At 55.6% G+C, this 71,362-nt stretch overlaps 3 protein-coding genes across 10 annotated transcripts in view; 2 read left to right on the top strand and 1 right to left on the bottom strand.

The window, feature by feature from the left end:
- Window positions 1-3,832, top strand: part of TSPO (translocator protein) — a 20,861-nt gene extending 17,029 nt beyond the window's left edge. For all 7 annotated transcript variants that reach the window (XM_078881867.1, XM_078881864.1, XM_078881865.1 and 4 more), the window contains exons 2-4: window positions 437-629; window positions 1,673-1,811; window positions 2,865-3,832. In XM_078881867.1, the coding sequence (XP_078737993.1) occupies window positions 445-629; window positions 1,673-1,811; window positions 2,865-3,053 (513 nt within the window). In that variant the 5' untranslated portion in view covers window positions 437-444 and the 3' untranslated portion in view covers window positions 3,054-3,832. The remainder of the gene's footprint in view (window positions 1-436; window positions 630-1,672; window positions 1,812-2,864) is intronic.
- Window positions 3,833-11,173: 7,341 nt separating this feature from the next.
- TTI1 (TELO2 interacting protein 1) lies at window positions 11,174-38,505 on the bottom strand. The gene is given in 15 exon segments (XM_078881875.1): window positions 11,174-11,482; window positions 12,146-12,233; window positions 14,071-14,179; window positions 14,182-14,319; window positions 15,926-16,066; window positions 17,139-17,359; window positions 18,739-18,972; window positions 21,715-21,871; window positions 23,078-23,250; window positions 24,168-24,311; window positions 27,875-28,060; window positions 29,856-29,974; window positions 32,722-33,386; window positions 36,006-37,340; window positions 38,344-38,505. Coding segments are annotated over 14 exon segments (3,936 nt in total). The 5' UTR covers window positions 38,344-38,505; the 3' UTR covers window positions 11,174-11,256.
- A 1,787-nt stretch (window positions 38,506-40,292) lies between these two features.
- On the top strand, window positions 40,293-58,877 carry LOC144951579 (uncharacterized). 2 transcript variants are annotated; one of them, XM_078881851.1, is made up of 6 exons: window positions 40,293-40,449; window positions 44,682-44,834; window positions 50,895-51,055; window positions 52,468-52,527; window positions 53,255-53,506; window positions 55,156-58,877. In XM_078881851.1, exons 2-6 carry the CDS (start codon window positions 44,800-44,802, stop codon window positions 56,583-56,585), a joined length of 1,938 nt encoding a protein of 645 aa, XP_078737977.1. In that variant the 5' UTR covers window positions 40,293-40,449; window positions 44,682-44,799; the 3' UTR covers window positions 56,586-58,877. The 2 variants fall into 2 exon arrangements, with proteins under 2 accessions (XP_078737977.1, XP_078737976.1); XM_078881850.1 differs by having other exon boundaries at window positions 50,798-51,055; window positions 55,156-58,876.
- Window positions 58,878-71,362: the final 12,485 nt, after the last annotated feature.

Here is a 71,362-nt window from a genome sequence, read left to right as displayed (position 1 = left end):
TGGCTGGGTGGATCCGTGCCGTGGTGAAGCGGCGATGATGCCGTGATGGTGCGGCGATGACGTCGCGGCGATGACGAGGCAGTGATTGCGACGCTGTGCTGACGTCGTGGTGATGGTGATGACGCGGCGATGACAAGGCAGTGATTGCGACGCCGTGCTGACGTCGTGGCGATGACGCGGCAATGATTGCGACGCCGTGTTGACGCCGTGTTGACGTCGTGGCGATGGTGGTGATGCCGTGATGGTGCGGCGATGACGCGGCGATGACGCGGCAATGATTGCGACGCCGTGTTGACGTCGTGCCGATGGTGGTGATGCCGTGATGGTGCCGTGATGGTGCTGTGGTGAAGAGGCGATGACGCGGCGATGACGCGGCAGTGATCGCGTCGCCATGCTGACGTCGTGCCGATGACGGTGGTGGTGCCGCGTGCCGCAGGGACCACCATGGTGTCGTCTGCGTGGTTGCCTCCCGTGTGCGCCACCCTCCTGCCGCACGTGGGCGGCCTTGCGGGCGGCGTGCTCACGCGCAGCGAGATCAAGGGCTGGTACGAGGGCCTCAAGAAGCCGGAGTGGCGGCCGCCCAACCGGGCCTTCCCCGTGGTCTGGCCGCTGCTGTACACCGGCATGGGGTGAGTCGTTGGTGGGAACTGGAAGAGCAACATTTTTTCGTGTTATTTCACCAGGTAAGGCCGCTCGCTACTCTTCGGTTTTTTCGGTAAAGTCACGTAGAATGGAAATAATAAAATAATAAAAAATGCAACATAATGACATAATTATTTTTGTATTTTTTTTTTTTTACTTCTACGTGACTTTACCGAAAGAACCAAGAAGATGAATCCCTGCAGTCACGAAAGCTTTAAATCGAAAAATAATTGATAATGTATGCACTGTCCTTGAAGTTGATTGGTCCACACCCGAGACAGCTTTCCTTAGAGCCTAGTCTCACATGGTGTTGGAGCAGATGATGCCAAAAGGCGCACAACTCAAAGACAATGCACCAGCAGAGTATGAGAGCATGGGGTAAGCATTTACACCATTGGAACCTCCTTTGCCAGTAGCAAAATTGGATAACAGTTTTTTTACCCTTTTATCTGGTAACAAAACTGACACCTTTTTTACAAGGAGTCATGTTTGCATTGACCACAATACCTGCAGTCATAATGCAAACAAAAAACACAACTCTGATAATGTGTGCACTGTTTTTGAAGTTGATTGGTCCACACCCGAGACAGCTTTCCTTAGAGCCTAGTCTCACATGGTGTTGGACCAGATGACGCCAAAAGGCGCACAACTCAAAAGACAATGCAACATCAGAGTATGAGAGCTGCATACATTATCAGAGTTATGTTTTTTGTTTGCATTATGACTGCAGGTATTGTGGTCTATGCAAACATGACTCCTCGTAAAAAAAGGTGTCAGTTTTGTTGCCAGATAAAAGGGTAAAAAAAACAATTATCATATTTTTTCATGGCAAATGAGGTTCCAATGAAGTAATGTTTTACTGCCACGAAAGGTTCCGTGACCTCTTGCAGTGCCAGAAAGGGGCAAACGAAGCCCGTCCTTATTTCCTTTCAAACTCGTAACCGCAGGGTCACACGGCGGGGTCACACTGCGGGGTCACACGGCAGGGTCACCAGCGTCACCAGCGTGGTTGTGTGTGCGTGCGAGGCAGGTACGCGTCGTACCTGGTGTGGCGTGACGTCGGGGGCTTCAGCGGCGACGCCGTCACGCCGCTAGGCCTCTACGGGGCTCAGCTGGCGCTCAACTGGATGTGGACCCCGATCTTCTTCAAGGCTCACCGCATGGGCTTGGTATAGGCATGCACACCTCTGCACGCGTCTTTATACAACTCCTCTCTGTACAACACGACACGCACGCTTACACACACCTGTACACACCTCTATACACATATATATATACAAGAGAACATGTATGCTTACACACCTCTATACACACATATATACAACACAACAGGCACGCTCGTACACCTCTACACCTCTGCAGTAAAACCTTGGATTGCGAGTAACTTGGTCTGCGAGTGTTTTGCAAGACGGGCAAAATTTTTTAGTAAATATTCATTTGATAAATGAGCGAGATCTTGCAATATGAGTACTGTAGTACGTACAGTATACCACTGCAGTACGTACAGTATACCACTGCAATACGTACAGTATACTACAGCAGTACGTACAGTATACCACTGCAATACGTACAGTATACTACAGCAGTACGTACAGTATACCACTGTAGTACGTACAGTATGCCACTGTAGTACTACAGTATGCTACTGTAGTACGTACAGTATACCACAGCAGTACGTACAGTATACCACCACAGTACGTACAGTGTGCTACTGCTGTACGTACAGTGCACCACTGTAGTACGTACAGTATACTACTGCGGTACGTACAGTATACTATTGTGGTATGTACAGTATACCACTGCAGTATGTACAGTATACCACTGCAGTACGTACAGTATACCACTGCAGTACATACAGTATACCACTGCAGTACGTACAGTATACCACTGCAGTACGTACAGTATACCACTGCAGTACGTACAGTATGCCACTGCGGTACGTACAGTATACCACTGTAGTACGTACAGTATACGCTTTGTCTGCCGAGCGTCACGTGATCACAACTGAGCCGATGGTTCTTCTCTTTCTCTCTCTCGCTGTGGGATTGTGGGTAATCGTCTCCCATGCTTCGGTCTCAGTCGGCGCGCCTCACCCAGTCAACATCCGTGCGAGCGTACACTGTTTACTACGGCGTTGTGACCACCACGTGTGTGTGTGTGTGTGTGCGTAAAGCATCGTTTAATTTTGTAATCGCCTGGACCCGCCTGTCGTCCCCGCGCAGGCTTTTGCCGAGATCCTGTTGCTGTCGGGCACGGCGGCGGCCACCGCCGCCAGCTGGTACCCCATCAACAAGACGGCGGCCATGCTCATGGTGCCCTACCTGGCGTGGCTGAGCTTCGCCGCCGCGCTCAATTACCGGGTGTGGCAGGACAACAAGGGGGACGTGGAGGGCGAGAAGAAGGAAGGATGATGGCTCGCAGCGCTGTCTTGCTAGGCGCTGCCTTGCTCGATTGCTGGAAGGCGAGATCCACTGGAGCTGATTGTTGTTGTTGTTGCTGTGCTGAGTCTGTCGTCCTAAACCCTGCGGCTTGCGATCATCACACGATGCAGTATACTAGACTATACACTACACTATACACTACACTATACACTACACTATAGAGTACACTACTATACACTGCACTATACACTACACTACTACACTATACACTACACTATACACTACACTATACACTACACTACTACACTATACACTACACTATACACTACACTACTACACTATACACTACACTATACACTACACTATACACTACACTATACACTACACTACTACACTATACACTACACTATACACTACACTATACACTACACACACTACACTATATACTACACTATACACTACACTATACACTACACTATACACTACACAACGCTATACACTACACTGTACACTACTATACACTACACTATACACTACTATACACAGCGCTATACATCACTATACACTATATATTACTACACACTACACTATACACTACTATACACTACACTATACACTACTATACACTACACTTTACATTACTATACACTACACTATACACAGCGCTATACACTACACTATACACTACTCCACACTACACTATATACTACTACACACAGCGCTATACATTACTATACCCCACCCTGCTATAACAGGACAGCACTGTACTCGGTTGAAAAATGTCTCAATTTAAATTTCCTGAGAACTCAGTTTTCGTTGTTGCGTTCAGTTTTTTGCTTCCCGCGCCCTCCGATCGGCACGGTTGGCGGCTCCGTAACGGTGATGACAAAGAAGTTCAACACACGGTTACACGCACACGCACGCACACACGTGCACACACAAGTTGCGTTACACTGGTAGGAACCTCCTGGTTACACCAGCCCACAGGGGATTATTGTGTCCGTCTGTCCGTCGTGCAGGGAGGGGCTGGGCGGGGAGGGAAGGGTGGGGAGGGGCTGGGTGGGGAGGGTGGGGAGGGGCTGGGTGGGGAGGGGCTGGTCACCCCGTGGTGCCCTTATAAAACTCAACGTTTAACCTACTCACGCCGGCTTGTGCCCGCCCTCACAGTCGGCCATATTTGCGGAATACACCACGCCGCCGTTGACCCTGCAGGCCATTGACCGAGCAACCCAACGTTCCTACCAGCTCCCTCCGCAGGACAAGGTGTTACATCACGTGAGTGCCTCTCTCGGTCCTTCCACGTAATCGGCCACTTCGTGAGAATTTTGTATTTTATTTTTATTATTTTATTATTTCCCTTCTACGTGACGACCGAAAGAACCAAGAAGATTGATCGTGTTTGTTGTTGTTGTGGCCAGGTCGCTGTTGAAACAGAGCCGGTGTCGTTTGGGCATTGGGGCCTCACCTGGTGAAATGTAGAAGAAGAAAAACACCGAAAGTTTTAGTTGAGATTGGGAGGTCGTGGGTTCGATCCCGACCCTGACGCCTGCTGCTGTATATTTGGAGTTTGCGTGTCTCTCTCTCTCTCATCATCATCATCACGGTGGCTAGGAGATGTTAACTACCTCGCCTGGTGCGCAGGAGGTGAAATTTTAGTTGTTGGTGCTGCATCTCCATCACCACCCACGCTACTGGGCAGTTGGAGGCAGTCGCCCTCCAACAACAACGGAGGGCGGAGGAGCGACGCTCACAACAACGAGCGGAGCGCCGGGTGGCTAAAGGACAGAAAGTTGGCACAGTAGGGGGCACAGGTGGTGCATCAGCCAGTCATCTCGGTCATCTCGGTCAGTCGACCCGTGGCACCTGGGTCTGCCCCGTGACCTCCTGCCAGCGGGCGTTCGACACTTCACGTGGCCTCAAGGTGCACATAGCCTGGCACAAGCGTCGTGGTGACGTCACCGCCACTTAGTGGCGGTTGTTGTACACGTGTGTGTGTGTGTACACGTGTGTGTGTGTGTACACGTGTGTGTGTGTGTACACGTGTGTGTGTGTGTACACTGTGTGTGTACACGTGTGTGTGTGTGTACACGTGTGTGTGTGTGTACACGTGTGTGTGTGTGTACACGTGTGTGTGTGTGTACACTGTGTGTGTACACGTGTGTGTGTGTGTACACGTGTGTGGTCGAGTTCGATTACCGCTCACGGCCAACACCGGTGACGATTATCTGAACCGATCCTGGGCCTCCCCTAGGTCGACTCAGCCTCAAATGAGTTCCTGGTGCGGTGTGTAAACATCGCCACTGGGGAGACAAAGGCGGTCGGGCGTGGTGCTGGCCACCCATCCCCTTCGTGTACCGTGCCGGCCTTCATAGGTGCTCGCTAACAGCACTTGCCCCAACAGTCTGCCTGGGCTACCCCGGGGGGACTTTGTGTTGTGTGTTGTGTGTTGTTGTTGTCTTGTGTTGTTTGTTGATGTGTTGTGTTGTTTGTTGATGTGTTGTTGTGTTGTTTGTTGGTGTGTGTTGTGTTGTTTGTTGGTGTGTGTTGTGTTGTTGTGTTGCTGTTGTGTGTGTTGTGTGTGTTGTTGTGTTGTGTGTTTGTGTAGTTTGTTGTGTGTTGATGTGCTGTGTGTTGTGTTGTTGTTGTGCTGTTGTGTGTTGATGTGCTGTGTGTTGTTGTGTTGTTGTTGTGTTGTTGTGTGTTGATGTGCTGTGTGTTGATGTGCTGTGTGTTGTGTTGTTGTTGTGTTGTTGTGTGTTGATGTGCTGTGTGTTGTTGTTGTTGTGTTGTGGTTTAATCCCGCGTGGTCCGTGTGTGCACGCGCAGTGCAAGCTGTGGGCTGTTTACTGATGAGCGATGGGTGGGAGGTGGCAACGTGTGGCGGTGATGATGATGATGATGGTGGTGATGATGGTGGCGGTGATGGTGATGATTATCAGTGGTGATGATGGTGGTGGTGATGATGATGATGGTGGCAGTGATGGTGGTGGTGATGGTGGTGGTGATGATGATGGTGATGATGATGGTGGCAATGATGGTGGTGGTGATGGTGGTGGTGATGATGATGGTGGTGGTGATGATGGTGGTGATGATTATCAGTGGTGATGGTGGTGATGACCGTGGTGATGATGATGATGATTGTCAGTGGTGATGATGGTGATGATGGTGATGGTGGTGATGATTGCCAGTGGTGATGATGGTGATGGTGGTGATGATCGTGGCGGTGATGATGATGATTGTCAGTGGTGATGATGGTGATGGTGGTGATGATTGCCAGTGGTGATGATGGTGATGGTGGTGATGGTGATGGTGGTGATGATTGCCAGTGGTGATGATGGTGATGATGATGCTAGTGATGATGGTTAGTGGTGATAATGATGGTGATGATACTAGTGGTGATGATGGTGATCATGATGGTAATGTTAGTGGTGATCATGATGGTGGTGGTGGTGATGTTGGTGGTGATTACGATGTTAGTGGTGGTGTTAGTGGTCATGTTGATGGTGCAGATTGTGAAGGTGGTGGTGGTGGTGATGTTAACAACGGTGACAGTTTTACACGTGACCATCACGGCCCATCACAAACCTGCAATATTCATCCTGTATGGATAGACTGACCCCGCCATATTAACGTGGAATTTCCACAGCAGGCTCACCGCCAAGCGGAGACCCCCATAATTGACAACGTCTGGGGCCCAATCGTGGCTCATCCCGTCGTATATTTAAAATAAGACGTCGTATATTTCTCTCTCTCAGGGTTTAACAGATTTTATCGTTTCACTTGGGTATTGATTCTATGAGACATCTCCTTTACCAGTGGCAAAATATAGTGATAGGTTTTTACCCTTTCAACTGGTACAAAAACCGACACCTTTATACAAGGCATCATGTTTGCAATAAGCACAACACAAGCAGTCAAAATGCAAACAAAAAGAAACAACTCTGATGATGACAATGATATGCACTGTCCTTGAAGTTGATTGGTCCACACCCGAGACAGCTTTTCTTAGAGCCTAGTCTCCATTGGTGTTGGACCAGATGACGCCAAAAGGCGTACAACTCAAAAACAGTGCACTATCAGAGTATTGAGAGCTCGGGGTAAGCATTTACACTATGAGACATCTCCTTTACCAGTGGCAATACTCTGATAGTGCACTGTTTTTGAGTTGTACGCCTTTTGGCGTCATCTGGTCCAACACCAATGGAGACTAGGCTCTAAGAAAAGCTGTCTCGGGTGTGAACCAATCAACTTCAAGGACAGTGCATATCATTGTCATCATCAGAGTTGTTTCATTTTGTTTGCATTTTGACTGCTTGTGTTGTGGTTATTGCAAACATGATGCCTTGCATAAAGGTGTCAGTTCTTTGTACCAGTTGAAAGGGAAAAAAACGTATCACTATACTTGGATATCGATTCTCGGAACAAAGTACTCAATAGATCCACCGTGGCAAATTCCAGAGCCCTGTGTGTTGCCGTGGCTATGAATTCACGATCCGATTGGGTTGACCCGCTTGTTCTTCCACAGCTTATACAGATCTCCCCCATCCAAATGGCTAATGATGGTGATGGTGATCTGGATTCCGTGTGCAGGAAGCCAAACGCATTCACAGCTGTTCGTATGTGCTACACGCCCAACAGCACTTGCCCCGAAAAGGTCTGTTACAGGCTATACGGGGGATCTTTGCTTTTTGTTGTTGTTGTTGTTTAAAGCTAGGGGCCACCACTAACACCAGCAACGATTATCTGAACCGGTTCTGGGCCCCCCCCCCTAGGTCGACTCAGCCTCAAATTTAGTAGCCCGTGTTGGTGTGTAAACATCACTCACTCAAAGCACTTGCCCGAACAGTAAGTTGAGGCTGTGAGGTGAACTTGGCACGCAAGCCAAGCCTCAACATTCCCAGCCACCGCATGCCCGGTCACCACACGCCCGGCCAAACAGCTTCTGTTTGGCCGGATCGAGGGGGCCAAACGGGCGCGGCACGGGCTGGAGAAGAGATGGAGCGGATGAGTGAGCGGGCTGGGCGAATGGGGCGAGCGAGTGAGTGAGGTGGGTGAGTGACACGGGCTAGAGAAGAGATGGAGTGACGTGGTACAGGAGGACGTGGAGCTGAGTGGACTTGCCGATGACCGGTACCAGCGGTGTCAAGATCGGCCTCAGTGGAGGAGGCTCGTGAAAGACGCTGCTGGGCAGTTGGAGGCAGTCGCCCTCCAACAACAACGGAGGGTCAGAGGAGCGACGCTCATAACAACGAGCGGAGCGGCGGGTGGATAAAACGCATCAGTCGTGTCAGTCAACCCGTGGCACCTGCTGGGTCTGTCCCCGTGACCTCCCACACACACGCGCACACACACACGCACGTACACACACACCAGCACACACACACACGCGCACACGCACGCACACACGCGCGCGCACACACGCACACATACACCACACACACACGCGCACACACACACGTACACACACACACTCTCACACACACGCACGTGCACACACACACACGCTCCACGTACACACACGCACACACATACAAGCACACATGCACACACGCGCACACACACACACGTACACTCACAACAACCGCCATTCGCCACTAAGTGGCGGTGACGTCACCACGACGCTTGTGCCAGGCCATGTGCACCCTGAGGCCACGTGAAGTGTCGAACGCCCGCTGGCAGGAGGTCACGGGGCAGACCCAGGTGCCACGGGTCGACTGACCGAGATGACCGAGATGACTGGCTGATGCACCACCTGTGCCCCCTACTGTGCCAACTTGCTGTGCTTTAGCCACCCGGCGCTCCGCTCGTTGTTGTGAGCGTCGCTCCTCCGCCCTCCGTTGTTGTCGGAGGGCGACTGCCTCCAACTGCCCAGTAGCGTCCTTCACGAGCCTCCTCCACTGAGGCCGATCTTGACACCGCTCACACACACGCACGCACACACACGCACCAACGCGCGGTGCTCGCACTTTAGGGCCGTCCATAAATGACGTCACGCACCTGGGGGTGGGGGTCAGACATTTGTGACGATGTGTGACGAGGGGGGGGGTTTGAGAAATGTGACGTCACATCAAAATGCGCAACTTTAAATAAATATAGACACGTTCTACTTAATTAAATTGCCTTTTGTGCAGCGCCACATTAAATACGCACTACAATGACAATAGTTTACGGCGATTTGAAGCATCTTCTTGGTTCTTTCGGTAAAGTCACGTAGAAGGGAAATAATAAAATAATAAAAATAAAACATAATAAAATACAATTCTCACGACGTTTCGGCCACAACGCAAGCAGCCGTCCTCAGGTGAAGAACAGGTCTGTCGGAAAGAGAGCGTCTGAGGACGGCTGCTTGCGTTGTGGCCGAAACGTCGTGAGAATTATTTTATTTTTATTATTTTATTATTTCCCTTCTACGCGACTTTACCGAAAGAACCAAGAAGATGAATCCCTGCAGTCACGAAAGCTTTAAATATAATTATTTAATAATGTTGATTTTTATTTTTTTATTATTTCTATTCTACGTGACTTTACCGAAAGAACCAAGAAGATGAATCCCTGCAGTCACGAAAGCTTTAAATCCGAAAAAAAACGATTTGAAGCATGTTTTTTTTTTTGGGGGGGGGGGGGGGGGCGCAGAGCTTTGTGACGTCATATTTGAAGAGGAGGAGGGGGTCAAAAATCCTCCAAAATCGCGTGACGTCATTTATGTACGACCCCTATCGCGTTGCTCCGGTTCGCGAGAAGCCCACGTGACCGCCACCTGCTGCCCAGCGAGTCGCCATCTCTTGGCGACGGAGTTTGATTGACGTGGACTGGGAGCTGGAAATCGATTTGGTGCGCGGAAAAAATTTGTATATTTTTAAATCCTTTATATTAAGTTCGCTTGCTTGCTTGCTTGCGCGCTTACGACCGTGCAAATCTTTCGGTCGTTTTTGAACCCACTTCCCGTGATCCAATCGAGCTGACATTTTGCACACAGACTCGTTGTGCGTGACAATTAATGTTCGTGAAATTTTCGTTCCCAAAATTTTCAACATTTTAGGAAAAAATAAATTATATTTAATTACCAACTGCTTAATGGTGGCAGGCAATCATCTGACCCATAGGTGGCAGCCATCTCAAGCCAGAGGACGAGAGGACTCTAGCCGCCCGTTTCAAAGACCATTGTGGGCTGGGTTGTGGCCCATTGAACACGCATATAAAGGATTTATAGCGAAAAACTTAGTTTTTAAGGGTTAAAGTTTTGGATCGTAAGGAGTCCTTTCCCCGTCATGAGCGCGGATTGTCGAGAGCCTTGCTGTAGTATGAACACATTGTCCTGCGGAAGGAGCTGGTAGGAACGTCGGGCTGCTCGGTCAATGGCCTGCAGGGTCAACGGCGGCGTGGTGTATTCCGCAAATATGGCCGACTGTGAGGGCGGGCACAAGCCGGCGTGAGTAGGTTAAACGTTGAGTTTTATAAGGGCACCACGGGGTGACCAGCCCCACCCCACCCAGCCCCACCCAGCCCCACCCCTCCCAGCCCCACCCTCCTACCCCCCACCCCAGAGACACAGACTTACACAGAGACCCATAGACTCACACAGAAACCTATAGACTCACACAGAGACCCACAGACTCACACAGATGAGACCCATAGACTCACGCAGAGACCCATAGACTCACACAGAGACCCACAGACTCACACAGACACCCATAGACTCACACAGAGACCCATAGACTCACACAGAGATCCATAGACTCACACAAAGACCCGTAGACTCACACAAAGACCCATAGACTCACACAGAGACCCACAGACTCACACAGAGACCCATAGCCTCCCGCAGAGACCCATAGCCTCCCGCAGAGACCCACAGACTCACACAGAGACCCATAGCCTCCCGCAGAGACCCATAGACTCACACAGAGACCCATAGACTCACGCAGAGATTCATAGTTTATTGTCCGTACCTCCGATTAGCGCGGTTGGCTACGTAACCGTGGCGACCAGGGGCTGAGCCAGCGACCTTCTGACCTGGCGATGAGGCCAGTGACCTTCTGACCTGGAGATTAGCAAGCGACCTTCTGACCTGCGGGTCAAGCTCTACGGCCACGGTGAGCCCCCCCCCTCCACCTCCACAAACTTCATGGAGGGTTGGAGGTGGGGTGGTGGGGGGGAGGGGGGCAGGTCAACAGTCTTCTGCGGTGGGGAGGGGGGAGGGGGGGGGTGGGGTGTGGGGTGATTGGGTCCAACGTCACGACGGTCCGTCGTCCATGAGGGCCAGCAAGGAGAGGACGTTCCCCGCGAACTCTGCCCCCTCCGAGGAAGAGGAGGAGGAGGGGGAGGAGGAGGAGGCGCTCCGTGCGAACTGGACCGGGCGAAAACCTTCTCGGGGTGGCTGCAGGTCGTGGGGGCAGTGGAGCTGGCAGAGGCTGAGCCAGACACGGTCGGGGTCCACGGCCATCACGCTGCGCAGCAGCCTGGCCCATGGGGGGGGGGGGGGGCGAATAAATAATAAATAATGTCAAAATAAAATGATAAATAATGTCAATAAAATAAATGGACCGTACAGGGGTTTGGTCCGCGCGGCGGAACGGGTACGAGCCACGGCACGACGTAGCTGACATCGTCGTCGTCGTAGTCGTCAACGTCGTCATCATCATCGTCGTCATCAACATCGTCATCATTGTCGTCATCGTCGTCAACGTCAATGTCGTTATCGTCATCATCGTCGTCGTCATCATCGTCGTCGTCGTCATCATCATCGTCGTCATCGTCGTCATCGTCGTCATCGTCGTCATCATCATCATCGTCGTGATCATCATCGTCGTCATCATCATCATCGTCATCAACATCATCATCATCGTCGTCATCATCATCGACGTCATCGTCATCATCATCGTCGTCAACATCATCGTCGTCAACATCGTCGCCCTGCAGGGAAGCCAATGTAGCTGTGAACTTTTAAACCATCGAGAGTGAAGAACTCAGTTCTCGAGAGCTGCTTTGTTGTGTTTAGCTTGTCGCCCTCCGCCCCCCCCCGCACCTCCGATTAGCGCGGTCGGCTAACGTACGGCGGCTAGAAAAAAAGTTAAACGATCGGACGCCCTAACAGCGCCGCTGGCAACGAGAGTGGCGCTCACCCCATCGCTGCCTCCTGCAGTACCATCGGCTGGTGGCAGCTGAGGTAGGGCAAGGCAGCAGTCACCACCGTGTCCAGATCTGCGTTGTCTGAGGTCAACAACAAAACACGCGCACACGGATATCCTTCTTTAGTGCCGGTAGGAACCTCCTGGTTACACCAGAACCACAGGGGATTATTGTGTCCGTCCGTCCGTCGTGCAGGGAAGGGCTGGGTGGGGAGGGTGGGGCTGGGGCTGGATGGGGAGGGTGGGGCTGGGTGGGAAGGGTGGGGCTGGGTGGGGGGTGGGGCTGCGTGGGGAGGGGCTGGTCACCCCATGGTGCCCTTATAAAACTCAACGTTTAACCTACTCACGCCGGCTTGTGCCCGCCCTCACAGTCGGGCATATTTGCGGAATACACCACGCCGCCATTGACCCTGGCCATTGACCGAGCAACCCAACGTTCCTACCAGCTCCCTCCGCAGGACAATGTGTTTGGGCAAGCGCTGTTAGGCGAGTAGCACCTATGACAACCGGCACAGCGCACGAGGGGGTGGGTGGCCAGCACCATGCCCACACACAGATGCAAAGATAAAGATCCCCCGTATAGCCTTTGACAGACTGTTGGGGCGAGTGCTGTTAGCGAGCACCTATGAAGGCCGGAACGGCGCACGAGGGGGTGGGTGGCCAGCACCACGACCTTTGTCTCCGCAGTGGCGATGTTTACTACACACCGCACCGGGTACTCATTCGAGGCTGAGTCAACCTAAGCGAGGCCCTGGACTGGTTCAGATCATCGTCACGGGTGTTGACCGTGAGCTGGACTCGAACTTGGGTCGCCGAGTTCGTAGCGCAGACAAAAACACACGCACAAACACAACAAAATAAAGGCACACGCACGCACACACGCGCACACACACACACACGCGCACACACACACACACGCGCACACACACACGCGCCGTGCGAGCGCTCATGAATAGATGATAAAAATTAATAATTCATCCACACACCTTCACTCTGGGCGCCATGCCGTTAGTCACAAAACACACAGGCTGCAGACGCACCCACGCACACACGGAACGCACACACACACGCACACACGGAATGCACATACCAACACACGCACACGCCAACGCACGTGAAGACACACCAACGCATGGAACGCACGCACCAACACACGTGTACGCCAACCGCCGTTCACCACCGAGTGACGGTGATGTCACCACGACGCATCGCGCCAGGCCAGGCCAGTTCATGCCAGTTCAGGCCAGTTCAGGCCAGGCCAGTTCAGGTCAGTTCAGGCCAGTTCAGGCCAGTTCAGACCGGGCCAGGCCAGGCCAAGCCAGTTCAGGCCAGTTCAGGCCAGTTCAGGCCAGGCCAGTTCAGGTCAGGCCAGTTTAGGCCAGGCCAGGCCCAGCCAGTCAGGCCAGGCCAGTTCAGGCCAGGCCAGTTTAGGCCAGGCCAGTTCAGGCCAGGCTAAGCCAGGCCAGGTCAGTTCAGGCCAGTTCAGGCCAGGCCAGTTCAGTTCAGGCCAGTTTAGGCCAGTTCAGGCCAGTTCAGGCCAGGCCAGTTTAGGCCAGTTCAGGCCAGTTCAGGCCAGTTCAGGCCAGGCCAGTTTAGGCCAGTTCAGGCCAGTTCAGGCCAGTTCAGGCCAGTTCAGGCCAGGCCAGTTCAGGCCAGGCCAGTTCAGGCCAGGCAAGTTCAGACCAGTTCAGGCCAGGCCAGGCCAGTTCAGGCCAGGCCAGTTCAGGCCAGGCCAGGCCAGTTCAGGCCAGGCCAGTTCAGGCCAGGCCAGTTCAGGCCAGTTCAGGCCAGTTCAGGCCAGGCCAGTTCAGGCCAGGCCAGTTCAGGCCAGGCCAGGCCCAACCAGTCAGGCCAGGCCCAGCCAGGGCCCAGGTTGCGCTCTGTGGAGGCCACCGAGCGACCCGCCACCGCCCTCTCACCGAGCCGCAGGGCGACGGCCAGAGGCCCCAGGCTGTCGAGTGCGGCCGCCTGCAGGCGGCAGGCGAGCGATCGCGGGTACAGGGGCGGCCCCCCCCGGCCCCCCCCCGCCCCCGCCGGCGGCCCTCGGCCCCCGCGGCGGCGCTCACGGCCGCCCTCGCCGCCAGCGAGGAGGCGACGGGGCCCAGCAGCTCGCCGGAGACGCGCCGGCGCAGGAAGTCGCCGCAGACGCGCGACAGCGACACCAGCGTCTGGGTGGTGGGGGGGTGGTGGGGGGGTGGTGGGGGGGTGGTGGGGGGGTGGTGGGGGGTGGGACAGGGGACAGAGTTTAATGGGGGCGGTGATGCGGAGGAGGTCGCAAGGGCGTGTGCGCGTTGAACTTCTTTCGCACCGCTGTACGTAGCCAACCGCGCGGGGGAAAGACAGCAAACTGTGGGTCTCTGTGTGGTGAGTCTGTGAGTCTCTGTGTGGTGAGTCTATGGGTCTCTGTGTGGTGAGTCTATGGGTCTCTGTGTGGTGAGTCTATGGGTCTCTGTGTGGTGAGTCTGTGGGTCTCTGAAAGTCTATGGGTCTATGCATGAGTCTATGGGTCTCTGTGTGGTGAGTCTGTGGGTCTCTGAAAGTCTATGGGTCTATGCATGAGTCTATGGGTCTCTGTGTGGTGAGTCTATGGGTCTCTGTGTGGTGAGTCTGTGGGTCTCTGAAAGTCTATGGGTCTATGCATGAGTCTATGGGTCTCTGTGTGGTGAGTCTATGGGTCTCTGTGTGGTGAGTCTGTGGGTCTCTGAAAGTCTATGGGTCTATGCATGAGTCTATGGGTCTCTGTGTGGTGAGTCTATGGGTCTCTGTGTGGTGAGTCTATGGGTCTCTGAAAGTCTATGGGTCTATGCATGAGTCTATGGGTCTCTGTGCAAGTCATAAGTTCAACAGCCGCGCAACAGATGGCAGTGGTGGCATCTACATCTGCAGAACGTGAAGAACCAGTGGCATCTACATCTGCAGAACGTGAAGAACCAGTGGCATCTACATCTGCAGAACGTGAAGAACCAGTGGCATCTACATCTGCAGAACGTGAAGAACCAGTGGCATCTACATCTGCAGAACGTGAAGAACCAGTGGCATCTACATCTGCAGGAGATTATGCCACTTTAAAAGCCATTCCCCGTGTTTAGTGTACACGCTGTACAACACGTTTGGAATAGACACGAGTGAAGTTGGACTTACGAACAAATGAACGAACGAACAGAACCTCTGGAACCTAACCAGTTCGTAAGTAGAGGAGTCCCTGTCAAGATCAAATGTGAGCTTGGGCAAGACTGTCGCGGCTAGGAGATGTTAACTACCTCGCCTGGTGTGCAGGAGGCCGTGGGTTTGGTCCCGACCCTGACGCCTGCTGCTGTATATTTGGAGTTTGCGTGTCTCTCTCTCTCATCATCATCACGGTGGCTAGGAGATGTTAACTACCTCGCCAGGTATGCAGGAGATCGTGGGTTTAATCTCGACCCTGATGCCTGCTGCAGTGTATTTGGAGTTTGCGTGTCTCTCTCTCTCCCCGTGGTCGCGTGGATTTTTCACCGGGTCCTTCGGTGTTTCCCTCCACATTTAGAATCAACGTCACTGCTATAAATGTCCCCGTGATCATGAAGACGATGATGAGCAACTTTGCTGGGAAAAAATAATCAAATATCTCAGTGTGGCCTTACCTGCTAAACTAAAATTAGCAATAGTAGAATAGCTCGCAAAGAGGCAGCGGAGACGGCTCGGCTCGCGTGAGCCAGTGGAAAAAAAAGGAGTTCACGGGTGGCTCGCTTTGTAGCGCACCGTCCCGCGCGTGGGTCCGCTCAGACGCGACGGCACCTTGAATGCGGCGAGGATGACCCTCCACTCGTCGCCGGTGAGCCTCTGGACGAGCGCCGGCCACAGGCGGTGAGCCATGGGCAGGCAGGAATCCTCGCGCGCGGACAGGACGCCCATCGCCAGCCGCACCACCTCCAGCATCTACACACACGGAGGTACAAAAGACAAAGGTCCCCCGTGTAGCCTTAACAGACTGTTGGGGCGAGTGCTGTTGGCGAGCACCTGTGAAGGCCAGAATGGGACACCAGAGGGTGAGTGGCCGCCTTTGTCTCCCCAGTGGCGATGTTCACACACGCACGCACACAGGCACGCACACAGGCACACACACAGGCACACACACAGGCACACACGCAGGCGCACACGCACGCACACAGGCACGCACACAGGCACGCACACAGGCACGCACACAGGCACACACACAGGTACACACGCACGCACACAGGCACACACACAGGCACACACACAGGCACACACGCAGGCACACACGCAGGCACACACGCACGCACACAGGCACGCACACAGGCACGCACACAGGCACGCACACAGGCACACACACAGGTACACACGCACGCACACAGGCACACACACAGGCACACACGCACGCACACACGCACGCACACACGCACGCACACACACACGCACACACGCACAGGCACACACGCACAGGCACACACGCACAGGCACACACGCACAGGCACACACGCACAGGCACACACGTCCGCACGGGGTACTCATTGAGGCCGAGTCGCCCTAAGGGAGGGCCCAGGACCGGTTCAAACAATCGTCACCGGCGTTGGCCGTGAGCGGGAATCGAACCCGGGTCGCCGGGTTCGTAGCGCAGACTCACACAGCCCCACGGTGACCCCACACCACCTCCAGTAGCTACACACACAGAGAGAGAGCGATCGCGCGGGCCGGGTTCAACAAGCTCCTGGGCCCCGCGTGTGTGGGCCCCGTGTGTGTGGGCCCCGCGTGTGTGTGTGTGTGGGCCCCCCCCCCTCCTCCCCCCCCTCCCCCCCCCCCCCAAACACCGCGTCACAGACCTAGCTCCGCCTCTGCACGGGCTGGGGCAGCTCAACAACCCCGGACGCCCCACCCCACCACCACCCCCCCACCAACCCCTCCCCCCCACCACCTCCACCACCCCCCCCCCCCCACCACCCCCACCACCCCCACCACCACCACCCCCCCCGTCCCCGGCGGTGCGTCTCACCGTGAGGCGCACGGCGACGTCGTGGTGCGACAGGAGGTGCACGCTCCGCTCCAGCAGCGCCCCGCACAGCTCCAGCTGGGGCGGCAACGCCGGCTTCTTGTCGTAGCCGGCATCCTCCTCCTCGCCCTTCAGCTCCTCCCCCTTCTCCTTCAGCTCCTCCCCCTCCTTAAGCTCCTCCTCCTCCTCTGTCCCCTTCGCTAACCCTGCCCCCAACTCCGCCCCTAGGCCCGCACACACAGGGGAGGGGGTCACGCACAGAGCTCGCAACCGGGTACCCGATACCCGTACCCTACCCGATACCCGGCTACCCGCACCCGGCCGGGTACGGGTAGCCGTTTGCGACCCTGGTGCGGCCGGGTACGGGTACGGGTAGGCCGTGAGTCACTGGTGAGTCACCGTTTGTCACTCATTTCCCAACGTCTTGTCTCTTCTCACAATTCAAGTTCCTAGAAACAACCCACCCGCGCCTGCAACATGGCTTCATCCCAGAGGTCGCAATCAGGTACCCGATACCCGTACCCTACACCCGTACCCTACACCCGTACCCGGCCGGGTACGGGTGTAGGGTACGGGTACGGCCGGGTACGGGTACCCGTTTGCGACCCTGGTGCGGCCGGGTACGGGTAAGGAATCAAAACCCGTTTGCGACCTCTGGTCACGCACCGCCGATTCGCACGGTTGGCTACGTTACGGCGCCAAAGAAATTCAACGTGCGTGCATGTATGAGCGAGCGAATGAGCGGGCGAGCGAGTGAGCGAGAGAAAGAAAGAGAGAGCGAATGAGCGAGCGGGTGAATGAGCGGGCGGTTGAATGAGTCAATGAATGAGAAAATGAATGAGTGAATGTGTGAGTAAATGCGCGAGTAAATGTGTGAACGAGTGAATGAGTGAGCAAACGGATGAGTGAATTAGTGAGTGAATAAGTGAAAGAGTAATTAAATTAGTGAATGAGCTGGTGAATGGGTGAGTGAACGTGTGCGTAAATGAATGAGTGAAGGAGTGAGTAAATGAATGAGTGCACTGGTGAGTAAATGAGCGAGGAATTGAGTGAACGAGTGAATGAGTGAGCAAACGAATGAGTGAATTAGTGAGTGAATAAGTGAAAGAGTAATTAAATTAGTGAATGAGTTGGTGAACGGGTGAGTGAACGTGTGCGTAAATGAGTGAACGAGTGAATGAGCGCGCAAATCAACAAGCGGGTCAATTCGTGAAAGGACGAGTGAGTAAGCAGGCGAACGAGCGGGTGGATGAGTCCGTGAACGAGTGAGTAAATGAACGAGTGAATGCTTGAGTGAGCGAGTGAATCGGTGCACCACTGAGCGAGTGAGTGAATGAACGAGGGAACGAGTAGAATGAATGATTGAGCGAGCGAGTGAATGTGAGAGCGAGCGAGTGAATCAGTGCACCACTGAGTGAGTGAATGAACGAGGGAACAAGTAGAATGAATGAGCGAGCGAGCGAACGAATGCGAGCGAGTGAATCAGTGCACCATTGAGCGGGTGAATGAACGAGGGAACGAGTAGAAAGATCGATCGAGCGAGCGAGCGAACGAATGCGAGAGCGAGCGAGCCGACGAATCGTCACGTGGGCGTCGCGGGTACCGGCGTCGGTGTCGTCGTCGTTGTCAACCTCCTCCTCCGGCCCCACGTTGCCGGTCGCGAGCTGCGTCTGCCGGTGGTGGTCGCGCAGAAACGCCGCCACCTCCTCCGGGGAGCAGGCCGAGCGGCCTTCCTCCCCGCGCGGCCCCTGCGGCCCCGGCGGCCGGGCTCCCGCGTCCCCGTCGCCGCTCCTTCTCCGCTCGGAGGCCGCCGTGTCCGGGCCCGGAAACCACTTGTCTGCTCGAGGGAGAAAAACCCGAGCCGTCGCGTCGCCGGCCACGCCGCGGGATCAACTAAAAGATTTTTATTTTTTTTATTTTGCCCAGAGAAGGCGCGACGTTCATTCCAAATTGTGGAGGGGAAAAGAAACGGAGGAGCCGGAGGAATAATCCACGCGACCACGGAGAGAGAGACACGCAAACTCCAAATATACAGCAGCACGCGTCAGGGGTCGGGATCCCACGACCTCCTGCACACCAGGCGAGGTAGTTAACATCTCATAGCCACCGTGATGATGATGAGAGAGAGAGACACGCAAACTCCAAATACACAGCAGCAGGCATCAGGGTCGGGATCGAACCCACGACCTCCTGCACACCAGGCGAGGTAGTTAACATCTAGCCACCGTGATGATGATGATGAGAGAGAGAGAGACACGCAAACTCCAAACACACAGCAGGCATTAGGGTCGTGATCGAACCCACGACCTCCTGCACACCAGGCGAGGGAGTTAACATCTCCTAGCCACCGTGATGATGATGAGAGAGAGAGACACGCAAACTCCAAATACACAGCAGCAGGCGTCAGGGTCGGGATCGAACCCACGACCTCCTGCGCACTAGGCGAGGTAGTTAACGTGCGGGCACCGTGGGAGAGGCTCACGACGGATGCCACTAGCACCCACACCCCCCACCCTCCGCTGTAGGAGCGACACTCAAAGCAGCTCTCGCAGCAACGAGCGGAGCGTCCGGGGTGGATAGAACGCAGCGACTTAGCACATAGTGGGGAGCTGTCGTGGTTGCTGCTGTGTGTGTGTACTGTGTCCAGTGTGTGTGTGCCCTGCGTGTGTGTGTGTGTCCTGTGTGTGTGTGCCCTGCGTGTGTGTGTGTGTCCTGTGTGTGTGTGTGTCCTGTGTGTGTGTGCCCTGCGTGTGTGTGTCACTGTGTGTGTGCTGTAGCAGACAGACAGAAAAAAAAATATGGCATCTGTGCAAGACCGCCCTTTCCTGAAAGGGAAAGGAGAGGCTTGCGGAACCCCAATGCGGTTTCAGAAAAGGGCGGTCCTGCACAGATGCCATATTTTCTGTCCGTCTGCTACAGCAGAGGTGTAGGGAATTCCAACAAGACCTACATCTCTGCTTAATTGACCTGGTCAAGGCCTATAATACCATCAGTAGGCCTGGGCTCTGGGTTGTTCTTCGTGCTTTCGGAGTCCCTGACCCTCTGCTCACGATCATTAAGGACCTTCATGATGGTGAGCGGGCCCGGGTAAAACTACGTGGCCGGGAGTCGGAGCCTTTCCCTGTACACCTTGGGGTGCGACAGGGATGTCCTCTGGCTCCCACATTATTTAACATCTATTTCGACTGCATAGTTCGTGAAGCCTTCAATAGCTGTACCGGGGGAATTTCCATTTGGTACAGATATAATGGGAGGCTGATCGACGCCCGGGTGCGATCAAGGGATGGCTCCCTATTGGTCAACCACGTTATGTATGCCGATGATTTGGTAATAGCTGCTCATTCAGAAGAGGAGTTGGAGACGCTGCTGCTGAGACTGGAGCGTGCCACTAAGAGGTGGGGCCTTATCATCAGCCCCACCAAAACTAAGCACCTGCCTGGGTATTTTGTACCATCGGACACTCCACCCCCACAACTCCCAATCGGTGATGGGGAAGTTGTGGAGAGAGTGGAGAGTTTCCCATACCTGGGCAGTGTGCTTATGACCGGCTCCAGTTTATCAGCAAAGGTCTCACTCCGAATCAGTCGAGCGGCAATATCTTTTCATCGGTTGCGTAAGGCTGTGTGGAAGCTACCTGGTCTGTCGCTCCGCACGAAGCTTCAGGTCTTCTCGGCCACGGTCATTCCCTCCCTTCTCTACGCTTGCGAAACGTGGACCCCCCTAATGGAACATCTTCGCCGGTTGGAAACATTTCGGCTGGCCTGCCTACGATCCATCCTGGGTTTAACCAGGCTGGATTGTGTGAGGAGCTCACAAATCCTTGAAAGATCTGGGCAAAGTCCCATCGGTGAGCTCCTCCGGCAGGCAAGGCTGCGTTGGCTGGGTCATGTAACCCGCATGCCCAGCCACCGCATGCCTAAACAGCTTTTGTTCGGCCGGATCGAGGGGGCTAAACGGGCGCGGCATGGGCTAGAGAAGAGATGGAGTGATGTGGTACAGGAGGACGTGGAGCTGAGTGGACTTGCCAATGACTGGTACCAGCGGTGTCAAGATCGGCCTCTGTGGAGGAGGCTCGTGAAGGACGCTGCTGGGCAGTTGGAGGCAGTCGCCCTCCAACAACAACGGAGGGCGGAGGAGCGACGCTCACAACAACGAGCAGAGCGCCGGGTGGCTAAAGCACAGCAAGTTGGTACAGTAGGGGGCACAGGTGGTGCATCAGCCAGTCGTCTCAGTCATCTCGGTCAGTCGACCCGTGGCACCTGCTGGGTCTGCCCCGTGACCTCCTGCCAGCGGGCGTTCGACACTTCACGTGGCCTCAAGGTGCACATAGCCTGGCACAAGCGTCGTGGTGACGTCACCGCCACTTAGTGGCGAATGGCGGTTGTTGTTGTGTGTGCGCCCTGTGTGTGTGTGCGCTGTGTGTGTCTGTATGTACCCTGTATGTGTGTGCACCCTGTGTGTGTGCACCCTGTGTGTGTGTGTCACTGTGCGTGTGTATACCCTGTGTGTGTGTACCCTGTGTGTGTGTGTCACTGTGCGTGTGTGTCTGTGTTTGTCACTGTGCCCTGTGCGCGTGTACCCAGGGCGCAGGCGAGTGCGTGCAGCGCCGGTGCGGCACTCCTCGCCAGCCTCGCCGGGTGCCGGTCCACCAGGGACAGCAGCTCCTGTGCGGAGCCCGCGGCCTGCAGCACGGAGTCAGGTCCCTCCCCGTAGCGCAGCACTGCCGCAAGCACCAGCTGTGATGGGGGGGGGGGGGGCAGGGGGGGGCAGGGGGGGCAAGGGGGGCAGGGGGGGGGCAGGGGGGGGGGGGCAGGGGGGGTGCCGTTAGCATCGCCGCGGTCCCCGGCTCTCGCCGCTGGTGTCGGCCATGGGCCCGGGAATCAGGGCGTCACGGTGGCTAGGAGATGTTAACTAATTCTAGATTTGAAGCTTTCGTGACTGTAAGGATTCATATTCTTATGTTTTTTCGGTAAATTCACGTGGGTAATTTTTTTTTAGAATTAATGAAAGTTAAATATTTATTTTTATCTTATTCTTAGGTTTTTATTTTACTTTTATGAATTTTTTTTTTACCTACGTGACTTTACCGAAAAAACCTAAGAATAAGATGTTAACTACCTCGCCTGGTGTGCAGGAGGTCGTGGGTTCTATCCCGACACTGACGCCTGCTGCTGTGTATTTGGAGTTTGCGTGTCTCTCTCTCATCATCATCATCATCACGGTGGCTAGGAGATGTTGACTACCTCGCCTGGTGTGCAGGAGGTCGTGGGTTCGATCCCGACCCTAATCGGAGACGTCGAGGCGGTGAGTTCGCCCAGTTTCATTTCTCGTAAACAAGACAAAGTTCCCCCGTATAGCCTTGACGGACCTTTTGGAGGGGGGGGGGGTATGGCAAGTGCTGCTAGCGAGCACACGCACACGCACACACATGCACACACACACACGCACACGCACGCACACACGCACACGCACGCACGCGCACACACACGCACATGCACACCCACACGCGCACACACACACGCACACCCACACACACGCACACACACGCACGCACACACACACACACGCACGCACATGCACACCCACACGCGCACACACACACACGCACACCCACACACACGCACACACACGCACGCACACACACACACACGCACACACACACACACGCACGCGCACACACATGCACACGCACACACACACGCGCACGCACGTGCACACACACACACGCACACACACACGCACACACACACGCACACACACACGCACGCACGCTCACGCACGCACGCTCACACACACACGCACACACACGCACGCACACACGCACGCAGACACACACACGCACACACACAGACACACACACACACACGCACACACACACCCACGCACACGCGCACACACACACGCACACGCAGACACACACGCACACGCACACACGTGCTCACCGGCGCGCTCTCGCTCTCCCCCAGGTGGCGCAGGGCGATGGTGACGGCGCTCGCCACGTAGTCCGAGTTGTGAGACACGAGGAGGCCGGGGCGAGCGTAGCCACACGCACGCGCCACGTGGTGCGTCACGCGGCGCGCCGTGCAGCACACGGGCTGGGTGTCTAAGCCGTCGCCTACGCACACAGAAACAAAGAGTATCCCCGCCGCCCCCCGTGTAGCCTTCAACGGGCTGTAGGGCAAGTGGTGTTAGTAGCGAGCAGCAGCGCCTATGAAGGCCGGCGCTGTGGCACACGAGGGGGTGGGTGGCCAGCACCACGCCCAGAGTGGCGGTGTTCACACATCGCCAATTACAATCACTATGATTACAATCACTATGATTACGCTGCTGCTGCTGCTGATGACGATGATGATGTCGACAATGATGGTGATGTCACCGATGATGATGTCGACGATGATGATGTCAGCGATGATGTCACCGATGATGTCGATGATGACGATGATGTCACCGATGATGATGATGAAACACAGAAACCCAAAGACTCACACAGAGATCCATAGACTCACACAGAGACCCATAGACTCACACAGAGACCCACAGACTCACACAGAGACCCATAGACTCACACAGAGACCCATAGACTCACACAGAGACCCATAGACTCACACAGAGACCCATAGACTCACACAGAGACCCACAGACTCACAGAGAGACCCATAAACTCACACAGAGACCCACAGACTCACACACAGAGACCCACAGACTCACACACAGAGACCCACAGACTCACACAGAGACCCACAAACTCATCACCCAGACACCCACAGACTCACACAGAGACCCACAGACTCACACACAGAGACCCACAGACTCACACAGAGACCCACAAACTCATCACACAGACACCCACAGACTCACCCAGACACCCACAGACTCACACAGAGACCCACAGACTCACACACAGAGACCCACTGTTGTCCTTCCCCCCCCCACCCCACAGCTCCGATGAGCACGGCGGGCTCTGCACGGCGCGAGAGCAGCTCACCGTGCACATGACCGACACGAGCAAACGGAGCAGACAGCCCTCCTCACCTCCCACCTTCTCCAGCACGGGGTACAGCACGACGGCCAGCATGGGCCTGAAGTCGAGGCCCAGGACGCCGGCAAACCCGGCGATGCCCTCCAGCTGCGCGCTCAGCTGCCACGCGTTGCCGTTGAACGCCTCCAGCGTGCACTCTGCGCAAAGACACAGAGGCAAAGATCTTCATTGGCTCAGTATCAATGTCATAAAGGTCGTTGAGGCGACTTGCGTCACAGCTTTTCCTTCACGCTGCTGACAGGCAGCGTGACAGGGACAGATAGAGAGAGAGAGACACACCGCCACGTGGCAGCCTGGACCACGTGGCAGCCTGGACCACGTGGCAGCCTGGACCACGTGGCAGCCTGGACCACGTGGCAGCCTGGACCACGTGGCAGCCTGGACCACGTGGCAGCCTGGACCACGTGGCAGCCTGGACCACGTGGCAACCCGGAGCCCCGCTCCCACGTGGCCCCCTTCCTGCGTTCGTTCCCGTTCTGACCACGTGTCGTTCGTCTCCACCCCTATTTAATAGCCGGGTCACGTGGTACGTTTCCACCAATCCTGGTTAGCCTCCGTGGAATATTCCAGGCTCCCTCGTCAGCTCCCGGGACCACGCCCCTCACTCGTCTCCCCATTGGCTGTGGCCAAAGCCAGCAGAACCAATCATCTACTTGCAGCTGTCACCTTCCCGTCACGTCAGGGCCACGCCCCTAGGCATCTCTGAGTGAGTGAGGGTGGAGCGTCACTGAGTGAGTGAGTGAGGGTGGAGCGTCACTGAGTGAGTGAGTGAGGGTGGAGTGTCTCTGAGTGAGTGAGGGTGGAGCGTCTCTGAGTGAGTGAGTGAGGGTGGAGTGTCTCTGAGTGAGTGAGGGTGGAGCGTCTCTGAGTGAGTGAGTGAGGGTGGAGTGTCTCTGAGTGAGTGAGGGTGGAGCGTCTCTCAGTGAGTGAGGGTGGAGCGTCTCTGAGTGAGTGAGGGTGGAGCGTCTCTGAGTGAGTGAGTGAGGGTGGAGCGTCTCTGAGTGAGTGAGGGTGGGTGGAGCGTCTCTGAGTGAGTGTGGGTGGAGCGTCTCTGAGTGAGTGTGGGTGGAGCGTCTCTGAGTGAGTGAGGGTGGAGCGTCTCTGAGTGAGTGAGTGAGTGAGGGTGGAGCGTCTCTGAGTGAGTGAGGGTGGAGCGTCTCTGAGTGAGTGAGGGTGGAGCGTCTCTGAGTGAGTGAGGGTGGAGCGTCTCTGAGTGAGTGAGTGAGGGTGGAGCGTCTCTGACTGAGTGAGGGTGGAGCGTCTCTGAGTGAGTGTGGGTGGAGCGTCTCTGAGTGAGTGTGGGTGGAGCGTCTCTGAGTGAGTGAGTGAGGGTGGAGCGTCTCTGAGTGAGTGAAGGTGGGTGGAGCGTCTCTGAGTGAGTGAAGGTGGGTGGAGCGTCTCTGAGTGAGTGAGTGAGGGTGGAGCGTCTCTGAGTGAGTGAGTGAGGGTGGAGCGTCTCTGAGTGAGTGAAGGTGGGTGGAGCGTCTCTGAGTGAGTGAGGGTGGAGCGTCTCTGAGTGAGTGAGGGTGGAGCGTCTCTGAGTGAGTGAGTGAGGGTGGAGCGTCTCTGAGTGAGTGAGGGTGGAGCGTCTCTGAGTGAGTGAGTGAGGGTGGAGCGTCTCTGACTGAGTGAGGGTGGAGCGTCTCTGAGTGAGTGAGGGTGGAGCGTCTCTGAGTGAGTGAGTGAGGGTGGAGCGTCTCTGAGTGAGTGAGTGAGGGTGGAGCGTCTTTGAGTGAGTGAGTGTGGGTGGAGCGTCTCTGAGTGAGTGTGGGTGGAGCGTCTCTGAGTGAGTGAGTGAGGGTGGAGCGTCTCTGAGTGAGTGAGGGTGGAGCGTCTCTGAGTGAGTGAGTGAGGGTGGAGCGTCTCTGAGTGAGTGAGGGTGGAGCGTCTCTGAGTGAGTGAGGGTGGAGCGTCTCTGAGTGAGTGAGTGAGTGAGTGAGGGTGGAGCGTCTCTGAATGAGTGAGGGTGGAGCGTCTCTGAGTGAGTGAGTGAGGGTGGAGCGTCTCTGAGTGAGTGAGGGTGGAGCGTCTCTGAGTGAGTGTGGGTGGAGCGTCTCTGAGTGAGTGAGTGAGTGAGTGAGGGTGGAGCGTCTCTGAGTGAGTGAGGGTGGAGCGTCTCTGAGTGAGTGAGTGAGGGTGGAGCGTCTCTGAGTGAGTGTGGGTGGAGCGTCTCTGAGTGAGTGAGTGTGGGTGGAGCGTCTCTGAGTGAGTGAGTGAGGGTGGAGCGTCTCTGAGTGAGTGAGTGAGGGTGGAGCGTCTCTGAGTGAGTGAGTGTGGGTGGAGCGTCTCTGAGTGAGTGAGTGAGGGTGGAGCGTCTCTGAGTGAGTGAGGGTGGAGCGTCTCTGAGTGAGTGAGTGAGTGAGGGTGGAGCGTCTCTGAGTGAGTGAGGGTGGAGCGTCTCTGAGTGAGTGAGTGAGGGTGGAGCGTCTCTGAGTGAGTGAGGGTGGAGCGTCTCTGAGTGAGTGAGGGTGGAGTGTCTCTGAGTGAGTGAGTGAGGGTGGAGCGTCTCTGAGTGAGTGAGGGTGGAGCGTCTCTGAGTGAGTGAGTGAGGGTGGAGCGTCTCTGAGTGAGTGAGGGTGGAGCGTCTCTGAGTGAGTGAGGGTGGAGTGTCTCTGAGTGAGTGAGTGAGGGTGGAGCGTCTCTGAGTGAGTGAGGGTGGAGCGTCTCTGAGTGAGTGAGGGTGGAGCGTCTCTGAGTGAGTGAGGGTGGAGTGTCTCTGAGTGAGTGAGTGAGGGTGGAGCGTCTCTGAGTGAGTGAGGGTGGAGCGTCTCTGAGTGAGTGAGTGAGGGTGGAGCGTCTCTGAGTGAGTGAGGGTGGAGCGTCTCTGAGTGAGTGAGGGTGGAGCGTCTCTGAGTGAGTGAGTGAGGGTGGAGCGTCTCTGAGTGAGTGAGGGTGGGTGGAGCGTCTCTGAGTGAGTGAGGGTGGAGCGTCTCTGAGTGAGTGAGTGAGGGTGGAGCGTCTCTGAGTGAGTGAGGGTGGAGCATCTCTGAGTGAGTGAGTGAGGGTGGAGCGTCTCTGAGTGAGTGAGTGAGGGTGGAGCGTCTCTGAGTGAGTGAGTGAGTGAGGGTGGAGCGTCTCTGAGTGAGTGAGTGTGGAGCGTCTCTGAGTGAGTGAGTGAGGGTGGAGCGTCTCTGAGTGAGTGAGTGAGGGTGGAGCGTCTCTGAGTGAGTGAGTGAGGGTGGAGCGTCTCTGAGTGAGTGAGTGAGGGTGGAGCGTCTCTGAGTGAGTGAGTGAGGGTGGAGCGTCTCTGAGTGAGTGAGTGAGGGTGGAGCGTCTCTGAGTGAGTGAGTGAGGGTGGAGCGTCTCTGAGTGAGTGAGGGTGGAGTGTCTCTGAGTGAGTGAGTGAGGGTGGAGCGTCTCTGAGTGAGTGAGGGTGGAGTGTCTCTGAGTGAGTGAGTGAGGGTGGAGCGTCTCTGAGTGAGTGAGTGAGGGTGGAGCGTCTCTGAGTGAGTGAGTGAGGGTGGAGTGTCTCTGAGTGAGTGAGGGTGGAGTGTCTCTGAGTGAGTGAGTGAGGGTGGAGCGTCTCTGAGTGAGTGAGTGTGGAGCGTCTCTGAGTGAGTGAGTGAGGGTGGAGCGTCTCTGAGTGAGTGAGGGTGGAGCGTCTCCGACTGAGTGAGTGAGTGTGGAGCGTCTCCGAGTGAGCGAGCGAGGGTGGAGCGTCTCCGAGTGAGCGAGTGTGAGTGCCGCGTCTCTCGCTCACCGCTCTCCACCGCCGGGGCGAGCGGCACAACGAGCGACGTAGCTCCGGTGCCGGCGTCTCCCGGCACAGCCGAGTTGCCCAGCCGCGTCGTCGGCAAGCGCCAGTTCGCCGGCGAGGTGTACTCTGCGACCACGGCTCGCGCCAGCCAGAACAGCTCCTCCTGGCTGTACCGCGACCGCCAATCGCCTGCGCCGCGTCGCAAGGAACGAAGATCCTGAGTTGGGGGTCCTGGGCGCGCATGTGGCAGAGGTCGCAACCGGGTACCCGATACCCGTACCCTACACGATACCCGGCTACCCGTACCCGGCCGGGTACGGGTAGCCGTTTGCGACCCTGGTGCGGCCCGGTACGGGTACGGGTAGGCCGTGAGTCACTGGTGAGTCACCTTCTTGGTTCTTTCGGTGAAGTCACGTAGAAGGGAAATAATACAATAATAAAAATAAAACATGATAAAATAATTCTCACGACGTTTCGGCCACAACGCAAGCAGCCGTCCTCAGGTGAAGAACAGGTCTGTCGATAAGACAGAGTCACCGTTTGAGACTCATTTCGGGTAGGGTACGGGTACGGTACGGGTACGGGTAGGGAACGGGTACCCGTACCCGACCGGGTACGGGTACCCATTTGCGACCCTGGTGCGGCCAGGTACGGGTAAGGAATCAAAACCCGTTTGCGACCTCTGGCCTGTGGACATGCCCCCCCACGGGGTGATGCACTGCTCGCTGCGACAGCCCCGAGTGGAGACCAGCGATAGCCGCACGCGACGGGTTCAGGGAAAAGGCCAAGACGACGGTCACGGAGTTGAGTTCCTTCCCGTCTCGAGGTCTGGGGCCAGTGGTGGAAATTCCACGTGTCTATGGCGGGGGTTAGGTCCCGCCACTAGAAACAACCCGCTGTTGACTCCCCTACAAGATGGTACAGGGAGTCCTCTACTTGCTGACAAGCTGGTCTGTGCGCAAGTCGATTTGTTCGTGAGTCCAACTTTGCTCCTGTCGATTCCAAACACGTTGTACGGCGTGTACACTAAACACGGGGTATGGCTTTACAAGTTGTATAATCTCCTGCAGATGTAGATGCCACTGGTTCTTCATGTTCTGCAGATGTAGATGCCACTGGTTCTTCATGTTCTACAGATGTAGATGCCACTGGTTCTTCATGTTCTGCAGATGTAGATGCCACTGGTTCTTCACGTTCTGTAGATGTAGATGCCACTGGTTCTTCACGTTCTGTAGATGTAGATGCCACTGGTTCTTCACGTTCTGCAGATGTAGATGCCACTGGTTCTTCACGTTCTGCAGATGTAGATGCCACTGGTTCTTCACGTTCTGCAGATGTCGATGCCACTGGTTCTTCACGTTCTGCAGATGTAGATGCCACTGGTTCTTCACGTTCTGTAGATGTAGATGCCACTGGTTCTTCACGTTCTGCAGATGTCGATGCCACTGGTTCTTCACGTTCTGCAGATGTCGATGCCACTGGTTCTTCACGTTCTGTAGATGTAGATGCCACTGGTTCTTCACGTTCTGCAGATGTCGATGCCACTGGTTCTTCACGTTCTGTAGATGTAGATGCCACTGGTTCTTCACGTTCTGCAGATGTAGATGCCACTGGTTCTTCACGTTCTGCAGATGTCGATGCCACTGGTTCTTCACGTTCTGCAGATGTAGATGCCACCACCGCCATCTATTGTTCAACGGTTGAACTTACGACTCTCGGTCAGAACGGGCAACTGGACACACGGACGGGTTTGTTTGTATCTCTGAAAGTTGCTAAGTAGAGGAGTTCCCGTCCTCATTTTTATCGACCCAGAGAGGTGATGGGCCGACCCCCAGAGCTCACCCTGGACTTCGACCGTGCTGTCGGTCGCGAGACGCTGCTGCTTTTGGGGGACCTTTGGTGCTTGTGCTTAGCGACCGTGACGTTTAAACAACAACAACGATGACCACAACAACAATAAAACAAAAACGCAAAAAATTCTCACCGGGCGCCTCTTCCGATGGGGCGGTCGGCAGAGACTGAGCGCTGGAATACGCCCAGGGGTCCAACCCACGCCCGGCGGCTCCCACAATCACTTCGTTGAGAATCATGGCAGCCGCGGCACTGGAGGGGTGAGAGATAGAGAGAGAGACAACGCCGCCCACAAGATCAAGAGAACAACCCCCGGCCTCAAGACGCACCGCGAGTGCCGCCGTTACAACGCGGGCACCTCAACGCCCATGGGAAGGGAGTTTCGAAACATTTGTGCCGTGATCCACAAACCCTCGCTGCTCAGCTGTAACAATCAGACGGTACATGCCCTCTCCTCTTCCCGTATCCGTCTCTCTCCACGTGAAAAAAAATTCACCCGTATAAACCAAGTTTTTCACTATAAATCCTTTATATGCGTGGCGGCTAGAGTCCTCTCGTCCTCTGGCTTGAGATGGCTGCCACCTATGGGTCAGATGATTGCCTGCCACCATTAAGCAATTGGTAATTAAATATAATTTATTTTTTCCTAAAAAGTGTAAAATTTTCACGAAAATAAATTGTCACGCACAACGAGTCTGTGTGCAAAATGTCAGCTCGATTGGATCACGGGAAGTGGGTTAAAAAACGACCGAAAGATTTGCACGGTCGTAAGCGCGCAAGCAAGCAAGCAAGTGAACTTAATATAAAGGATTTAAAAAGAAAGTAATTTTTTGACACGTCCCATTTGCCACACGGCCTTCTGGGAGTGCAAAGTCATCTGTAGCAAGACTCTGGGCTGGTTTCGAAACCTTCAGCATCTCATCGGCAACGTCAGGGTCGCTTGAAGTCAGAATTTGTATTGATACCGGAGGAGGAATCCGAAGAGCCATGAAGATGTCCAGCGGGGTCACGGGGTCAGAAAGCTTCGACAACAAACAGCACAAAAAAGCACGATAGAGGGTGCCAAGTATCGGAGAGGTGAACCATCTTCTTGGTTCTTTCGGTAAAGTCACGTAGAAGGGAAGCAATAAAATAATAAGAATAAAACATAATAAAACAATTCTCACGACGTTTCGACCACAACGCAAGCAGCCGTCCTCAGGTGAAAACCAGGTCTGTCGGAAAGACAGCGTCTGAATGAACACCCCACGTGCTTGGAGCATATATATAAGCTTTGTTGGAAGGGGGGAAAAGGGCGCCTTGACAAAAGAATATGCATCTAAGGACGGCTTGCTTGCGTTGTGGCCCGAAACGTCGTGAGAATTGTTTTATTATGTTTTATTCTTATTATTTTATTACTTCCATTCTACGTGACTTTACCGAAAGAACCAAGAAGATGAATCCCTGCAGTCACGAAAGCTTTAAATCGAGAGGTGAACCAATCGCTTAAAAAAATAAATTTTCAAAAATGAAACGAATGCCGGTGAGCTGCTCGACACTCATAGGGCAAGGGCTCTCTCCGCAAGACTTTACAACTAGCTCTGTGACATCCACTTCTGTGGGGGGCGGTAACCAGAGGCCGCAACCGGGTACCCGATACCCGTACCCTACCCGATACCCGGCTACCCGTACCCGGCTGGGTACGGGTACCTGTTTGTGACCCTGGTGCGGCCGGGTACGGGTAGGCCGTGAGTCACTGGTGAGTCACCGTTTGTCACTAATTTCCCAACGTCTTGTCTCTTCTCACAATTCAAGTTCCTAGAATCAACCCACCCGCGCCTGCAACATGGCTTCATCCCAGAGGTCGCAATCGGGTACCCGATACCCGGCTACCCGTACCCTACCCGTACCCGGCCGGGTATGGGTAGGGTACGGGTAGCCGGGTATCGGGTACCCGTTTGCGACTCTGGTGCGGCCGGATACGGGTAAGAAATCAAAACCCGTTTGCGACCTCTGGCGGTAACACTGCTCTGTGAGACATACAAACGGTTGGCCTCCCGACGTGAGCCCGTGCTACCTTTGGCGGCTCAGCGGTCCGCAGGCGGCAGTCCGCCGTGAGCGCGGGACCCTCCGCTGTAACCGGGACTCACCGATAAAGCCAGGAACCAGCGCTGTAGCCGGGATCTAGCCAGGACCCACCGCTGGAAACAGGAGGACTCACCGTTGTAGCCGGGACCCACCGATCTAGATGGGACCCACCGATCTAGATGGGACCCACCGATCTAGATCGGACCCACCGATCTAACCGGGACCCACCGATCTAGCCGGGACCCACCGATCTAGCCGGGACCCACCGATCTAGCCGGGACCCAGCGCTGTAAACAAGAGGACCCACCGATCTAGCCGGGACCCAGCGCTGTAAACAAGAGGACCCACCGATCTAGCCGGGACCCAGCGCTGTAAACAAGAGGACTCACCGATCTAGCCGGGACCCACCGATCTAGCCGGGACCCAGCGCTGTAAACAAGAGGACTCACCGATCTAGCCGGGACCCACCGATCTAGCCGGGACCCAGCGCTGTAAACAAGAGGACCCACCGATCTAGCCGGGACCCACCGATCTAGCCGGGACCCAGCGCTGTAAACAAGAGGACTAACCGATCTAGCCGGGACCCACCGATCTAGCCGGGACCCAGCGCTGTAAACAAGAGGACCCACCGATCTAGCCGGGACCCAGCGCTGTAAACAAGAGGACTCACCGATCTAGCCGGGACCCACCGATCTAGCCGGGACCCAGCGCTGTAAACAAGAGGACCCACCGATCTAGCCGGGACCCAGCGCTGTAAACAAGAGGACTAACCGATCTAGCCGGGACCCACCGATCTAGCCGGGACCCAGCGCTGTAAACAAGAGGACTCACCGATCTAGCCGGGACCCAGCGCTGTAAACAAGAGGACTCACCGATCTAGCCGGGACCCACCGATCTAGCCGGCACCCAGCGCTGTAAACAGGAGGACCCACCGCTGCAGCCGCGACTCTCGGTACATCTCTAGGAACGTGTCGACGAGGAGGTAGAGGTCTCCGAATTGCCCGAGCGTGCGGCAGATCTGCGTCAGCGTGGCGTGCACTCGCTCGTCCGAGAAGCCCCTGAAGCGCTTCCTCCGCCCGCCCGGGATTGGCCAGTCCGAGGGGGCAGAGCCGGCGAGCGGCCAATGGGCTCGCCCGCCTGCGGCGACGCCCCCTCTCGCCGCAAAATGGCCGCCGACGTCAGCGTCCCCCGCCGGTGGCGTCTCCGGGCAGGCAATGGCGGCGGCGGCGGCTGCTTCATCGCCATCGCCTCCTCCTCCCTCCTCCTCCTCCACATCCCCCTCCTCCTCCACCACGACCTGCTGGCTCGTGTCGGGCGCGAGGAGCTGCACGAGAGCCCGGGCGAGGCGGGAGAGGTGCGGGGCGGAACGCAGCAAGGCGGAGACGCGCGGGCCCAGCAGGCGGAGGTAGCCCAGCAGGCGCGAGAGCGTGGCCAGCTTGAGGCCGTCGGCGGCGGTGGCGGAGCGGGCGAGGCGAGGGAGGGAGGAGCAGAGGGAGAAGGCGCGCTCCAGCGACGATTCCTCCACGGCGCGGTCGTCGCCGGGAGCCGTGCCGAGGAGCGAACGGCGGCCGAGGACGGAGAAGCTGGCGGATCGAACCTGTGGGGGGGGGGCGGCCGTGTTGGGATCGGGGCGATGGGAGCGGAGCGGGCGGGCGGGTTGGGCAGAGGAACGGGCGGAGGATAAACAGGTGGGTGGGCGGACGATAAGCAGATGGGCGAACACAAATGCAGAACGGATAGAGGGAGGGAGGGATGGATTTTTTTTAATATCCAAAAGTCGTTTTCTATGCTCTTTGGTTTTTTCGGTAAAGTCACGTCGGTAAAAAAATGTAAGTGTGTGTATACAGGTGTGTGTGTGTGTACACGTGTGTGTGTGTGTGTGTACACGTGTGTGTGTGTGTACACGTGTGTGTGTGTACACGTGTGTGTACACTGTGTGTGTACACTGTGTGTGTGTATACACTGTGTGTGTGTATACACGTGTGTGTGTGTACACTGTGTGTGTACACTGTGTGTGTACACTGTGTGTGTGTGTACACTGTGTGTGTGTATACACTGTGTGTGTACACTGTGTGTGTGTGTGTACACGTGTGTGTGTATACACGTGTAATTTTGCTGTGACGGTTCCACCTGAAGACGGAAGCTTGTGTTGCCTCCGAAACTATTTAATTTAGTTTAATTTGTCACCTACGTGACTTCACCAAAAATCCCTGCAGTCGCGAAAACTTCAAATCTAGAATGGTTTTCTATTCCCCGAGATGAAATAATTCGCAATGCTGCAGCGAGTGGTAGTGGCCGCTGAAAAATGATGTAACGAAACGACTTCGCTACAATAGAAATTTATAATTCACGTTAACATTGAGAACGAATTTCATTAGAACCGCTTTTTTGTGTTTTAGTTTGTTGTACTCCGATTAGCGCGGTTGGCATCCATCATCATCCATCATCATCAGCATCATCATCAGCATCATCATCATCAGCACATTATCATCAGCATCATCATCAGCATCATCATCACCATCATCACCACCACCATCACCACCGTCTCACCCTCTGGTCCACGTCGCACGACAGCCCCACCACGACGTCCAACATCGCCGCCATCATCATCAATCATCATCATCCATCATCACCCACCACCATCACCATCGCCATCATCATCCATCACCCACCATCATCCTCCATCATCATCCATCATCATCAATCATTCATCATCATCCATCATCATCCTCCACCACCATCATCACCACCATCACCATCGCCCTACCCTCTGGTCCTCGTCGCACGACAGCCCCACCACGACGTCCAACATCGCCGCCATCATCATCAATCATTCATCATCACCCACCATCATCATCACCACCATCATCACCCACCACCACCACCACCATCACCACCGTCTCACCCTCTGTTCCTCGTCGCACGACAGCCCCACCACGACGTCCAACATCGCCGCCATCATCATCAATCATTCATCATCACCCACCATCATCATCACCACCATCACCACCATCATCACCCACCACCACCACCATCATCACCACCGTCTCACCCTCTGTTCCTCGTCGCACGACAGCCCCACCACGACGTCCAACATCGCCGCCATCATCATCAATCATTCATCATCACCCACCATCATCATCACCACCATCATCACCCACCACCACCACCACCATCACCACCGTCTCACCCTCTGTTCCTCGTCGCACGACAGCCCCACCACGACGTCCAACATCGCCGCCATCATCATCAATCATCCATCATCACCCACCACCATCATCATCATCACCACCACCATCACCATCATCACCCATCACCATCATCGCCACCACCGTCTCACCCTCTGGTCCTCGTCGCACGACAGCCCCACCACGACGTCCAACATCGCCGCCATCATCATCAATCATTCATCATCACCCACCATCATCATCACCACCATCACCACCATCATCACCCACCACCACCATCACCACCGTCTCACCCTCTGTTCCTCGTCGCACGACAGCCCCACCACGACGTCCAACATCGCCGCCATCATCATCAATCATTCATCATCACCCACCATCATCATCACCACCATCACCACCATCATCACCCACCACCACCACCATCACCACCGTCTCACCCTCTGTTCCTCGTCGCACGACAGCCCCACCACGACGTCCAACATCGCCGCCATCATCATCAATCATCCATCATCACCCACCACCATCATCATCATCATCACCACCACCATCACCATCATCACCCATCACCATCATCGCCACCACCGTCTCACCCTCTGGTCCTCGTCGCACGACAGCCCCACCACGACGTCCAACATCGCCGCCATCATCATCAATCATTCATCATCACCCACCATCACCCACCATCATCCTCCATCATCATCACCATCATCACCCACCACCATCGCCACCACCGTCTCACCCTCTGGTCCTCGTCGCACGATAGCCCCACCACGACGTCCAACATCGCCGCCATCATCATCAATCATTCATCATCACCCACCATCACCCACCATCATCCTCCATCATCATCACCATCATCACCCACCACCATCGCCACCACCGTCTCACCCTCTGGTCCTCGTCGCACGACAGCCCCACCACGACGTCCAACATCGCCGCCATCATCATCAATCATTCATCATCACCCACCATCACCCACCATCATCCTCCATCATCATCACCCACCACCATCGCCACCACCGTCTCACCCTCTGGTCCTCGTCGCACGACAGCCCCACCACGACGTCCAACATCGCCGCCACGGCTTCGGCGCCCAGCACACGGCGACAGCGCCGCAGCAAACGCCCGGCCAGCGCCGCCGCCTCGAGGCGCACGCGCCAGGCGCGGTGCCCCGCCGCCACGGGCCCCAGCCGCAGCAGCAGCGGCGCCAGCCTCTCCCCCGTGGCCCGGGCCCAGTCGGGGGTCCTCGTAACGAGCAGCGAGTGGGGGGTCCCTCCCCCCTCGTCGCCACGCGCCGCCGCCGCCCGGACCGCCGGTTCGCGGGGGTCGGGGGTCAGGAGGTCGTCCGGCGCGGCGCGGGCCACGGCGTGGGCCAGGAGGCGCGTCGCCATGGCCGCGACGGCGCCGGGCTGGGTGGCGGCGCGTCCGCCGCACGTGGTGACGATGCGGCACAGCGCCGTGGCCGTGCCCGGCAGGAAGGAGGCGAGGGAGTCGAAGGCTTCGCGCGTCGCGATCGTGTTTCTTTCCTCCTCCTCCTCCACCTCCTCTTCCTCCCCGCCGACCGCGAGCCGCGAAAACAAGACCCTCACGCCGCCCCCCTCGGCCCTCGCCTCACGGCACGGCAGGAGCCAGAGGGCGCCGAGGCACTCGAGCGCCAGCAGCCTGAGCGCTCGCTCCCCCTCGCCCTCGGCCACCGCCAGCAGCGTGGACACGGCGTGGCCCAGCCGCGCGAGCGTCGCCCCCGTGCGGGGCGGCCGGGCGTCGTCGCCGTCGTCGTCGTAGAGGGCGGCCGCGGCGGCGGGCTCGGCGCAGCGGAGCAGCGCGGCGAGCGCCGTCAACGCCGCCAGCTTCACCTCCTCGGAGGAGGGGGAGACGCCGACGCCGCCGCTGCCGCGGTCGTCGCACAGCGCGCACAGCTCGGTGAGCAGCTCGCCCAGGAGACGCCCGTCCGAGACGGGGGCCCGCGACAGGACGGCCGCCATGCACTCGGCCGCGGCCACGCGCAGGTGCTCCAGCGCCGCGTCCAGCGACGCCGACGGCGCGGAGGAACCCCCCCGCTGGGCGGCGTCGGCTCGCCGGAGAGCGTGGCGCGGGGCGAAGAGCACGTAGTCCAGCAGGCGGCGCAGGTGCGGGTCGGGCACGCGGCTCAGGGCGCCGGCGAGGGAGCGGAGGGTGTCGCGCGACGGGAAGCGAGTCACGGCCACGCAGAACGGGCGCAGCGCCGCGAACGACGGGCCCGGGGAGTCGGCGTCGGTGCCGGAGCAAGCGGACGGAGAGGCGGCCGTGGGCTTGGCGACGGAGGAGGAGGAATCGCCGGTGTTGATGCCGGTGAAGTCGCCCATCGCGCCGGGCGAGGCGAGCATCTGTCAACGCACGGGGGGCGGGGGTGGTGAATTCGTCAGGCTCGGTGGCACGAGTGTTAAAACCCTTTTACAATTACCTTACCTTGCCGAGGCCTACCTGTGCGTGTGTCAGTGTAATACACGTGTGTGCGCGTGTGTGTATACGCTGAATGGGGAGCGGTAGTGCAGCGGTTAGCGCGTTGCGCTACGAACCCCGCAAACCCGGGCTCGCTTCCCGCTCACGCTCAACAGCAGTGACGATAATTATCTGAACCGACCCTAGGTCGACTGTGTGTGTGTATACACACACAGTGTGTATACACACACACAGTGTACACACACACACGTGTATACACACACACAGTGTACACACACACACACACGTGTACACACACACATATACACACACACACACAGTGTACACATACACACGTGTACACACACACACACGCACACACACAGTGTACACACACACGTGTATACACACACACGTGTATACACACACACAGTGTATACACACACACACACACAGTGTACACACACACACACGTGTACACACACACACGTGCACACACACACGTGCACACACACACGTGCACACACACACGTACACACATATACACACACACATGTACACACACACATGTACACACACACACGTGTCTACCGTATACACAAACCTAATTGTACAGAGGCAAGTGATACCCCCGTATAGCCTCAACAGACTTGTGGGGCAAGTGCTGTTGGCGAATATCACGGCTTCTTTGTTTACGTGCAGTGCGAAAGAAGTTTACCACACATACACGGGGCATTAGAGGGGGCACGACACACGCGATTGGGGAGGTTGGCTAGCACCACGCCCGGCCGCCTTTGTCTTCCTAGCAGAGATGTTTACTACACACCAAAGGCCCGGGCCACAGACGCGCACGCGTACCCAACGTTACTATGGCCGGGTCCAAGTCCGTCCGTAAGTACGACAACGGCTTACAAACGCACGCTGCACGAAACGGGGTCTGTCACTTACATTCGTCGTAAGTAATTCCAATGGCAAAGCTTAACGGCGGCAACTCGCGGCGTCGATTTTATAATAAAAACTAAAAGATAGACGTTTCGTTACGCAGCCAAGTCCAGCCGCAACGTCCAGAGCGCGCGCGTGGCCATTGGCGCCGCCTCGTTGTGACGTCACGTCCGGTGTGGATCCAATCTCCTCACGCGATCGATTTACGAAAAAAAATATATTATTTTAGAAAACAAACGAACAACAGAAACCCCGTCAGAAAACCACGAAGCGCTTCGTCGAGACTCTTTGTTTATTTTGTTGATGTTTTTATTTATTTATTTAATCGCGGTAACGAGAGAGGAAGGTGGGGGGGGGGGAACCGCATCCGGTTGCAACAAAACGCGATGTGATTGGCTAATCTTGAGAGACTGTGGGTGGGGGTAAGAATCAAGATCCCCCACCCCCCCCAACTCACGTGACTTCAACGCCGCCATCTTGGGTAGGGATATGTTAACGAATATGCAATGTTTCGATTTAAAGCTTTCGTGACTGCAGGGATTCATTTTCTTGGTTCTTTCGGTAAAGTCACGTAGAAGGGAAATAATAAAATAAAATAAAACATAATTAAATAATTCGCACGACGTTTCGGCCACAACGCAAGCAGCCGTCCTCAGGTAAAGATGACTGAAGACGGCTGCTTGCGTTGTGGCCGAAACGTCGTGAGAATTATTTTATTCTGTTTTATTTTTATAATTTTATTGTTTCCATTCTACGTGACTTTACCGAAAGAACCAAGAAGATGAATCCCTGCAGTCACGAAAGCTTTAAATATAAATATTTTATTATGTTTTATTTTTATTATTTTATTATTTCCCTTCTACGTGACTTTACCGAAAGAACCAAGAAGATGAATCCCTGCAGTCACGAAAGCTTTAAATATAAATATTTTATTATGTTTTATTTTTATTATTGTATTATTTCCCTTCTACGTGACTTTACCGAAAGAACCAAGAAGATGAATCCCTGCAGTCACGAAAGCTTTAAATATAAATATTTTATTATGTTTTATTTTTATTATTTTATTATTTCCCTTCTACGTGACTTTACCGAAAGAACCAAGAAGATGAATCCCTGCAGTCACGAAAGCTTTAAATATAAATATTTTATTATGTTTTATTTTTATTATCTTATTATTTCCCTTCTACGCGACTTTACCGAAAGAACCAAGATGAATATCCAATGGTGGGCGGGGGGCGGTTTGACGACGTCATCAGAACGCGACGCGACGCACGCCTCGCCCTCCCAGACAAGTTTAGTTTTTATCGGGTGGTGACGGGCTTAACGACACAACATTTATATTCTCACGCGATCTAACTCCCCCTCCCTCCCTGCATTACGGACGATATTGGCTCGCCTGTTACGTAATAACACCACCAACTCCTCAATCCTCTCTTTGGAATGTTCACACTTAAATTCTAACTTAGCAATCTTTGAAATACGTAATCAACCAGGCTATGCGTTAATTGTGTGTTGACCGACCCTCTGTGTTGTATTACATTACATTTCGATATTTTACTAGGTTATTTAATTTTAGTGTGTCCTTCTCCTGATTTTCAGGCTTGCTTGCCGTGTCATCGCATTCGCAGCACCACGTTTTGTTGTCCACTCATTGATATGCTAATTTTTTCTCTAACCCCCCTCCCTCTCTCTGCGTCCGCCCTCCTCTGTCTATTTAAGGCCACCCCACAGAGACGATCACCTCTCTCTCTGTTACCTGTGTTGCTCTCTCTATGTATCTTGGTGATATCTGTCTGCTAATATGTCCGTCTATAGTTTTCTGGTTAGATTTCATGTCGCTATTCCTCAATCCCCCTTACAAACATGGCGGCCGCACAGACACCCCCCTCTACGTCGCGTTCAAAGTGACGCGCGAGGGGGACGCGGCAGCAGCCCCCCCCCCCTCATCCCTCGTCGTATGGCTGACCGTGTGGGTGGTGGTGAAAGTCTCGCACTGCGAGCCTCTTGCCGAGCGCTCGGCAGCGTCTAGAGATCAAGGCGGTGGCGCCGGTGGCGCCGGTGGGACGCGCAAGATGAACGTGGCCGAGACGAGCGAAGACTTTGAGAGTCAAGGTGTGAAGGTGGTGGTGGTGGTGGTGGTTGTGGTGGTTGTTGTGGTGGTGGTTGTTGTCGTATTCATTGTTTGGGGCGCCATCCATGCTCGCAAGGCCCCGGAACCAGCAGCAGCATCTCCACCTCGTTGAGCTCGCAGTGGTCGCCACTGCCACCACCATCACCACTACCACCACCATCACCACCGCCACTACCACCGCCACCACCGCCACCACCACTATCACCACCACTACCACCACCACCACCGCCACCACCACCACTACCACCACCATCACCACCACCACTATCACCACCACTACCATCACCGCCACCACCACCACTACCGCCACCACCACCACTACCACCACCATCACCGCCACCACCATCGCCACCACCACCACCATCACCGCCACCACCGCCACCACCATCACCACCACCACCACCACCGCCACCACTACCACCACCATCACCGCCACCACCATCGCCACCACCACCGCGGAGGGTCGGGGGGGGGGGTGTGGAGGGTCGGGGGGGTGCGGAGGGTCGGGGGGGGGTGGAGGGTCGGGGGGGGGGTGTGGAGGGTCGGGGGGGGGGGGGAGGGTCGGGGGGGGGGGTGTGGAGGGTCGGGGGGGGGTGGAGGGTCGGGGGGGGGGTGCGGAGGGTCGGGGGGGGGTGGAGGGTCGGGGGGGGGTGGAGGGTCGGGGGGGGGGTGTGGAGGGTCGGGGGGGGGGTGGAGGGTCGGGGGGGGGGTGCGGGAGGGTCGGGGGGGGGTGGAGGGTCGGGGGGGGGGGTGTGGAGGGTCGGGGGGGGGGTGCGGAGGGTCGGGGGGGGGTGGAGGGTCGGGGGGGGGGTGTGGAGGGTCGGGGGGGGGGTGGAGGGTCGGGGGGGGGGGTGCGGAGGGTCGGGGGGGGGGGTGGAGGGTCGGGGGGGGGGGGGTGGTGGAGGGTCGGGGGGGGGGTGCGGAGGGTCGGGGGGGTGCGGAGGGTCGGGGGGGGGGTGCGGAGGGTCGGGGGGGGGTGGAGGGTCGGGGTGGGTGCGGAGGGTCGGGGGGGGGGTGCGGAGGGTCGGGGGGGGGGTGGAGGGTCGGGGGGGTGCGGAGGGTCGGGGGGGGGGTGTGGAGGGTCGGGGGGGTGCGGAGGGTCGGGGGTGCGGGAGGGTCGGGGGGGGGTGCGGAGGGTCTGGGGGGGGGTGGAGGGTCGGGGGGGGGGTGTGGAGGGTCGGGGGGGGGTGTGGAGGGTCGGGGGGGTGTGGAGGGTCGGGGGGGGGGGGTGGAGGGTCGGGGGGGGGGGTGGAGGGTCGGGGGGGGGTGGAGGGTCGGGGGGGGGGTGTGGAGGGTCGGGGGGGGGTGTGGAGGGTCGGGGGGATGTGGAGGGTCGGGGGGGGGGTTGTGGAGGGTCGGGGGGGGGGGGTGGAGGGTCGGGGGGGGGTGTGGAGGGTCGGGGGGGTGTGGAGGGTCGGGGGGGTGTGGAGGGTCGGGGGGGGGGGTGCGGAGGGTCGGGGGGGTGCGGAGGGTCGGGGGGGTGTGGAGGGTCGGGGGGGGGGGTGTGGAGGGGTCGGGGGGGGGGGTGTGGAGGGTCGGGGGGGTGTTGGAGGGTCGGGGGGGGGGGGGGGGTGCGGAGGGTCGGGGGGGTGTGGAGGGTCGGGGGGGGGGTGCGGAGGGTCGGGGGGGTGTGGGAGGGTCGGGGGGGGGGGGGTGTGGAGGGTCGGGGGGGGTGCGAAGGGTCGGGGGGGGGGGGTGGAGGGTCGGGGGGGGGGGTGCGGAGGGTCGGGGGGTGTGTGGAGGGTCGGGGGGGGTGCGGAGGGTCGGGGGGGGGGGTGCGGAGGGTCGGGGGGGGGGGTGCGGAGGGTCGGGGGGGGGGTGGAGGGTTCGGGGGGGGGGGGTGCGGAGGGTCGGGGGGGTGTGGAGGGTCGGGGGGGGGGGTGCGGAGGGTCGGGGGGGTGTGGAGGGTCGGGGGGGGGGGGTGCGGAGGGTCGGGGGGGTGTGGAGGGTCGGGGGGGGGGGTGCGGAGGGTCGGGGGGGTGTGGAGGGTCGGGGGGGGGGGGTGCGGAGGGTCGGGGGGGTGTGGAGGGTCGGGGGGGGGGGGTGTGGAGGGTCGGGGGGGGGTGTGGAGGGTCGGGGGGGGGGGTGCGGAGGGTCGGGGGGGGGGGTGCGGAGGGTCGGGGGGGGCGGAGGGTCGGGGGGGGCGGAGGGTCGGGGGGGGCGGAGGGTCGGGGGGGGGTGCGGAGGGTCAGGGGGGGGGTGCGGAGGGTCGGGGGGGGCGGAGGGTCGGGGGGGGGGGTGCGGAGGGTCGGGGGGGGCGGAGGGTCGGGGGGGTGCGGAGGGTCGGGGGGGGGGGTGCGGAGGGTCGGGGGGGGCGGTGGGTCGGGGGGGGGGGTGCGGAGGGTCGGAGGGTGCGGAGGGTCGGGGGGGTGCGGAGGGTCGGGGGGGGGGGTGCGGAGGGTCGGGGGGGGTGCGGAGGGTCGGGGGGGGCGGAGGGTCGGGGGGGTGCGGAGGGTCGGGGGGGGGGGTGCGGAGGGTCGGGGGGGGCGGTGGGTCGGGGGGGGGGTGCGGAGGGTCGGGGGGTGCGGAGGGTCGGGGGGTGCGGAGGGTCGGGGGGGGGTGCGGAGGGTCGGGGGGGTGCGGAGGGTCGGGGAGGGGGGTGCGGAGGGTCGGGGGGGTGCGGAGGGTCGGGGAGGTGCGGAGGGTCGGGGGGGGGGTGCGGAGGGTCGGGGGGGGGGTGCGGAGGGTCGGGGGGGGTGCGGAGGGTCGGGGGGGGTGCGGAGGGTCGGGGGGTGCGGAGGTGCGGAGGGTCGGGGGGGGGTGCGGAGGGTCGGGGGGGGGGGAGTGCGGAGGGTCGGGGGGGTGTGGAGGGTCGGGGGGGGGGTGCGGAGGGTCGAGGGGGGTGCGGAGGGTCGGGGGGGGTGCGGAGGGTCGGGGGGGGCGGAGGGTCGGGGGGGGTGCGGAGGGTCGGGGGGGGGGTGCGGAGGGTCGGGGGGGGGGTGCGGAGGGTCGGGGGGGGCGGAGGGGCGGAGGGTCGGGGGGGGGGTGCGGAGGGTCGGGGGGGGCGGAGGGGCGGAGGGTCGGGGGGGGGGTGCGGAGGGTCGGGGGGGGCGGAGGGTTCGGGGGGGGGTGGAGGGTGGAGGGTGGAGGGTGTTTTGAAGCAGCTGTTTCATTGCCAGAAAGGGCTACAACAATCTTCTTATATTTTGCTCCTGGCAAGGGAGGTCCCGTGATGTGCCTCTGTCGGTTTAAAGTTTGCCATTGTGCGCATGAGTTCAAACGCCTTGCGATCGGCGCTCACGATCTGCCGCGCGATCTTAGAGCCGCATCATCCAGCGGTCAGTTTCAAATTGGCACCAGTGAAGAGTAAATATTAAATATTTAAGGTCTCCCCACAAAGACGATCTCCCTCTCTGTGCCTATGTGTTACTCTCTCTACGTGTCTTGGTGATATCTGTCTGCTTGTGTGTCTGTCTATAGTTTTCTGGTTAGATTTTTTGTTGCTATTTCATTTATACCTGATGATGATGATTGCTTGTGTTGCAATCGAAACGTCGTATGCTATTATTTAATTTATTATTTTATCTTTAGACGTGACTTTACCGAAAGAACCAAAGAATAATTCCTGCAGTCACGAAAGCTCCAAAATTAAGATTGAACCATCAAAATACACGAGGTTCATCAAGCAGAGCGGTGGCAACGGAGTTAGACGCCAACCTGTGGACACCAACTTGCACGTCGGTCAACACCTGCGTCCGCCCCGTGACCAGAGGTCGCAAACGGGTTTTGATTCCTTACCCGTACCCGGCCGCACCAGGGTCGCAAACGGGTACCCGTACCCTACCCGGCCGGGTATCGGGTAGGGTACTGGTACGGGTACCCGATTGCGACCTCTGGGATGAAGCCATGTTGCAGGCGCGGGTGGGTTGATTCTAGGAACTTGAATTGTGAGAAGAGACAAGACGTTGGGAAATGAGTGACAAACGGTGACTCACCGGTGACTCACGGCCTACCCGTACCCGGCCGCACCAGGGTACCCGTACCCGGCTGGGTACGGGTAGCCGGGTATCGGGTAGGGTACGGGTATCGGGTACCCGGTTGCGACCTCTGCCCGTGACCGACCACCTCGCCAGCGGGCAGTGCGGACACACTTCACGTGGCCTTCAAAGTGCACCGAGCCTGGCACGAGCACCACGTGGTGTGTGACATCCCCGCCGCTCTGTGTCGAATGACGTTTCGTTTTGTTTGCTGCTGCTGCTGCTGTCATTTCCAGAGGTGTCCAAGGACATGGTGGTGGTGGAGGTGGCTGGGAGCGACATCCACATCTGCGGCACGTGCCGGCATCAGTTTCACAGCCTGGAGGCGTTCATCACTCACAAGCAAGAGAACCAATGTCCCCTCCACACCGAGAGCAACATCTACATCAGTAAGGGTGGGGAGGGGGGGGCTCCCTGGGTAGAGAGGAAGGTGGAGATGGACACGCGCGCACTGCGGGGTCGGACAATTCCTACGTTCTAGATTTGAAGCTTTCGTGGCTGCAAGGATTCATATTTTTGGGTTTTTTTCGGTAAAGTCACGTGGGTACAAAATTAAAATTTGTAAAAGTAAAATCAAAATAAAATAAAAATCACGCGTGCTTCAGCCGCACCGAACCTCACATTAATAATATTCAGGGCCTACCTTGGCTCCTCCCACCCTCAAACAGTATATATACAAGGACTGTTCTCTTGGAATTTCTCTTTACTTGATGCAGCAATCGTGCTGTGACGGTTCCACCTGAAGACGGAGGCTTGTGTTGCCTCCGAAACGTCGTGATTTTTATTTTATATTTATTTTACTTTTATTAATTTTAATTTTTTACCTACGTGACTTTACCGAAAAAAACCCAACAATATGAATCCTTGCAGTCACGAAAGCTTCAAATCTAGAATTTATAACTTGGACAAACACAGGCGCTTATTTTTCTTGCGCGTCTGGGGCTCGTGTAAAACAGTCGCCTGTAAAAGTTTTCTCGAGATAATACTGGATGACAGCGAGCGCGGGGAATGAACTTAATTCGAGAGCGAACAAAGCGCGCGAAATGGGGTTGAAGTGAGAATGTTTTTCTAAAACCATCCCACGATGCTACCGTGCTGCGTGTACACAGCACTTACGTTTATACTGGTAGGAACCTCCTAGTTACACCAGCCCACAGGGGATTATTGTGTCCGTCGTGCAGGGAGGGGCTGGGTGGGGAGGGAGGGGCTGGTTGGGGAGGGTGGGGAGGGGCTGGGTGGGGAGGGGCTGGGTGGGGAGGGGCTGGGTGGGGGATGGGGCTCGGTGGGGGGTGGGAGGGTTGGGGCTGGGTGGGGAGGGGCTGGGTGGGGAGGGGCTGGGTGGAGAGTGTGGGGCTGGGTGGAGGGTGGGAGGGGTGGGGCTGGATGGGGAGGGAGGGGCTGGTTGGGGAGGGTGGGGAGGGGCTGGGTGGGGAGGGGCTGGGTGGGGGATGGGGCTCGGTGGGGGGTGGGAGGGGTGGGGCTGGGTGGGGAGGGGCTGGGTGGGGAGGGGCTGGGTGGAGAGGGTGGGGCTGGGTGGAGGGTGGGAGGGGTGGGGCTGGGTGGGGAGGGGCTGGTCACCCCGTGGTGCCCTTATAAAACTCAACGTTTAACCTACTCACGCCGGCTTGTGCCCGCCCTCACAGTCGGCCATATTTGCGGAATACACCACGCCGCCGTTGACCCTGCAGGCCTTTTACCGAGCAACCCAACGTTCCTACCAGCTCCCTCTGCAGGACAATGTGTTTTCGCCGCTCGCTCCGTCTTCCAGCGGAGCTGCAAACCCCTCGGCCCGCAGTTGGGAGCCTCTCGCGCGACTCTAGAACAGAGAAACATTTTTCGATGCGTCCGCGAGGTTGACCTGCACTTTGCAAGTGTCCGATGGCTTGATCCCAGTCTGAGTGGCACCCAGAGGTTGGAGTCAAACCCGTATATTTATGATGGTGGTGATGGTGCTCGTGATTATGGTGGTCGTGATGATGATGTTTATGATGATGAAGGGGAGATCTTCTTGGTTCTTTCGGTAAAGTCACGTAGAAGGGAAGTAATAAAATAATAAAAATAAAACATAATAAAACAATTCTCACGACGTTTCGGCCACAACGCAAGCAGCCGTCCTCAGGCGAAGAATGAGAACATTATCAAGCTAGGAGCTTATATAGGTGTAGCGAGGAGGAGCGCCTTAACAAAAGAATGTGCATATGAAGAGGAATTTAGCATACCAATGGACAATGCGTAGGGGGTGGGCGGAGGGGTTTCAAAGTCCCATTATGCCCATGCATTATGCAGGATCAACAGCACCACGGGGGGGCGCAAGGAACAGCGTTAATAAAGGACAGGAATGTTAGTGATATGTAGCTGCATTTACCAAACAACCACGTAGAAAACCGAAGTGAAAACTACATAAAAAAAAAAACTAAAATATAAACTGATACTTACTATACTCTACAATAAGCTGAGTTACTAACAACAAATAATAAAATTACAATTCTACGTCGTAAGAAGTATATAATATACTTCCATCTAAACTTTATTCTCTTAGCATATACAGTACTATATACTGCCATAGATAAACCCAACATTAAATTATATACTGTATTGCTGTAAACCACCCTATACTTTATACATTTTAATATAACACTATGTATTATTCAACTCACCCTAATGTGTATCGAAATGGTTTATTACGTCCTTCCAATGATTGCTAAGCCTGAATCCATCTTCTCGGTTAAAATTGTCTCTGTGTTTGTATATGTGGATCGCCTCATGAACGAATCTCTCATGATAGCCAGATGGCTTGCAGAGAACCTCCGTCTTGGAGAAGTCAATGTCATGTGAGCCCACTGAGTTGTAACAGTGGTCTGCCACGGCTGAGGTGTTTGTCCTACCGTGTTTTAGATCAGCTTTATGTTCACGAATGCGGTCTGAGACGTGTCGTTTGGTTTCCCCAATGTAACTGCTACCACAGAGGCAACTTAGTTTGTAGACGCCAGGGTACTGTATGTCTGGAATCACATCTTTTACAGATGGTACCAGATCACGGATTTTATGTACTGTGTTGAATCGGACCTGGATCTTGTGTTTAATCAGGATTTTGGAGATCTTTTTTGTGACCCCAGCAATGTAGGGTAAGGTGATGGTCTTGAAAGGCTCCTCAACAGGATCTTTCTTGATGGTTGGAGTGATGGCTTTGCGGATTGTGTAGTCGGAGTAACCATTAGCCTTAAGAGCTTGGCGTACGTGTTTGAGTTCACTGGAAATGTGTTCATGGTCGGAGATGCATTGGGCTCTATGATATAGAGTCTTGATGAGGGAATTCTTCTGGGATGGATGGTGGTGGGAATCCGGTTTTAGATAAGCATCCGTGTGGGTGGCTTTCCTGTAGACAGAGTGGCTCATTGAACCATCAGGTCTCCTTTTGATTAGGACATCCAAAAAGGGTAGCTTGCCATCATTTTCGACTTCCATGGTGAATCTGATGGCTGGGTGTATGGAATTGATGTGGTCGAGAAATTGGTCTAGAGCAGGCCGGCCATGTGGCCAGATGACAAAAGTGTCGTCTACGTACCTCTTCCATAAGGTCGGGCGTAGAGTGGCAGTCTGGATGGCGTCCGTCTCAAATTTTTCCATGAAGATGTTGGCTACAACCGGAGATAGGGGGGAGCCCATTGGGGTGCCCTCAATTTGCTTGTAGAAGGTTCCATTCCAGGTGAAGTATGTATTGGTTAAGCAGTGTCTCACCAGGGGGGGTACCCCAGCATTTAATCCTTGATGAACCAAGTCTTCAATGATTGCGATGGTGTCAGGCACAAGCACCTTGGTGAACAAGGAAACCACATCAAAACTGACAAGCAGGTCCTCTGGGGACAGGGCAATCCCCTTGATTGTCGATACCAGGTCAGTAGAGTTTAGTACTGCAGAGGTGGTTTTTCCAGTGAAAGGCCGTAGGATTTCGGACAAAAAACGAGCCAGTTTGTAAGTGGGGGAGTTGATAGTAGAGACAATGGGACGAAGAGGTGTATCTTCTTTATGTATCTTTGGCAAGCCGTACAATCTTGGTGGCCTGGCTGCAGAAGGTTTCACTTCGGTTTTCTACGTGGTTGTTTGGTAAATGCAGCTACATATCACTAACATTCCTGTCCTTTATTAACGCTGTTCCTTGCGCGCCCCCGTGGTGCTGTTGATCCTGCATAATGCATGGGCATAATGGGACTTTGAAACCCCTCCGCCCACCCCCTACGCATTGTCCATTGGTATGCTAAATTCCTCTTCATATGCACATTCTTTTGTTAAGGCGCTCCTCCTCACTACACCTATATAAGCTCCTAGCTTGATAATGTTCTCATTTTTCGCCTGAGGACGGCTGCTTGCGTTGTGGCCGAAACGTCGTGAGAATTGTTTTATTATGTTTTATTTTTATTATTTTATTACTTCCCTTCTACGTGACTTTACCGAAAGAACCAAGAAGATGAATCCCTGCAGTCACGAAAGCTTTAAATCGAAAAATGAAGGGGAGAGTTAATCGGAATGTATTCTCGTCTGATAGATGCAAACTTTTATGGCCTTTGTTATCACATGGTGCCCTCTGGCGATGAACATTGAAGCCTACAATTCATCAGAAAACTCAAAGGATGTTCACTTCTTAACTTAGACTCTTGAAGATAGAACGTATGTTCATCAGTCGAGGCCCGAGCGAGAGAGACGAGAGAGCGAGACGGGGATGAAGCGGGAGAGTGAGAGACGTGGACAGAGAGGCAGGGAGAGCAAACCCCAGTCCCAGGCCTCAAACTCGGAGCGACTGGCAGCTTTCCCAGGACCTCGGTGTTTCTGACACATGGCCAATGATGTGCCTTCCGACATACACCCAGCGCTTCGCATTTGTTGCCTCATTTGATGTCGCTGTGGCCGTTATACAACTTTTTGAGATGCAGCAACCAGACCTGGAGCTCCAATCCAGGCCCTCATTTACTGGCCGTTAGGAGCTGACTAAAATAGAGAGATATTGAGACACCCAGACCCTGGGCTCGTTACATCGGAACCTCCGATTCGCCGGCTGAGTTGTTGGTCCTGCTTGGCCATCATCGTGAGCATCGTTAGAGCTTCATGATGATGGGCGCCACGGTGATGAGACGTTAACTACCTCGCCTGGTGTGCAGGAGGTCGTGGGCTCGATCCCGACCCTGACGCCTGCTGCTGTGTATTTGGAGTTTGCGTGTCTCTCTCTCTCATCATCATCATCACGGTGGCTAGGAGATGTTAACTACCTCGCCTGGTGTGCAGGAGGTCGTGGGCTCGATCCCGACCCTGACGCCTGCTGCTGTGTATTTGGAGTTTGCGTGTCTCTCTCTCTCATCATCATCACGGTGGCTAGGAGATGTGAACTACCTCGCCTGGTCTACAGGAGGTCGTGGGTTCGATCCTGACCATGAAGCCTGCGTGTCTCTCTCCCCGTGATCCCGTCGATTTTTTCTCCGGGTCCTCTGGTGTTTCCCTCCACATTTATAAATATGCGTTTAGTGTATTTGGCTGCTGGAAATTTCCACATGACAAGCCACTTCGTTGAGCTCATCATTTCTGATAGCCAGGTCCCGTTTCCGAAAAATATCTTTTGAGCTAAGTGGGCCTTACTTGGTAAAGTAAAACATTGTTCAGTCGCTTTTAGTTTCGAAAACATTCACACCCAAGGAACTCGGCGCTTCTGACACGTCCATTACGGAGCCCCTGAGAGAACGAGAGCCAGCCATGCACCTCGACCCAGGGATCAAACCCAGCACCTCATCGCTCCCCTTTGACCCCCCCAGATTTTAAACCAAAGTTAACGCAGCTGCTGCGTCCGCGTGCGCACGAACCGGAGGCGTCCAACTTCATCGCGCGCGTGTGCGTCTTACTCCCCGGCAGAGGTCGCAAACGGGTTTTGATTCCTTACCCGTACCCGTACCCGGCCGCACCAGGGTCGCAAACGGGTACCCGGCCATAACCGTAGCCAGCCGGGTATCGGGTAGGGTACTGGTACGGGTACCCGATTGCGACCTCTGGGATGAAGCCATGTTGCAGGCGCGGGTGGGTTGATTCTAGGAACATGAATTGTGAGAAGAGACAAGACGTTGGGAAATGAGTGACAAACGGTGACTCACCAGTGACTCACGGCCTACCCGTACCCGGCCGCACCAGGGTCGCAAACGGGTACCCGTACCCGGCCGGGTACGGGTAGCCGGGTATCGGGTAGGGTACGGGTATCGGGTACCCGGTTGCGACCTCTGCTCCCCGGGAGCATGGTATAATCTGGCGAACGCGTTCATGAATATCATTGTGACGTTTCGTTTTTTTTTACTTTATTTCTTTTTTCTTCCCCCAGCTCCTGCGAACGTGAACCCGCCGTCCACGGAGTGCGTCTTCGACGCCGCTTCGATGATCAGCCCCGAGGCAAGCATGAGTCCTTCTCCCGTCCACAGCCTGGAGGTCGTGAACTCCAGCCCCAAAAAGAAGGCCGAGGCAACTGCTGCCGTTGCTGCTGCTGTGACTGCTGCTGCTGCTGCGACTGCTGCCGCTGCTGTCGGAGCAGCGGGGAAGGTGAAAGTAACCAAAGAGAAGAGATACGAGTGCAAATTCCAAGGTGCGTTGATGTTGTTGTCGTTGAGGCTGTGTTGATAACTTTTGGAGACCGTCAGCTCGCTACAGCTGAGGTCACCACGGTGGCTAGGAGATGTTAACTACCTCGCCTGGTATGCAGGAGGTCGTGGGTTCGATCCCGACCCTGACGCCTGCTGCTGTGTATTTGGAGTTTGCGTGTCTCTCTCTCATCATCATCACGGTGGCTAGGAGATGTTAACTACCTCGCCTGGTGTGCAGGAGGTCGAGGGTTCGATCCCGACCCTGACGCCTGCTGCTGTGTATTTGGAGTTTGCGTCTCTCTCTCTCTCTCCCCGTGGTCGCGTGAATTTTTCTCCGGCTCCTCCGGTTTTTCCCTCCGCATTTTTGGCTACTGTAGATTTCGACATTAAAAGCCAATTATTTGTGCCTTCATTTGTGGCCGAGTCACTTCTGAAAAACGAGTTATACAGCTCAGTGGACCGGACCTCTGACCTCTGGGCAGTCCCCACCACCTTCTGAGAGAAGCGTTACAGAGCGGTGTTTTCACTCGCCACAAACCACAGGTGGGTGTGTGGAGCTGCAGGATAATGGTCAGCTGAGTTTCGGATTTGCCTTTGCGCAAGTGCATTGCCCTCCTGAAAAGTGGCGCGTCAATCGAATTAATGAATGAGTACATGAATAAGCATGACAGGGCATAAGTAAAATACGTTGTGCAAAATGTAAAATCTCACTTGGACTATCAAATAAGCCCGCAGTCATTCCATGGCGGGCCAAATAACGGAGGGTACGCCACCACCGAACTGTATCGTACCACTCAGCCGCGCCGCTCAAGAAAGTAATTAATCTTCTTGGTTCTTTCGGTAAAGTCACGTAGAAGGGAAATAATAAAATAATAAAAATAAAACATAATAAAATACAATTATCACGACGTTTCGGCCACAACGCAAGCAGCCGTCCTCAGGTGAAGAACAGGTCTGTCGGAAAGACAGCGTCTGAATGAACACCACCAAGCTTGGCAGCGTATATTTAAGCTGAGTTGGAGGGGGAAGAGCGCCTTGACAAAGGAATTTGCATATCAAGAGGAATTTAGCATATTTATGGGAAATGCAGATATGGGATTAGTCACTACTTGTGAAATGCGTAGGCGGTGGGGGGGGAGTTTCAAAGTCATATTATGCAGAATTAGCAACCCGAGTCTCTGTAGTTAATCATTGACGGCTCAGAAACTGGCTTATAACGAGGCGGATTTCTCTGTAACGGTGTGCGTTTGCCGTTATAACGGGCGCGGCCCGCAGAAAGTGTTCCCGAATGCAGCGAAAACGCGTCATGTGAACTCCGCGCGTTAAGCGAGGACTTCCAGTAGTGGACACCGATTTAACGATGAAGGTGTTACCGATGATGCACGCGTGCGTGCGTGTGTTTGTGTGTGTGCAGGATGTAATTTTAAAACCGCTCACACGAAGGACATCACAAGACACATCCGCACGCACACTGGTGAGTCACAGCCGCATTCAAACCTCCCCTCTCTACCCACTCTGGCCCCCCCCCCACTACCCCCCCCCCCACTACCCCCCCCACACCCACCCACCACTGTGTTGATTTTGCATTGGGCCCCGTGAGCTCGCGATTCTTTCCGAGATCAAAAGTGAGCAGCTCCCTTGCGAGCGGGAATCCAACCCGAGTCTCTGGCTGGTTTGTAGCGCAGCGCACGAACCAGCGCACCACCTTCAGCATCTACACACACAGAGATACAAAAGACAAAGATCCCCCGTGTAGCCTTAACAGACTGTAGGGGCAAGTGCTGTTAGCGAGCAGCAGCTATGAAGGCCGGCACGGCACACGAGGGGGTGGGTGGCCAGCACCACGCCCGGCCGCCTTTGTCTCCCCAGTGGCGATGGTTACACACCGCACCAGGTACTCATTTGAGGCTGAGTCGACCTAGGGCAGGACCGGTTCAGATCATCGTCACCGGTGTTGGCCCGCCGGGTTCGTAGCGCGGCGTAGCGCTAACCACTGCACTGTCATCCCTCGCACACACACACGTGCACACATACACACGTGCACGCACACGCACACATACGCACACGCACACACACACATATACCCACACACACGCACACACACACGCACACACACACACACATATACCCACCCACACGCACACGCACACACACACATATACCCACCCACACACGCACACACACACACACACCCGCAACAGGGGAGAAGCCGTTTGAGTGCGGCGTCTGCGGCAAGGCGTTCTCGCGGCGGGACAAGCTGCAGCTGCACGCTCGCGCTCACACGGGCCGCCGCCCCTACCAGTGCATGGACTGCGACTACTCCTCGTCCGACGGCAGCAGCATGCGCAAGCACCTGCGCACGCACACCGGGGAGAGGCCCTTCCACTGCCAGATCTGCCCCTACGCCAGCCGCAACGCCAGCCAGCTCGTCGTGCACCTGCGCTCACACACAGGTGAGGGGGGGGTGGGGGGGAGTAGGCGGGGGTGGGGGGGGTGGGGGGGGAGTGGGGGTGGGGGGGGGGTGCGGGGAAAGGATGGGGGGGGTGCGGGGGGGGGTGGGGGGGGAGCGGGGAAAGGATGGGGGGGGGGGCGGGGGGGGTGCGGGGGGGGGGTGGGGGGGGGAGCGGGGGGAGCCATCGTCTCGTTCGAGGCCTATTCCACCTAGTGGAGGCCTAGGGCCAGCTTAGGAGAGAGCCACGCTTGAGTCGTAGGGAATGTCCTGCTGCTGCTGTTGCTGCTGCTGCTGTTGCTGCTGCCGCTGCTGCTGCTGTTGCTGCTGCCGCTGCTGCCGCCGCCGCAGCCGCTGCTGCTGCTGCTGCCATTTCTCTGTCGGGTTTCTTTCTCTCTTTCTCCGGTTCCTTCCATTTCTTTCCCACAAATGTTGCTGTTGTTGTCGATCCTGCTACAATAGGGGCGTCCAAACAGTGCCCGGTTTACCGTCTCGTCGCTGGCTGCGTCGTCATCGTCGTCGTCTTCGTCTTCTACTAAGTGCAACCTTCTTTCTTGCTGCCCCGCCGGTCACCCTTTGTACCCCGGGGGAGGACAATCGTTGAGCGTCGATTCGTCTCTGCGCGACATTTTCTCACGCTTCTCTCGCGTCTCCGCGGCTCTTCACGCTCCGATTTCTGCCCGCCTCACTTTGGCACCGTTTCCCCGCCAGTTTGGTCATTCCGGGCCGCGAAACCCTCTCTGCGAAATGACCATCACCGGGTACCCGATACCCGTACCCTACCCGATACCCGGCTACCCGTACCCGGCCGGGTACGGGTAGCCGTTTGCGACCCTGGTGCGGCCAGGTACGGGTAGGCCGTGAGTCACTGGTGAGTCACCGTTTGTCACTCATTTCCCAACGTCTTGTCTCTTCTCACAATTCAAGTTCCTAGAATCAACCCACCCGCGCCTGCAACATGGCTTCATCCCAGAGGTCGCAATCGGGTACCCGTACCCTACCCGATACCCGGCCGGGTACGGGTAGCCGGGTATCGGGTAGGGTACGGGTACCCGTTTGCGACCCTGGTGCGGCCGGGTACGGGTAAGGAATCAAAACCCGTTTGCGACCTCTGTCACCCGGTCAAGCCAAACAAAGATAGGGATCCCCCGTGTAGCCTCTAACAGACTGTAGGGGCAAGTGCCGGTAGCGAGCAGCACCTACGAAGGCTACCGGCCCTGTGGCACACGAGGGGGTGGGTGGCCAACACCACGCCCGGCCGTTTAATGCACACTGCTACACCAGGTGCTCGTTTGAGGCCGAGTCGACCTAGGGGAGGCCCAGGACCGGTTTGGATAATCGACGCCGGTGTTGGCCGTGAGCGGGAATCGAACCCGGGTGGCCGGGTTAAGTAGCGCAGGGTAGCGCTAACCGCTGCACCACCGCTCCTCGCTCTACACAACACTCAGACGCACGCGTATGGCCACCAGTAATAATCACAATGTACTTTTATATTTCAACATAATAATTATGTCACGGTAATATATTGTTATTATTATTATTATTCCCTACCTGTTCCTGACTACTTGCGCTAACCGCTACACACACACACACACTCGAATATCACCCACCGTACGTGCGTCTCGCCCCCCCCCCCTCCCCTTCCCCGTATAGGCGACTCGCCCTTCCACTGCCAGTTGTGCAGCGCCAAGTTCAAGATCAACTCGGACCTCAAGCGGCACATGCGCGTACACTCGGGCGAGAAGCCCTACAAGTGCGAGCACTGCGACTACCGCAGCTCCATGAAGGCCAACGTGAAGTCGCACGAGCGTTCGCGTCACCGCCTCGAGCAGCAGCAGCAGCAGGAGGGGAAGCCGGCGCCGGCTCCGGCACCGTCGCCGGCCGCGGTGGCGGCCCCGGTGACGACGGCCCCTCCTCTACGCTGCGACTACCACGGCTGCGACTTTGCGTGCGAGGGCCGCACGGCCATGCGGGCGCACGCCCGCGCTCACGGCATCGCCGCCTCGCCGCGGCACCGGCGCTCGGGGCGGCGCTCGGAGGAGCGGGGAAGCCCTGCGCGGACTCCCTCGAAGCAGCAGCAGCAGCAGCAGCAGCAGCGGCGGCCGCACGGCTGCGAGGCGTGCGGCGCGGCGTTCGTGCGCGCCGACTCGCTGCGCTCGCACCGGCGGCAGCACGAGGAGGTGGCGCGCACCGTGCAGAGCGCGGCGCTCGCCGTGCTGCAGCTGGGCGGGGGCATGGAGCAGCGGGAGCAGCAGCAGGAGCAGCAGCAGCAGCAGCTGGCGCTGGGCGACGGTGACGTGGTGGACGAGGCGGGCGTGGGGGCGATGGCCGTGGCCGAGGAGGAGGTGCTGCAGATCGTCATCTCGGGCTCGCCGGTGCCGCCCAGCGACGAGATCGTGAGGGCCGCCATGCGGATGGCGCACGGCGGCGACTGCGCCGGCGAGGTCGTCGTCGGCGCCGACGGCCAGGACGAGGCGGCGGCGGCGGTGGCGGTGTCGCAATCGAGCGCCGTGCGTCTGCTGCACGAGATGGGCCTGCTCGCGTCGGCGGCCGGGGGGAGCGCCGCCGCTGCCCCGGCCGCCACGGCGGAGGAGGAGGAGGTGGATGAGGAGGCGCCGTCGGTGCGTCTCGCGTCTGGAGAAGTCGTCCGCGTCGACCACCACGACGGCGGCGAGGCGGCGGCGCAGGAGCGGCGGCGCTGGCGGCAGCAGGTGGAGGTGTCTTCGCACGGACACTTCGTGGTGAGGGCCGCCACCCCCACGCTGAGCATCGTCCGCTTCGGGCCCGTGGAAGACGTCGCGGTCGCGGCTCACCTGCGGCAGCTGCAGCAGCAGCAGCAGCAGGAGCAGCAGCTGCAGCAGCTGCAGCAGCAGCAGCAGCAGCAGGAGCAGCAGCTGCAACTGCTGCAGGAGCAGCAGCAGCTGCAGCAGCAGGAGCAGGAAGCGGCGGCGGCGGAGCTGGCGGAAGCGGCGGGGGCGGAGGGCACCGCTGGCGGGCTGATTCTGCAGACGCTGCCCATAATCGTCGCGGCTTCCCAGAGTGCAGCGGTGCAAGCGGCCGATGCGACGGAGCCCGATTCGTAGCAGCTGTCAGGAAGGGCGGCTGTCAGGATTTGCTGTCAGGAGGAGCGGCTGTAACGAGCAGCTGTCAGGAGGGGCGGCGGGGCGGCTCGTGGGTTACGGGTTTACGTCGCGCAAACGAACCCGCCCGGCATTTTTATTTTCTGAATTTTTTTTTCGTTTCTATTGTTCATCTACGTTTATATATTTTTTCCCTCCGCCTCCGGCCGCGCTGCGGTTTGCGCCGGCGACGGAGACGGTCGCGGGTCGTCGCGGGGACGGACGGACGGCTCCGTACGGAACCCAATTTGGCGGCGCCGGTGCAGAGAGCGCCGGACCCGGCCAACGGAGTTCGATTCCCGCCAACGGCAGTGGCGAGTCTCTGCCTTGAGCCTTCCCGAGGTCGACTCAACCGAGCACCCGGTGCGGTGTGGAGTAAACATCGCCTGCCGGGGAGACGAAGGGCGCGGTGCTGGCCACCCACCCCCTCGTGTGCCGTGCCGGCCTTCAGAAGCGCCGCTGCTCGCTTAACAGTCTGTTACAGGCTACACGGGTGGTCTGTGTCTTCATGTGAATGCGTGCGTTTGATTTTCAAAGCGGAGCGCATCTGGCGGGGAGAGCCTACGGCCGAGCACGCCAATCTCTACCCGCCTCCGAGCGAGGGAAGGGCACGAGGTGGGAGTGTGTGTGGGGGTGGGGGCGAGCGTATCGGCCACTGAACAGCACGGAGGGTTCGTCCGTCACAGCTGTGCGCTTGAAACTCGACGCTCGGCGATTCCCGGCAAGTGGCTCGCTCGCGTTGAGCGGTCGACTTCGTGCACGGCGCGTCGCGTTAGTTGAAGCTCTCTCGCACCGCCGTACGTAGCCGGACGCGCTCGTGGGGAGGGTGCGGGGGAAGGGCAAAAACTAAACGAAAAGCAGTTCTCAAGAAATGTGTCTCTGTGTGAGTCTATGGGTCTCTGTGTGAGGCTATGGGTCTCTGAGTCTATGGGTCTCTGTGTGGTGAGTCTATGGGTCTCTGAGTCTATGGGTCTCTGTGTGGTGAGTCTATGGGTCTCTGTGTGGCGAGTCTATGGGTCTCTGTGTGGTGAGTTTATGGGTCTCTGTGTGGTGAGTCTATGGGTCTCTGTGTGAGTCTATGGGTCTGTGTGGTGAGCCTATGGCTCTCTGTGTGGTGAGCCTATGGGTCTCTGTGTGATGAGTCTATGGGTTTCTGTGTGGTGAGTCTATGGGTCTCTGTGTAATGAGTCTGTGGGTCTCTGTGTGGTGAGTCTGTGGCTCTCTGTGTGGTGAGTCTGTGGCTCTCTGTATAATGAGTCTGTGGCTCTGTGTGGTGAGTCTGTGGGTCTCTGTGGTGAGTCTATGGCTCTCTGTGTGGTGAGTCTATGGGTCTCTGTGTAATGAGTCTGTGGCTCTGTGTGGTGAGTCTGGGTCTGTGTGGTGAGTCTGTGGCTCTCTGTGTGGTGAGTCTATGGCTCTATGTGGTGAGTCTATGGCTCTCTGTGTGGCGAGTCTATGGCTCTCTGTGTGGTGAGTCTATGGCTCTCTGTGTGGTGAGTCTATGGCTCTGTGTGGTGAGTCTGGCTCTCTGTGTGGTGAGTCTGTGGGTCTCTGTGTGGCGAGTCTATGGCTCTCTGTGTGGTGAGTCTATGGGTCTCTGTGGTGAGTCCATGGGTCTCTGTGTGGTGAGTCTATGGCTCTCTGTGTGGTGAGTCTATGGGTCTCTGTGTGGTGAGTCTATAGCTCTTTGTGTGGTGAGTCTATGGGTCTCTGTGTGGTGAGTCTGTGTATGAAGCGAGCACATTTTTATTTCACAAGTTTGTCCGACGTTTCGCTGGAGAGTGCGTCATCAGGTGTTGCTGCTGCTGCTGCTGATGATGATGATGTGGGATGCAATAACTCCGGCAAAACGTCGAGCAAGGCGATTCCTATGAAGGGGAACCAGGAGCACCACGTGGCATGTAGAATGCACGCAGCTGAATGGATGTACGCCGGACTTCTTTCGCACCGTACGTAGCCAACCGTGACAATCGGAGGTGCGTGTGTGGTGAGCGGAGGAGTGTGAATTGTCTGCTGCAGCGCATTTACAATCACCCAGCCAACTCGGGCACCCACTCCACTAACCCCACCCACCCCACCCACCTTACCCATCTTACCCACTCCACCCACCTCATCCACCTCACCTACCTCAACCACCCCACCCACTCAGCACCCACTCCACCCACTCAGCACCCACTCCACTAACCCCATCCACCCCACCCACCTCACCCATCTTACCCACTCCACCCACCTCACCCATCTTACCCCACCTCACCCACCTCACCCCACCCACCCACCTCACCCCACCCCACCCACCTCACCCCACCCCACCCACCTCACCCCACCCCACCCCACCCACCTCACCCCACCCCACCCCACCCACCTCACCCACCCCACCCCACCCACCCCACCCACCTCACCCACCCCACCCCACCCACCCCACCCACCTCACCCACCCCACCCACTCAGCACCCACTCCACTAACCCCACCCCACCCAACTAACCCAGCCACCCCATCCAGCCATCCACGCAACACCCACTCCACCCACCTCACCCATCTCACCCCACCCACCTCACCCCACCCACCCACTCCACCCACCTCACCCACCCACCCCACCCACTCAGCACCCACCCACTCCACCCCACCCACTCTACCCACCCCCCTCACCTCACCCCACCCACCCCACCCATTCCACCCACCTCACTAAACTCCACCCCACCCACCCCATCCCACCCACCGCACCCACCCATCCCATTCCACCAACCTCACTAAACTCCACCCGACCCAACCCAGCTTGTGCAAATATTAATTATTTGTCGGCGTTGGCAGCAACCCGCAGAACAATTAGATGACACTGGCGCTGGCCAAATATTCCAGTGCTTGAGAAGTTGCCAGCGATCGATTCAATTGGAATCGCAGCAGCAGCAGCAGCAGCAACCCCCCCCCCCACCTACTACACGACAAAAACACTTGGCAGAGACCCTCCTGAAAAAGTGTGTTGAGATTCGGTGCGAGGCTTTCCTGCGTAAAATAATTGCGAATAATTGCATTTATTATCTTGATGCTATTGTTGTAACCAGGTGAGAACACGAGACCAGAATGAGTCGCGTTTGCCGGAGTTGACCCGGGGCTACACAAATTGCGATGTCACAAAAAACAATAAAACGATGAATGAAGCGAATGCAAGAAAACAAATGCTGAGCAAAAGTAACCAAAAAAGAATGATCGCGTTGCAAAAAAAAAAAAATACTGCATCAAAATAACTCGATATAAATGTTCCTATATTTAAAGTTATGGGAACTCATCTTCTTGGTTCTTTCGGTAAAGTCACGTAGAAGGGAAATAATAAAATAATACAAATAAAACAATAAAATACAATTCTCACGACGTTTTGGCCACAACGCAAGCAGCCGTCCTCAGGTGAAGAACAGGTCTGTCGTGAGAATTATTTTATTATGTGTTATTTTTATTATTTTATTATTTCCCTTCTACGTGACTTTACCGAAAGAACCGAGAAGATGAATCCCTGCAGTCACGAAAGCTTTAAATATAATTATTTTATTGTTTTATTTTTATTATTTTATTATTTCCCTTCTACGTGACTTTACCGAAAGAACCGAGAAGATGAATCCCTGCAGTCACGAAAGCTTTAAATATAATTATTTTATTATGTTTTATTTTTATTATTTTATTATTTCCCTTCTACGTGACTTTACCGAAAGAACCGAGAAGATGAATCCCTGCAGTCACGAAAGCTTTAAAAATAATTATTTTATTATGTTTTATTTTTATCATTTCCCTTCTACGTGACTTTACCGAAAGAACCAAGAAGATGAATCCCTGCAGTCACGAAAGCTTCAAATCGAAATTTATGGGAACTCATTTCATTATCCCCCCCCCCCATGTTGCCCCCCCACGCTTGGGGGGGGTGGGAGGGGGTGGACTCTATTAGTGACGAACGAATCAGCGATGGACGAGTAGCGGTGGGGTGAGGCTGAGTGGTGAGTCACCTCGTATCGAGGCGACGACGCTGGACTTTGAGGTCCCCTCCGATGGGGGAGCCGCTGACACAATCGCAGTGACCCCTCCATGGCCACCAGAGGCCGCTCTTCCCCCCCTCCTCCTCGACCGCGTGGCCGCCACGTGGTGATGGCGGCGACATCTGCAGAACGTGGTTCTTCACGTTCTGCAGATGTAGATGCCACAACCGCCATCTATTGTGCAACGGTTGAACTTACGACTCTGTCCGAACGGCAGAGGTCGCAAACGGGTTTTAATTCCTTACCCGCGTACCCGTACCCGGCCGCACCAGGGTCGCAAACGGGTACCCGTACCCGCCCGTACCCTACCCGTACCCGGCTGTTGCAGGCGCGGGTGGGTTGATTCTAGGAACTTGAATTGTGAGAAGAGACAAGACGTTGGGAAATGAGTGACAAACAGTTTCGCACCAGTGACTCACGGCCTACCCGTACTCGTACCCGGCCGCACCAGGGTCGCAAACGGGTACCCGTACCCGGCCCTATTTTATCGACCCCAGAGGGTGGGATGATGGGCGTCTACTGCTGTACCACCTGACCATGACGCCTGGAAACCTGGAAAATGAGTTTATTTAGAACTGCTTTTTGTGTGTTTCGTTTGTCTCTCCCACACACACACACACACCTCTCATGAGCACGCTTGGCTACGTACAGTGCGAAAGAAGTTAAACGTACGCGTACATAAATCACGAAGAGCCGAAACCCAGTCTCCATCAAAGATGATTTATTGCAACACTTTCAACGTTGTATTGCTAAATAACGTGTTGTTTCATCAATGGTTTTTACAAACCAACTGGTATTTTATATTGTTAATGAAAGTCAGTATTCGTTCACGTGGACTAAAACATTTGTATTTATATTTAGAGAGAGACAGACAGAACGGAGTTCTGATTATATTTGGCTTTACCCACGATAATGTATGTGTACGTGGCAGAGGTGTGGACTCGAGTCATGTGACTTGGACTCGAGTCAGACTCGAGTCATGAATTTGATGACTTGCGACTCGACTTGGACTTGCATAACAATGACTTTGTCCCACCTATGAGATGTGGACTCGAGTCATGTGACTTGGACTCGAGTCAGACTCGAGTCATGAATTTGATGACTTGCGACTCGACTTGGACTTGCATAACAATGACTTTGTCCCACCTCTGGTACGTGGCATTGCGTTGTGCATTGAACGGGGATACCTTATCGTTGATATGGAGAGCTCTTGCCAATAACCTCCTGTAAACCGAGTAGCATTTGTTGAACAAGCATGACAGCTGATGAGACCCAAAAAGTCTGAACGAATTCAGACTTTGCTTGTTCTTAGGTTTTTTCGGTAAAGTCACGTAGGTAAAAAATCAAAATTAATAAAAGTAAAATAAAAATTAAATAAAAATCACGACGTTTCGGAGGCAACACAAGCTTCCATCTTCAGGTGGAACCGTCACAGCACGATAGCTGCTTCAAGTGAGAGAGATTCCAAAAAAACCAGTAGATATACAAGGACTGTTTTATTGGAATTTCTCTTACTTGATACAGCAGTCGTGCTGTGACGGTTCCACCTGAAGACGGAAGCTTGTGTTGCCTCCGAAACGTCGTGATTTTTATTTTATTTTTATTTTACGTTTATTAATTTTGATTTTTTACCTACGTGACTTTACCGAAAAAACCTAAGAATATGAATACTTGCAGTCACGAAAGCTTCAAATCTAGACTTTGCTTGCTTAAACAAATTCCGCTGGATAATATTGCTCTGCAAAGCGGATGGGCCAATGGATTAAAACATCAATACAATTATTTGTGCATTGTACTTCCTTTCTGTGTGTACTGTTCCAATTACTATCTTGCTTCAGTCAACCAAAGTTGGTTCTGTGCTCAGCGGTGCGAAAGAAGTTCAACATACTAGACTGATACAGAGATCCATAGACTCACACAGAGACCCATAGACTCACACAGAGACCCATAGACTCACACAGAGACCCAGAGACTCACACAGAGACCCAGAGACTCACACAGAGACCCATAGATTCACCCAACAACACAGACTCACACAGAGACCCATATACTCACACAGAGACCCATAGACTCACACAGAGACCAATAGACTGAGACCCATAGACTCACACAGAGACCCATAGACTCACACAGAGACCCATATACTCACACAGAGACCCATAGACTCAGAGACCCATAGACTCACACAGAGACCCATAGACTCACACAGAGACCAATAGACTCACACAGAGACCAATAGACTCACACAGAGACCAATAGACTCACACAGAGACCCGTAAACTCACACAGAGACCCATAGACTCACACAGAGACCCATAGACTTAGAGACCCATGGACTCGCACAGAGACCCATAGACTCACACAGAGACCCAGAGACACACACAGAGACCCATAAACTCACTAAGACCCATAGACTCACACAGAGACCCATATACTCACACAGAGACCCATAGACTCACACTGAGACCCATAGACTCACACAGAGACCCATTTCTTTAGAACTGCTTGTTGTGTTTAGTTTGTTGTCCCCTCCCGCACCTCCGATTAGCACGCTTTGCTACGTACGACGCGAAAGAAGTTCAACAACAAACATACATGCAACCTCAATGGGCGCTCGCCTGGTTAAATCATCTCAATGGGCTGTCATCTGGTTGAACACATTCCTGCGGAGGGAGCTGGTAGGGACGTTGGGTTGCTCGGTCAATGGCCAGGGTCAATGGCGGCGTGGTGTGTTCCGCAAATACGCCCGAGTGTGAGGGCGGGCACAAGCCGGCGTGAGTAGGTTAAACGTTGAGTTTTACTGGTAGAAACGAAGTGGACCAGACCACCAATAGATTAATGTGTCCGTCCGTCCGTCCGCGTTTGTCCGTCCGTCCGACCGCGTTTGTCCGTCCGTCCGTCCGTGTATCAACATCGCCCCCTACTGCAAACACTTGGCATGACCCTGTCCGACAAGATGGCCGCCCGCTCCCCCTGCGATCTGTGAATTAAACAAGATGGCCGTCGCTTCCGGCGCATCACGGCAAAACTTTAAACTTCGCTTCAAAATTACTTTACTGAAACGCAGCACGTTTATTTTAAAAAAATTACTTTACTGAAACGCAGCACGTTTTTTTAACACAGAGACAAGAAACATTTATTAACACAGAGACGAGATACTTTTAATCTCCTTATTTGTGCACGAAAAGCACGGCGCGAGGCCTAGTGCGGCAGGCTTCGCGAGGCCTAGTGCGGCAGGCTTATTAACACAGAGATGAAACGCAGCACGTTTATTTTAAAAAAAATTACTTTACTGAAACGCAGCACGTTTTTTTAACACAGAGACAAGAAACATGTATTAACACAGAGACGAGATACTTTTAATCTCCTTATTTGTGCACAAAAAGCACGGCGCGAGGCCTAGTGCGACAGGCTTCGCGAGGCCTAGTGCGGGAGGCTTATTAACACAGAGATGAAACGCAGCACGTTTATTGTTGTTGTTGTGCATATTGGCAGTGGTGCCTGACTCGGCTGAATCTGCAGCCCGGCAGCGGCAGAGCAGAGGCAGCGAGAGGCCTCGTCGCTGCTGCTATTCACTCGCTTATAGTTCTACCGTGTTCACTACATCTCTGTCGTGTTCACTACATCTGCTGTGTTCACTACATCTCTGCCGTGTTCACTATCATCTCTACATCTCTGTCGTGTTCACTATCATCTCTACATCTCTGTCGTGTTCACTACATCTCTGTCGTGTTCACTATCATCTCTACATCTCTGTCGTGTTCACTATATCTCTGTCGTGTTCACTATCATCTCTACATCTCTGTCGTGTTCACTACATCTCTGCCGTGTTTACCACATCTCTGCCGTGTTCACCACATCTCTGCCGTGTTCACCACATCTCTGCCGTGTTCACCACATCTCTGCCGTGTTCACTACATCTCTGTCGTGTTCACTACATCGTATTCACACGCAAGTATTTCTACTTGTGCTGCAATCTTTGATTATTTAGCTGCTGGCTGCATGTTTGGTGGCGATGCTACCGTTATAGCAGCACCAACTGCGGTTGGTTCTGGGTCCATGGAAACGACGCTTTTCACTGCGAGTTTGTAAAGGGTTCCAGCAGCAAATGCGGTCTCTGTTTCAGCAAGCATCTTTTCAACGTGGGCGTCCAGACAACCATTGGGGTCTTCAAAGTCGTGGTTGTTTTCGGTATCCATGTCGTGCACGCGAATAAAAACTCGAAGTGCCAAACAAACACTGCTCAATGTAGTACTGTTATATGAATATGCCAAACGCCCGTTTATTCAACTCTATGTAGACGACATAAAATGCACCAAGGTGCCGTTTATTCCCTCTATTTTATTTCACCTTTATACTAGTAAATGCATTCGAGTTTCCCCATCTAAGGTCAATTAATCTCAGATGTGATCGTTTGGAAATGAAAGACTACGAGTCTTTAAATCTCACAGCGTTTCTTGTCAAAACAAACACTTTTAATTAACGTTACACTAGAATACAGTAATTTTTTCTTTAACTCCTCTATACCCGGTCGATATCCCTGTACCGGTACTCAGTATTATTCCTACCAGCCCACCCCGCAGGGTCCTGTTATAAGGGCACCACGGGGTGACCAGCTCCTCCCCACCCAGCCCCACCCTCCCCACCAAGCTCCTCCCCACCCAGCCCCTCTCCATCCTCTCCACCCAGCCCCTCCCCACCCAGCCCCTCCCTGCACGACGGACACAATAATCCCCTTTGGGCTGGTGTAACCAGGAGGTTCCTACCAGTATAACGTACGTCAATTACAGGAGCTAATTCATCTCGATGGGTTCTCAACTGGTTAAGTAAAGGACGGAAAACTATAAGATGTAGTACATCTCAAACGGTCTCAATGCTATGTACGGTGCGAAAGAAGCCCGGCGTACATACGATGTGGGACCCTAACCTGGCCAAAGAAAGGAATTTGCATCATTTAAGAAAATAAAAAAAACGAACTTCCAAGGACTTTCACCTGACTTCATAAAGGACATTGGCCACGAGAGATAGATAAACATCAGTGTGGTGTAAAGAGAGCATCTCCATTCATCGATACGTCCCCATCAATGGGCTCGCTTGGCCATACAGCGCAAGGATTAAAGGGCATGCACCAGCAGAGATAAGCCATCTCGATGGACTATCACCCAGTTTCATAAAGGACCTCGTTCAATTCGTGACCGCTCTTTGCTCTTTGCTTTACAGCCTTCGTGCACGATCAAGGTTTAGGTGGAACCATGAATTAATGTTTAGCGGCGCCTTCTGTTAATGGCGCAGATCAGTCCTTTTTTTCCCCGTCTTTTGGACGTGTTCTCAATGCTCACCACGTGTTCTCATTGCTCACCACGTGTTCTAAATGCTTACCACGTGTTCTCAATGCTCACCACGTGTTCTCATTGCTCACCACGTGTTCTCAATGCTCACCACGTGTTCTCAATGCTCACCACGTGTTCACAATGCTCACCACGTGTTCTCAATGCTCACCACGTGTTCTCAATGCTCACCACGTGTTCTCAAAGCTCACCACGTGTTCTCAATGCTCACCACGTGTTCTCAATGCTCACCACGGTGTTCTCAAAGCTCACCACGTGTTCTCACTGCTTACCACGTGTTCTCACTGCTCACCACGTGTTCTCACTGCTCACCACGTGTTCTCAATGCTCACCACGTGTTCACAATGCTTACCACGTGTTCTCACTGCTCACCACGTGTTCTCACTGCTCACCACGTGTTCACAATGCTCACCACGTGTTCTCACTGCTCACCACGTGTTCTCACTGCTCACCACGTGTTCTCAATGCTCACCACGTGTTCTCACTGCTCACCACGTGTTCACAATGATTACCACGTGTTCTCACTGCTCACCACGTGTTTTCACTGCTCACCACGTGTTCTCAATGCTCACCACGTGTTCTCACTGCTCACCACGTGTTCTCAATGCTCACCACGTGTTCTCAATGCTCACCACGTGTTCTCACTGCTTACCACGTGTTCTCAATGCTCACCACGTGTTCTCAATGATTACCACGTGTTCTCAAAGCTCACCACGTGTTCTCAATGATTACCACGTGTTCTCAAAGCTCACCACGTGTTCTCAATGATTACCACGTGTTCTCACTGCTCACGCACGTGTTCTCAATGCTCACCACGTGTTCTCAATGAGGTTGGTTGTGTCGGCCCGGGTTGGTTGTTGTCGGCCCGGGTTGGTTGTTGTCGGCCCGGGTTGGTTGTTGTCGGCCCGGGTTGGTTGTTGTCGGCCCGGGTTGGTTGTTGTCGGCCCGGGTTGGTTGTTGTCGGCCCGGGTTGGTTGTTGTCGGCCCGGGTTGGTTGTTGTCGGCCCGGGTTGGTTGTTGTCGGCCCGGGTTGGTTGTTGTCGGCCCGGGTTGGTTGTTGTCGGCCCGGGTTGGTTGTTGTCGGCCCGGGTTGGTTGTTGTCGGCCCGGGTTGGTTGTTTCTCAATGCTGACCACGTGTTCTCAATGCTCACCACGTGTTCACAATGCTCACCACGTGTTCTCAATGCTCACCACGTGTTCTCAATGCTTACCACGTGTTCACAATGCTCACCACGTGTTCACAATGCTCACCACGTGTTCTCAATGCTTACCACGTGTTCTCAAAGCTCACCACGTGTTCTCAATGCTCACCACGTGTTCTCAATGCTCACCACGTGTTCTCAATGCTCACCACGTGTTCTCACTGCTTACCACGTGTTCTCAATGCTCACCACGTATTCTCAATGCTCACCACGTGTTCTCAATGCTTACCACGTGTTCTCACTGCTCACCACGTGTTCTCAATGCTCACCACGTGTTCACAATGCTCACCACGTGTTCTCAATGCTCACCACGTGTTCTCACTGCTCACCACGTGTTCTCACTGCTCACCACGTGTTTTCAATGCTCACCACGTGTTCTCAATGCTCACCACGTGTTCACAATGCTCACCACGTGTTCTCAATGCTCACCACGTGTTCTCACTGCTCACCACGTGTTTTCAATGCTCACCACGTGTTCTCAATGCTCACCACGTGTTCACAATGCTCACCACGTGTTCTCAATGCTCACCACGTGTTTTCAATGCTCACCACGTGTTCTCAATGCTCACCACGTGTTCTCAATGCTCACCACGTGTTCTCAATGCTCACCACGTGTTCTCAAATCGTGAAGTTTTGGAACGCCCACGCTTACACCACCGCACGCGACCTCTGCCCGCCGATCGATTAAAACTGCACGGGGCATCCATTTACTCCGCTGGGTGGTGGACAGAGGTGGGTGGGAGGGGGGGCGATCTCAGAAACTCACCCGTTGTTTTAACGAATCAACTAAATCACGACGTTTCGCTCGAAACACAAGCGCCCGTCATCAGGTGGAAGAGATACAGCAGGAGAACTGCTCCGATGCCAGCGATCGAAACGTCGTGATTTCGTTGATTTTTCTACCCACGTGACTTCACCGAAAGAACCAAAGAGTATGTGGATTCCTGCAGTCACGAAAGCTTCAAATCTAGAATAATAAACTAAACTTGGCTTTGTATTTTAGCAGGTAAGGCCCACTGAGCCATGTAGCCATCACAAATGAGAGCTCAACGATGTGGCTCATCACGCGTACATTTGTAGCAGCCCAATGCTCCAAACGCGTGGTGATGTTGATTCTGAATGTGGAGTGGTGGGGGGGGGAAATGGGAAGACCCAGAGAAAAATTCACGCGACCACGGGCAGAGAGAGACGCAAACTCCAAATATACAGCAGCAGGCATCAGGGTCGGGATCGAACCCACGACCTCCTGTGTACCAGGCGAGGTAGTTAACATCTCCTAGCCACCGTGATGATGATGAGAGAGAGACACGCCAACTCCAAATATACAGCAGGCGTCGGGGTCGGGATCAAACCCACGACCTTCTGTACACCGGGCGAGGTAGTTAACATCTCCTAGCCACCGTGTTCTCACCATTACGAGGATCTCACGGGACACACACGATGACGCGTAGACGACAATTAGTGAGTGTGTGTGGTGTGTGTGTGTGGTGTGTGTGTGTGGTGTGTGTGTGGTGTTTGCGTGGTGTGTATGTGGTGTGTGTGTGGTGTGTTTGGTGTGTGTGGTGTGTGCGTGGTGTTTGCGTGGTGTGTGTGTGGTGTGTGTAGTGTGTGTGTGTGGTGTGTGTGTGTGGTATGTGTGTGGTGTGTGCGTGGTGTGTGTATAGTGTGTGTGGTGTGTGTTTGTGTGTGTGGTGTGTGGTGTGTGTGGTGTGGTGTGTGGTGTGTGTGTGGTGTGTGCGTGGTGTGTGTGTGGTGTGTATGGTGTGTGTGGTGTGTGTGTGGTGTGTGTGATGTGTGTGTGTGTGTGGTGTGTGTATGGTGGGTGTGGTGTGTGTGTGGTGTGTTTGTGTGGTGTGTGTATGGTGTGTGTGGTGTGTGTGTGGTGTGTGTGATGTGTGTGTGTGTGGTGTGTGTGTGTGGTGTGTGTGTGGTTTGTGTGTGTGTGGTGTGTGTGTGTGGTGTGTGTGGTGTGTGTGTGTGTGTGGTGTGTGTGTGTGGTGTGTGTGTGTGTGGTGTGTGTGTGCGTGGTGTGTGTGTGCGTGGTGTGTGTGGTGTGTGTGTGTGGTGTGTGTGTGTGTGGTGTGTGTGTGCGTGGTGTGTGTGTGCGTGGTGTGTGTGGTGTGTGTGTGTGGTTTGTGTGTGTGTGGTGTGTGTGTGTGGTGTGTGTGGTGTGTGTGTGTGTGTGGTGTGTGTGGCAGAGGTGTGGACTCGAGTCATGTGACTTGGACTCGAGTCAGACTCGAGTCATGAATTTGATGACTTGCGACTCGACTTGGACTTGCATAACAATGACTTTGTCCCACCTATGAGATGTGGACTCGAGTCATGTGACTTGGACTCGAGTCAGACTCGAGTCATGAATTTGATGACTTGCGACTCGACTTGGACTTGCATAACAATGACTTTGTCCCACCTCTGGTGTGTGGTGTGTGTGTGTGGTGTGTGTGGTGTGTGTGTGCGTGGTGTGTGTGTGCGTGGTGTGTGTGGTGTGTGTGTGTGGTGTGTGTGTGTGTGGTGTGTGTGTGCGTGGTGTGTGTGTGCGTGGTGTGTGTGTATGTGGGTTACACCATGGGGAAGCGGTGGTGTAGCGGTTAGCGCTACGCTGCGCTACGAACCTGGCGACCCAGGTTCAACTCCCGCTCACGGCCAACGCCGGTGACGATTATCTGAACCCGGTCCTGGGCCTCCCCTAGGTCGACTCGGCCTCAAATGATTACCTGGTGCGGTGTGTAAACATCGCCACCGGGGAGACAAAGGCGATCGGGCGTGGTGTTGGGCACCACCCCCTCGTGTGCCGTGCCGGCCTTCATAGGTGCTCGCTAACAGCACTTGCCCCAACAGTCTGTTACAGGCTATGCGGGGGATCTTTGTTTTGTTAAACCGTGGCTACCTCCGAATCTTCTTGAAGACGCGTCACCAAACCACCACCACAACCCCCACCACAACCTCCACCACCACCAAACCACCACCACAACCCCCACCACCACAACCCTCACTACAACCCCCACCACCACCACAACCCCCACCACAACCCCCACCACCACAACCCCCACCACAACCCTCAATACAACCCCCACCACCACCACAACCCTCAACACAACTCCCACCACCACAGCCACCACAACCACCACCACCACAGCCCCCACCACCACCACAACCCCCACCACAACCATCACAACCCTCACTACAACCCACACCACCATCACAACCACCACTACAACCCCCACCACCACCACAACTCACACCACCACAGCCACCACCACAACCCCCACTACAACCCCCACCACCACCATAACCCTCACTACAACTCCCACCACCACAACCACCACCACCACAACCACAACCCCCACCACAACCACAACCCCCACCACAACCCCCACCACAACCCCCATCACAACCCCCACCACCACCACAACAACCACCACCACCCCCACCACAACCACAACCCTCACTACAACCACCACCACAAACCCCACCACCACCACAACCACTACCACCACCACAACCACCACAACCACCACCCCCACCACCACCACCACAACCACCACCACCACCCCCACCACCACCACCACAACCACCACCACAACCACCACAACCACCACCACTACCACAACCACCACCACCACAACCACCACCACCCCCACCACCACCACAACCACCACCACCACAACCACCACCACCACAACCACCACAACCCCCACCACCACAACCACCACCACCCCCACCACCACAACCACCACCACAACCACCACCACCACAACCACCACCACCACCACCCCCACCACCACCACAACCACCACCACAACCACCACCACCACCCCCACCACCACAACCACCACCACCACCCCCACCACCCCCACCACCACCACCACCACAACCACCACCACAACCACCATCACCACCACAACCACCACAACCACCACCACCACAACCACCACCACCCCCACCAGCATCACAACCACCACCTCCACAATCACCACCACCACCACCACAACCACCACCACCACAACCACCACCACCACCACCACAACCACCACCACCACAACCACCACCATCACAACCACCACCACCACCACAACCACCACCACAACCACCACCACCACCACAATCACCACCACCACCACAACCACCACCACCACCACCCCCACCAGCATCACAACCACCACCTCC

This window comes from Lampetra fluviatilis, chromosome 63 (genome assembly GCF_964198595.1).
Source record: "Lampetra fluviatilis chromosome 63, kcLamFluv1.1, whole genome shotgun sequence".
Lineage (NCBI taxonomy): Eukaryota > Metazoa > Chordata > Hyperoartia > Petromyzontiformes > Petromyzontidae > Lampetra > Lampetra fluviatilis.
Note: the sequence above shows the minus strand (reverse complement) of the source record. Positions and strands in the feature narration are given on the sequence as shown.

Excerpts from the sequence above, each read along its gene's own strand:
- LOC144951579 (XM_078881850.1), top strand. The coding sequence starts at position 40,410 with ATGAACGTGGCCGAGACGAGCGAAGACTTTGAGAGTCAAG. Across the intron at positions 51,056-52,467 it reads ATACGAGTGCAAATTCCAAG|GATGTAATTTTAAAACCGCT; the intron begins GTGCGTTGATGT and ends GTGTGTGTGCAG. Across the intron at positions 52,528-53,254 it reads ACACATCCGCACGCACACTG|GGGAGAAGCCGTTTGAGTGC; the intron begins GTGAGTCACAGC and ends CACCCGCAACAG.